The sequence below is a fragment of the Scleropages formosus genome, chromosome 2 (assembly GCF_900964775.1).
Source record: "Scleropages formosus chromosome 2, fSclFor1.1, whole genome shotgun sequence".
Classification (NCBI taxonomy): Eukaryota; Metazoa; Chordata; class Actinopteri; order Osteoglossiformes; family Osteoglossidae; genus Scleropages; species Scleropages formosus.
Window position 1 is genome coordinate 26,176,188 of NC_041807.1, and position 65,197 is coordinate 26,241,384.

The window sequence follows — 65,197 nt, forward strand, 5'->3', positions numbered from 1 at the left end:
CATCGTAAAGTTGAAAAATCGTGAGTCAAACCATCGTAAATCGGGGACCACCTGTACTTTTTGACAAATGCCAATGAAGATATTGGAACAACCTACATTACAGTTATAGGAGGGAAACATTTCTAATGTAAATAGTTGCATTGTGGGGAATAATGTTATATGTGGGTGTGCAACCACTGGGGGCACTTAGGGGGAAAATAATGGGGTGACTGCGTCTGCGAGTGTGTTAGGAGAAAGCCTGGGGGTACTAAGCAGGCTGGGAAGGCTGGCTGTAGGTGCAGGTTCTGGTGGAAAGGGAGGTCCTCTGACCAAGAGCATTATTTCCCTGGTGCTGCTGTTCTAATAAATCGTTCGTAATGAACGCGGTCTCTGTGTTCTTCCTCGCCCCGTCCAAACCCACGGCGCTGCGTGCCACAATATGAAATGGCAAGTAAGCACTGTGCAGAAAAAATTGATGGTGAAGCAGATGTTTTCTCTTTTGTCTGATTCAGCTGTGTTGTGCATGACACGGGTCTGCTGTTATTTAGCCGAGGGTGCTGTCCCTTGGGCGCCTCTGTTCTTCATATCTCCGCTCTACCTGCAAGTTGTCTCGTACAAACTGTTTCAGCACTCGCCCTTTTTACTCACTAAACACCCATCACCGGTGCCGTATTTTGGTCATTTTCCGCTTCTGATGGCAGAGAGGGCTTGGCTGGGTCCTGCTCTCTGGTGGGTCTGGGGTTCAGGTTAAGATAAATGGTTTCATACTGTGTGTGTGTGTGTGTGTGTGTTTGTGGGGTTTTCTAAAATTGTGTGTGTACTCTGAACTCTGACTGCTCTTCACAATGGCTGAATCAGAAAAGCTCCTGTACATAATTTTAGAGCAGGCGAATAATATTTTAGCCTATACCATATGTGTTTTGTACCTCTGATGAACTGATCTCTTTAATTCTGTCATGTGGGACATGACGATTATGTTTACGAAAGTGAGTCAAAAATTTTTAAACATGAACAGAAGAGTAGAGAACAGTACTGCAGCACCTCCTTTCGCATTCAGCAAGATTAATGAGACCTTAATATACAAAAAGTCAGCAGGAAATTTGCAGCTACGGTTCTCTGAAGAAGGTCTGACACATGAAAATGTGGCTAACTGTTCTTGATGAGTTTGCTTCATTGCATCCCAGTGGACTAGTGTTCAGCTACTCCACAGCAAACTGCAGGCCTGGTGCCATCTCTTAGTCGTTTACAAGGACTATGTGCATCCCTAAAAGAGGAACAAGGTCAAGGGAAATTAATATTTCAAGATGCTTGTGTTTCCCTTTTAATTCCCACAGGTTAGTGAACTCCAGTGCTCACTTGTACTTGTATTTGTCAGCATTTATTCGTACCCATTTTTTTCAGGCTCTCCAGCATCAAAAAAAGTGTTCACGGCAACCTCAGCCACCGGCATGAAAATAATCTCACGGTGCTGATGGACACGTTGTCACATCCACACATGCGCCACGTGGAGCGGCACCCGGCTCCGATTGAGCACCCGGCGGAATTCGGAGCACTCGGCTTTAAAAGACCCTCCTCAACCCCTCTCAGTTGCAGAATCTCATCGAGACAACCGTCCCCTCCGCGCCTATGTCCTGTTCTCCTTCGTCCCTGGCTCCCGTTCTTCGTTCCCTGGCTTCTGATCATTTGCCTCGCCCCGTGACTTCGACTACGGATCTTTGCTCCCACTCTGACTACCGATTGACCGACTCTTCGCCCATCCCCCACCACGATAGCTCGCCTGATCCCTCAGCTCCAAAGAAGCGATCGTGCACTTAGGTCCAGCCTTCCCCATGTCCTCTGTTCTGGGTGACAGACATGATTACACTGGAGCTCATGTCATCATACTATAAAGCTTAACTTTGACATATCCTTCCAAAAAGGGCATTTATACATTCTACTGTGGTTACTTTTGCAGTTCATATGTTCTTGTTTACAATTTGTTGTGTTGTTTTAAAGAGTTTTTGCACCATAGGAAAAACGTAATTCAATACAGTGGAGTAAATTCCAGGCCTTGACCACCAGTTGTGCACAAACGAGCACTTGTTTTGGATTTTTGATGGAGTTTTGAAAGGCTTTTTAATTTTGCCCAAAGCTGTTTGGCAGGTGATTACCAGGTATGTAGCTACCACAAATTGGCTTACCAAAAATGCCTCCTAAACTACAAAGCACTCTATTAAGATATCTTAAAGATGAGCAGTTCATATAGTAAGTAGGCTTGGAAATGCATTGGTAAACAAGCTTTTCCCACTAAGCCCTGCCTCTAACGATGAATCAGCATTTACATTGAGAGCAAGAAAAATCTTGTTGTAGACAGGCCAAAACTTTTGCAACCAATATATTGCATATGCTAAGTAAGTGGAACATTTTAGGGTCATGGCTTGTTTTTGGTTTAAATCAATATGCTGCCACAGACAAAAAAGTGTAGAAGAAATACAAAAAAGTACAATCAGCAGATGCAGCAAAATACTGAAAATAAATGCATTAAACATCAAAGTATTTCAACTCACATTAATTTTACATTTGATGTCTTGATGGTGTCTTTCTTGCAGTCTTTGGATTTATTTAGGGGGGGAGGGTTAGACAGACTTCTGCTGTTTAAATTCTTTACAGTCAGCAAACACCTCTCTTTCTCGACATACACACATACAGACGCACAGACACACCAGCACCAGTTCTCATCATCTCAGCTGTTCTCTCAATTCCCCTGACATGACTGGAATATAAAATTGCATCACAATGCCCACCCTGAGGCAGGAAGGAGTGATGGAGAGCGATTGTCTTTAACATGAGATCTCCACCCCGTCAATATCCCACCAAGGCAAAAAAAAAAAAAAGTGACAGCTGTGAATGCCAGGAGCCAATGTAATGATGAATTGAGGAAAGCGGTGGTCCATCTCAGCTTGGCACACTCCGAGACAGCCACATCACCCAATGGAAACCAGTTGCCCACAAGTCTGGTTACAGGTGACAGGCTTTAAGTGAGCTGTGTTGCAGGAATCCACAGTAGTTCTCTTTATTTACATACATGGCCCTCAAGGATCCTGGCCCAAGAAGGCTGCAGATGTATAAATGTTGTAAACTGTTGCAGCTGCTGATTTGTTTTCCCCAAGAAGTGAGATATATTTCTGTAAAAGTGAAGATGATAGAGGATCCCCAGTTGTGATTCATATACCCGTTGGCTGAAGCCGCTTCTCCCAAGCAGGGTTGCGGGGAGCCGGAGCCTAACGCGGCAACACAGGGCTTAAGGCTGGAGGGGACACACCCAGGACAGGACGCCAGTCCGTCGCAAGGCACCCCAAGCGGAACCTGAACCCCATACCCACTAGAGAGCAAGACCCAGCCAAGCCCACTGCACCCCCAGGTTGCAATTCACCAGGAATTTAAGTATTGACCACGGCAAATCTGGAATTGAGCCATTGCATTGCTTTTTGTGGGGATGCCGTACTCAGGAGAAGAAATGCGTTCGTATATTTTTAGATAAGGTTCTATAAAGAGTCTCTTAACTGTCATTGGATTATGGCTATGTTTAAATCAACTCGTTATTGCTTCAACATCTATTCTAGGGCCGTGCTGGAAATGCAAGCGAGCGCAATCGGCAGTCCTTCCGTTCAGCACTCATGAATTAAATCTGAAATGACTGAAAGTAGCTTCCTTGGATCCAGGCATTGTTTAAGTGCCTCCTGCGAGTGCCCTGACAGCTGCAGTTTTCCCGCCTGTCACAGACGGCAGCTCCTGGTAATCTCACTGCTTCAGTGCAGCACTGCAGAGCAGGCAGAAGGAATCAAAGCTGAAAATGTATTCAGGCTCGGAACATACTGGAACATACGGAGAGGAAAATCTAATGGAGTAACAGAAAACAATGAAAGCCGAATTTTTACGCACACGTTCTTTTATTACAGTTTAATTTCTTGAGCTGTAATTGCTGCAATGATGTGCGCACTGTCTATTCCTTAATATTCAAAATTGGCAAGATAGAGGTTACATTCGTTCTGCTTTATTATTTTTAACGAGGCCGCACTTAATGTTAGATTCATTGCAAAGAGACAACTATAACATTTAATACTATACAGTAAATTATGTCACGTCTTTCTGAAGTCAGGCCGATGTGTATTTGCTGTATGATGCCTGCTTCTTGTGAAAAGCTGAGGGATGGAATGGGGTGTTTATGTTAAAATGATTTCCTGTTTCAGGGAGGCACTAATGAAAACGAACCATTTAGGACATTGATTTTTCCATTTGCTGAACTTTCTACTTGTCCATATTCTTTATGTGCTGTCAGCCATTATGCAGTAACAACAGATGCAATAACACCCAAGCTTTGTGCAAAAAAGAAAACCAATCTATCTGTCTATCTATCTATCTATCTATCTATCTATCTATCTATCTATCTATCTATCTGTCGCTAAAGGTATTAGACTGGAAAAAGTGTCAGATATTGTTATCTTCTTTGAAATACGGAGCTGACTAAATCGTAGAGTACAGGGAATGAGAAACTAAGGTGTTGGTTTTATCTTTCCCAACATAAGATGCTGATGGCTAAGGGTTTGAGGAAACAGCGGCCTGTTTCCTGTGCTGTTATGCAAGGGCTGGCAGAGCAGGTGAACGTGGCAGTGATGCTCAGAGCAGTCCTCCGTTCTCCTCCGTCCTTCTGGCATGTCGACGGGACTCCTTCTCACAGGTAGCAGCCATGACAACAATGGCCCTCTGACAGGTGGACAGGTGGACAGGTGAACAGGTGTTGTCTCCCCAGGATCTCGCTCTCCGCTTTGGCCTCCACTCCAACTCGCAGCTCTACCGTGAACAGTGTGTCTCGTCTGTTAACACACAGAGCCGCTGCGGTTAGCTGCCACAGAACAGAATAGGCTATGGGGCACGTATAAATATTTAAAAACTTTTAAAGTGGTCATGCTTTATAACGTGTTCAGTTCTTAAATTCATTTCTTTGTCTCCCGAGTCCTGGACCAAATCACTTCAAAATTTCACTTGCAAACCATTTTTTTTTTTTTTTTTTTTCCATCTGATATAATGAAATTCGAGGGAAAGACTATAAAATATGTAAAACTTAATGGTTTTAAAATAGGGTGGCTGAGGAAAAACCAGTGTTCAGGCTAAAATATTTAGAGAGGAAATTCAAGAAACAGCAAAATAGATAAACTGCAGGACCGATGCAGCTAAAGTCCTTTTTAATGAAGTGTTCCACAGCAGTGTTTATACAGGTATGGTGGGAATACCTCCAAGTACTGAAGAAAGGTACATGTGGCACACACCTACACACAGACACACACGCAGATGCAAAGACACACTGCACCAAACGCACACACACAAACACACACACACACGCTGAAACGTGAAACCTGAATCCACGTCCGGTTGTCCTACAAACCAGTAGGGTTATCACAGCATGGTGAATTGAGCCCTACACATGGCTGGGTACAGCAACGGTTTGAAAGGTGGCGGTGAGCCTCGTCTTTGGTTCTCGGACACGGCGGGTCTGGCTCAGAAGACGCAAAACAGAATGTCAAAGAGCCAAGCAGAGGTAGGAGCACTCCCTGCACAGAACATACATGATGTCGCTTAATCCCGAAGTGGATTAAGAGAAGGATTCCAAAGGCGAGTTAAGTCAGCTATTTGCACAGCTATGGAAAGAAATGGACCTCCGATCACCTTGAAATAGGCACCAAAAACAGGCTTTGGGATTGTTCTTAAGACCCCTATATTGCTTTAAAGGCATTCACAACAATATTACTTTGGAATTATGCAGCTGAGCTGTACTTTCAAGCTGCTTTTGAGAGCGAAGGGGAAAACACATGCAAAGCGGATTGTATTTCAAGACCCATATTTTACCCAAAAGATCGGAAAAAACACGTTACCTTCCTAGGCTGTACTTGAGGATTCTTCACTTTTATGCTATAGCTTTGCAGTAATTGGGATTTGTTAAATTTTAATTAGATTCCATCCAGTTTCTAGGAGAAAATAACCCAAAATTGGGGATATCTTCAGGATATTTGTTGCTCTCCCAATATAGGTGAATGTGCTATTGTGAGATTTTCCCTGAGTCTCTGTGGGCTCGTGCTGCCTTTATGACCCCCATCTGTGCTTCAGGTGAATCATGTGCAATTTAAAGGAAACTTAATAAAAAAAAATTCTCCTCTTCTTGTGAAACAGTCAACGTCCAGTAGAGTGCAGAAGGAGAGCTTCAGGCGGCAGACTTGGGTTTCTTGAAACGTTGAATCCGTAGACAGAAAATGGGCCAGTAAAACATACAGCAGGTTTCCCTGCCAGGAATGTGCATCATAATCTCTGAATAATGCCCCACGTGGCTGTAGCAAGGAGGCTGCCCTGGCGTTGTTTTTTAGCTGAGTGGACTTGCTGTTGGACAATGGAACTGGACATTTTACATTGTGTTCCGGCAGAGTAATGCAAGTTGAAGGAGCGGAAAAATAAAAATTATTGCTTCGCATTAACTACTAAATTGTGACATTCATTTTATTCATCTCAATGCAATATCCTTTCTTTTATGAAATAGTGTTACAATATCACCATCCAGTTTTTTTTCATAATTTCTTGACATTTGTAAAACAAATGGAATGTGTCACATTTTAATAAAACTTGCATCAATGTTATTGTCTTTCGCTGCCTGCTTCCACAATGTGCACAGCTCACCATGAAAATGGAGCAATAAATAAATGAAAGATAATAAAAATAACCACAGTGTCAGTACATAGCACAGTATTCCACCACGAAGCTGTTTGAAATTCTCACTGCATTCCTCTTTTTCTAAATCTGAAAAGAAGTTCCATTTTGTCTATGACTGAAAGTCCCTCAGGAATCGCCCTGGAGAAAATTCATTTCACTATTTTAATCACCTGAAAGAACCTAATCTCATGTTTTTTTGATGATTCTGACTTTAATTAATGTAGAGGTTTGCGGTAAAAGAAACACTCTCTTTACCTAGCAAATTTTATTCCCATACCTTTGGTACAAAGTCATTTTAGACTCCCCACACAACTTAATATCTTACATCTAAGGAAATATAGATTATTAAATTTATTCGCACTGGTTATGAGAATATATACTTTAATTCCTACTTGTACAAAACATTCACGTTCCTTAATAAGGTTTTTTCATATCTATTACTCCTGACCCTGATACCAGTTCTGCCTATAATATTTAATTGTAAATGTGGGTCGTATTGTCAGGTACTTTTCTCTAGGGAGGAGGATGTAAGAATCTGTCGAAGAGGATGCAGTGAAGGTCAGGAATGTGACACCAGGGCGGAAGTCTCATCTCAGTCTGCCATTGTGGACATTGCAGTGCAGGGCACTAGTTCCACGCTGTGAGCAGGCAGTGCGCAAAGCCTTAATGGAGCTCATGGTACCTCTGTACTGGAAGGTCAGATAGTCACATCCAGGGCAGTGGGGACAGGGGCTGCCTCGGAAGTGCGGCAGAATTTATGTAAATGTCACCTTTCTGGAAAAACAAATGCGTGATGTGGCTGCAAAGGAATGGCATGCACACGCAAAATCACTATGTTCACGTAATCGCCATCAGCAATTCAACATCAGCAGTTTAAGTCTCACCCTATGCATCGTATCTTCACAGATTTTATAGTGACTTAGACGTTGCTTAGTGTTATGTTGCATTCTAAATGTGTTTATTTAGTTCCAAATCGATGCAAGACAAATTACTGGGCACTCGGTAGTGAAAATAATCAAAATGATTACTGGGTGCTGTGAGCTGGCAGCTTTGGTGCTTGATCCAAGACAGCTGGTGCTGAGATCAGGTATCAGGGTGAGTTGACCCTGCTGAGAGACCAAAAGGACAGAGTGGAAGGACAGGCTGTAGTGTGTCAAGGCCACAGCACACCCACAGAGCCACAAATGTGCGCTCCAACCAAGGAAACCTGGGGACCCCAGAAACCAGACTGGACTGCGGAGAGACGGCCTGTTTGACTATGGTAAGCAGGAACAGTGAGACGTGGTCAGCGCTGCTCTTCTGTGATATCATTTTAGAGCCTGATGAGTTGGACTTGCAGGGAGTGTGCCAAACATCCCGATGGAGAACACAGCACCCATGACCAGCTAGCAAATAGCAGCGAGCTCTGCTGCCATGCAGATCCATTAGTCTCAGAGCTCGTGGAACCAAATTACTACCTGCACAAGATATTAACACCTGCTTCACTGAACATACTGCCGTGAAGATTACTTTGACCACAGAAAGGAGAGTGTCCTCATTCTGTCAGTGGTGATAAACAGTAATCTTCGACACAGTTGGAAGAGGACACTTTAAGAAATTCAAATTTTTGAATGTGAGGGTTTTACATGGTGACCTTTGACAGATACGGGAAAATCCCGTTAGAAGAAAATGAAGAGAGGAGTATGTATAACAAGAGCGAGCGGCTCGTGCAGTACCTCAACCAAGAGCACGGTGTTCAAGTGCACACTTAACCTCTTTGCTTGGAACAGTTTGGACCTCTGACAAGTACGTATAGGCAGAGGTTGCCAAGGCAACACACTGGAAAGGACAGTGCGGGGCTACTGAGCAGAACTGGAAATAAAATTGTGGATCCATCATTCTCAGTTGACCAGGGAAAGAACACAGATGACTTCCACTGTATCCATCAAACAGGATGTTAAAAGTGTAAATAATAACCAGCATCCACAGTTGTACTATATCTACATTTTCAAAGACCTATAGAGTAAAACTGTACACAATACTGGAAGCAGATCCAAAAAATTCCAGATACACCAAGTTGAATACCTAGAAACTAGACAAATGTTGATTTGCACCTGAAAATTGTTGAACTTCTACTGAAGTCAGGTCATCAGTTCATTCACCCTTCATTCCATTACCAGGAAACACTTGTCTGCCTTGATAAAGTGTAATTCAAAACCTATCCTGGGAAGAAGAGTAAGCAAAAGACAGGATACACCCTGGGCACGATGCTAATCTGATTGAGGTCATGCACAGATGTACATGCTTAGGTGTTACCTGGAGCCACTATTCAACCTGAAGGACATACAGGACAAACTACAGCAGTGGTGGTAGAAAGGGCCAGATGTAAGTAAACCAGAGCCATATCTACTTATTTTCCAGCAGATGAACAAGACATGACATATTATTGATGAAGCAAAATATGTTTTCCTTTCTTGTCACTCAACATGTTGAAGGCACCAAAGCAGGGTACTGCCTGGTGAAAAGGAGACTCTTAAAATGTACTGTAATGTTACAGCTACATTAGTTAAATGTTGCTTTTGAAAAAGGCAAAATAATGTAGCACGCTTTGCTGTGGGTTCAGATGAGGCAAAGAAGGACACACAGAGAGCGTTCATTATGAACATTTATTGGAACATCAGCAGAAAGCGAGAGACTTTGGCATAAACACAAGAAAATAATACTCTTGGTTCATTGACCCCCTTTTCCTTAAGGGCCTGCACCTCAAGCCAGCCCTCAGGCTTTTCTCCTTCTTTCACCGGACAACAAACTCACCCCCTCATATCCCCCCGTGAGTCCCCATCGTGGTTGACCACAATTCCGTTTTACCCACAATTTAGCTATGTACAATAAACCCATTTTCCCGCTCAAACGCAACACTCTCCAGTAACGCAGGTCGTTACAATACTAAATTATAAAGGGCTATTCAGCCCTGATGGGGGGTGCGGTGGCGCAGTGGGTTGGACCACGGTCCTGCTGTCCGGTGGGTCTGGGGTTCGAGTCCCGCTTGGGGTGCCTTGCGACGGACTGGCGTCCCGTCCTGGGTGTGTCTCCTCCCCCTCCGGCCTTACGCCCTGTGTTACCGGGTAGGCTCCGGTTCCCCCGTGACCCCGTATGGGACAAGCGGTTCTGAAAATGTGTGTGTGTGTGTGTATTCAGCCCTGTCTTCAGTACCAAACTGCACCGACAAAGCTGTCATTAGAAAACTGTTTACACTTTCCTGAACGACTTTCCTCAGTGTTAGTAGATTTGTTCCGCTCTAACAAAAAACACAATGTACTTGTAAATGAGGAGGACGGCACAGAAAACTGCATGCATAAGTGAAACAAGAGGGCTCAGAAAACTCCTGTCATACACCTTTCACCTTTCCGCCAGGGACACTGATTCTTGCACACAGACATATGCTCATATTTTCATTTTCATTCCTAGTCGAATTTCTACCTAAATAAAAGTTGGGTGAACGTAAGGTGAAATCTAGTTAGGGATAACAAATTGGCCTCTTGATGAAACTCTTGTGTGTAGGGGATGAGCCACAGAGACTAGTGTCACAATACAATAAAAGTAATTATGCAGCCTTACATGTGTTTAGTTCTGGATACAGTACATTTGTGTGATTCAGTCATATATTATTTGCTATGGAATATGTCACAGCATATTCACTTTTCAAACATGTTAGATTTAATCTGATATGCGGACCTATTTGAAAACGAAGAAGGTTTTAAGGAGATCTTAGTTCAGCATTTTTTGTTGTCCTGCTAATTTTGGACTCATGCAGCGGAGAGATGTCCCTTTGTATTGTGCACCTAGCAGGGACATCGTTAAGTCTCCGTAACGCAAGCATTTAAAAGTCTGAAGTATGCGTCACTTCCTCATCCTTGATCGGGTCCTGCTCTGTGATGGGTCTGGGGTTCGAGCCCTGCTTGGGGTGCCTTGCGATGGACTGGTGTCCCGTCCAGGGTGTGTCCTCTCCCCCTCCAGCCTTTTGCCCTGTGTTGCCGGGTTAGGCTCCGGTTCGCCACAACCCCACTCGGGACAAGTGGTTTCAGACAGTGTGTGTGTGTGGCTACAGTACAATTTTAATTGTACATTACTATCTCATTTATTCAAGAATTATAACTTTGAGGGAGCTGCTCACTGGCTTCTGCATTTTAATTCTATGACAGAAAACCCAGATGGGACATTGCTGAGGTTGCCTTGAAGAAAAACACTTTTACCTCAATTGTTCCTTTAAAAATTACCATATTAATTGGTTGTAAAGAAGAGGCAATGCATGTAGAGCTGTGTACAAGACAAAGGGTTTGTAGGTTTGTGTCTTACCATTTAAAAGTGCTTTCTGCTCATCTGTAGCACATAGGTAAGGCTGGTGTTAGTCAATCTAAAGTCCAGTCCAGCAGGTTATTAACAGTGGTTATTAGCAGTGGGGAAAAAAATCTTATTTCTTCTTATTGTTGAAAAGCAATAAGAAGAATCCAACACTGCCTATATTCCTGTTCCTGTCAGGTTGCTTTTTTTGCAGCTTATCTTTCCTTTAGTGGCAATGTATTTTCTGGCAGGAAAGCAATTTTCCATTTGCAGATGGAACACAATTTGCCTTTTTAAGGAACATGCATTTGTAGTTTGCAATTCTTCTGTCTTTTCTGTTAGAGTTAGCTGTTAATAAACTATTTCTTCACTTTTTTATATCATATGGTTATGAGGATGGGCTGACAAGTGAAAGACCTCAGGATCCTTGAATAACAGTGCTATTCTTACAGCTATCAGCTATAACCCTAAATGTCCCATTCTGATTAAAACTGACCAAGTTACCCCGCTATTAATTTTATTATCTGATGGGAGGTAAATATTAGCAAACTTATCTGAAGTAATAGGAAATTCAAAACAAAAGCAAAACAAATACAGTAGATAATACTTCTGTAAAGTGTTTTATCTAAGACTTTTTTTACATAGACATTTTTTTACATTTTTTAAAAGTCTTTTCCTTTTGTGATATTTTAGGTTCAGTACTTTTTCTGCAGAATATAACAAGAAAGAATAGAAGTTATATGAGATATTAGATGACTCATGTATGCATATTGTTTGAAGATTTCTCTTTACCTTCAATCTTACCTGCTATTTACAATCTTCTAGCTGTGGGACACACAGCTTCCAAAAAAGTAAAAGCGTTTAAAGTTTTACTTGAAGGTACGCGTTTATTTTTATATTTGTGCTCTTATCCATAGCAAGTTGACATATGTCAGTGACATGTCTTACACCTTACAGTGATTAGACGAAAAAATGTTTCTTTGCACAAAATCACCTATAGACCTGAAGAAAAAGTACTAAAGCAACCCAGAAGATTTGAAACAACACTGCAGGGTAAAACCTCATTTGAACCCTGCACAGCTCTTACTATGCCCCGCACCTTCATCTCACCGGATGCTATGTCTGGTCCCCGAGATGTGTGTGTTCAAGTGAAGATTTCATATTTCAGGCTTGGGGTCAGTGTATGACATCGGTGTCTTTTCTGAGCTGTTAATCTGTTGAACCCTTTAAACAATTTGCTTTTAGTTCCAAATAAGAGCATTAGAAGAAGAATCACCTCATTCAGATCACTGCTCATCAATATTGCTTGTGAACTGTCCCAGCTTTTAGTTGTAAAGGTCTGCAAGATTTTCTCTGTATCAACTCAGTTTGGAGGAGAAATTCATAAGACTCTTTTATTGAACCCTACAGATGAGTTGTGAGAGGGATGTGGTGGTCCAGTGGGCCTGACTGGTACCTTGCTGTTGGGTGGGTAGGGGGTTCGAGCCTTGCTCAGCGGTGCATGGCAGTTTTGTGTTTCTCCCTGCATTTTCCTCCCCCAACATAACAGAAGACGGCACTGGCAACCCGCTTCTGTTCCTCTCTTGCCATGAAAACCATGGTCGCTATGGATCAGGTTTGACTCGATGGCATCCACAACAACGTATTATTTGTGGTCTTCAAGCAAGGCTGCACATTCTGTCATCTGCGTTACTGTTTTCACCTGGAAGACGTATATATCAGTGAGAAGTTGTAAAATAGTGAAGTCTTGCACTTTAAGCAATGCCATCTTAATTCTTAGCACAGGCTTTGTGAGAATATCCATCTCTGTCTCACCTTCGGAGCACAGCATGTCATGTTTTTGTTCCTTTGAAGTGGAGATCCTGCAAAAAATGTTAATGGAATTCACACCAATTCCAGAGAGATGATACGTCTATATGTATAGAGCTCGGGGGAGCATGGAGGAAAAGAGTCTGACTGCATTACAAAGTGCAGAGCTGTCACCGATCATCTTGCGCGCCATCCTCCCTGCAAACATCAGCTGCTCTGAGGCCACCATCCCAAGACATGGAGTCAGCTGGGACACTGATGCATTACGGGAAATTTTGGTGGTTAGCAAACTGTACAAAGCACCCCATCCCCCAACCTGATTATTAATGTCAGAGCAAAGTTAGGTTAGCGTTAGGGGTTAGGAGTTAGTCTAGTATTAACCTGTTCTGCACTACACTCTGGTCCCACTACACAACACCCCGGTGTACCTTGCGTTGCGTCCGTGTTGCTCCTGATTTCTGACCATGTTATGTTAATAAACACTGTATAATTGTAGTTACATTATAAGACCTGCAGAAGGATGCATTTTAGCTTGAAACTGAAAGGTTCCATAGAATACAATGACCTGTGGTTTTATATTTTTATTTTAAAAATGATGGTCATGAAGGCTGGCACAGTGGCGCAGCGATTAGCGCGGCGCCCTTAAAGTGCGTGGGTGATGTACGAAAAGCTGGATTCGATGCCCATGCAGTCTGTGTGGAATTTGCATGTTCTTCCAGTGTCTAGGTGCTCTGGTTTCCTCCCATATACCGAAGACTTTCAGTTCAAGTGGATTGGTGAGGCTAAATTGTCCATAGTGCGTGAGTGCGTGCGTGCGTGCGTGCGTGCGTGCGTGGCTACCCTCTGATGGACTGGTGTCATGGCCAGGGTGTACCCCACCACTGTGACCCTGCTCAGGAGGATGGATGGATTATGTCATGGATGGATGGATGATTATAAAAGGTGTTTTGAGGGAAATACTCTACCAGTAGACTTACATGAATATTGCCACCTACTTAGTGAGAGGGAAAAGTTCATGTGTCATGCTAAGAGTGACAGAACACATTCACTATACCATATAATGAAAAATGGCAGAATCCCTGAAAATGCACAACCCCAACTTCCCGAAATTAGGGGCAACTTTCTGTGGCCTGCAAATACGTATCATTTACAGTATTTCTACATGTGTTCCCTACAGCAATGATAAAATGTGCTTGTGTTGGTGATTTTTTCCTTCAATTCTTCCCATAAAAATGAAGGAAAAAAAAATCACAAACGTGAACTAAGACACTGAAAAAAATCCACTGAATAGCCTGAAAACCGATTTTGATTTTTTTTGTTAGTGTACCTTAGATTCTTCTTGGTCAACTGTTACAGATATGTAAGATGAATTAAGGAACAGCTTCTTTATTTTGGTATGTTTTTAGAATGGTTGAACGTTATTGCGACACAATGACTCAAGTGCAGTAGCAGTAGTGTCATCCATGCACAAGTGGATAATATGGCTGTTTAGAACTTTACAGTATTTCTACATCATCAGAAATGTACGTTACCTTGTTTCACACAGAGAGTATAGTATGCCAGCAATGCGTAGAGATGTGAGGGCTACTATTTATCAGGGCCACAAAGAAAGGAAATATAATGTGATTAGAGGGGCATCCTTCTTGGGGTGTCCCCTTCCTACCCTAGTGTCTTTGCTTCCAGGTTAGGCTCCAGACCACCATGACCCCTCTGATAAGTAGTTATGTTAGTGAGTGAGCGAGTGAGCGAGCGAGCATGTGTTTCAGAGTATGGGTGCAGACAACCTTCTCTCTCACTTGGTACAACTCCTCCCTACGGTCATGTGATTCATATTTCCTAGGCTCTTCTGAGTTTTAAAAAGAGGCCTCACCAAGTGCCGGTCCAAACCTGTCTCCAAATGTGCACAACTGCAGCCACAGCAGGTTCCTGAGAGAACAGTGGCTAAAAGCCCTTCTTCCCCCCACACATTTGTCTTCCACACGGAGAACCTGTCTCTGTGTCATGCTCCGAGCTGATTCATTGGCCTCTTTGCGCACTCTTTTTTTTTTTTTGTCACTGCTCTGAGGTAAGTGAATTTGCATTATCTGATAGCATATATCTGTAACTGAAGAAAGTGTCCGCGTTTCAGATGAAAAACAGCCGAGCGATGCGATACATCCCCAATTACCCTAACTCTGCACCAGTGATCGATGGGGCCGTTCATTTGTGTTGTATAAACGTAGCCCGCACTATTTATGGGGATACGGAGAACAATGCAAAATGGGTCCTCGACATTCAACATTTCTGGCGCACTTTACAGCATAGCTTGACTTTGTAGCCACAATATGTTTTTGAGAACAGAAATAAAGGCAGCAAAACAGTCCTTCAGGTTGTTTGGGACTGAAAGCATTTAAGACAAAGATACAATGAGAAAAAAACAGCCAGTTCTCTATTCCATTGTAATTTTTAGGAGCAAAAAAGCTAGATATTTCGGAATACAATACAGTACTAGACGAAAAAAAAAAAAAATGTATAGATGTAAATAAGACTTTTCATTTGGTTGGAACAACTAAACATTCTGGTAAAATGTGACCTCAGATTGCAATGACAACAGGACAATGACAATAAGCACGGCAGTGAATGTATGACTAAATGGCGGAAGAGAGAAGAAGCAGAGTTTTGGAATGACAAAGTACCAGTTCAGACCTCGACACCAGTGGGGGTGATAAGTTGAGACAGGACCCAAACGGAGCTGCGCGTTAAATGAATTTGATATAAGAAGCTGAAAACTCACTCAGAAAATTACTGCATTATACTTGCACCTAAAGGGGGTTCTAAAAACTACTAAATGATGGTTCTATAAACTAGTAAAGGATGCGATGTACGTTTCCACACGACTTCTGCATGTTCACTTATTTTGCATTGATAAATAACAGCAAAGTAAAACCCGTTATGTGTTACCTGACTGCTGTTCAGGAGTAGGTTTGATTCCGGCTCGGTGTGTTTAGAGTTTACATGTTCTCCCTGTGTCAGCGTGGGTTTTCTGTGGGTGCTCTAGTTTCTTTCCACAGTGAAAAAATCTGTAGTTCAGGTGAATTGGAAATGCTACAATTGCCCTTTTTGCGTGACTGGGTGAGTGTGTGTGTGGCTACCCTGCGATGGACTGGCATCCTGTCCAGGGTGTAACCCTCCTAGCTTTAGACCCAGTGATTCCAGGACAGGCTCTGAACCACAAGAACCCCAACCAGGACAAACAGTTAATGAAAATGGATTGATGGATGTTACTTTACAGTGATTTAACTCCCGTTATGACTTATTTTCCCTTGCTAATGATGTAATGACTAAAAAAATCTTGGCAATTAGTATTTAAGAATTCAGCATTCGGTATACATTTGTCAGTTTTATTGTCTGATTCACTGGACTGTAGCTTACTTGCATGCAGAATGGTTCAGAAATAAAACTCCTCTGTTCTCAAAAGCTGTTGCTAAGCCTGTCGCTAGGTAAGTGATGAAAACACTTTATCAAAGCACCGAAAAGACTCGGCACACAGAATAGAGCGACAGCTGACCTGGTGAACCCAATTACTGGCTCACACACTGCCATCCAAGCTTTTGTGCACTGGAATGATGGCTAATTGCTTTGTGAAGGCTGCAGGAATTTGGAACAGCGAGTGGCCGGATGATCAGAGCTGGCGAGCTGAAACCAGGAGAACACAGCCACTGGCCTTTGTCTATTAACCCCATTGTGTGAAACCACTCCCTTCTGTGATCTGCTCCTGGGCTCTGTCACTGTACAGAGTGCAGCCCCACTACCTCCTGAACCCCAGTGACCCCAAACCGTTGACACACATCCCTTGTGTTGAGGCCTTTAACCAAATATCACATTAGAGAACCAGCTTCATAAAGGCCACTTGCATCTTCCGCAGACACAGCATGCAGCCTGAAATACAACTGAAGGCATGCAGATTTTTTAATCACGTGTACCCAATAAAAATACAAAAATAAAAATATTCGTGTCATAACTTCATAAATAACTAACAGTTATGCAAATACCCATGTTAGTTTTTTGTATGACCCGACTCATGATCTGAACAGAGCTTTTAGAAATTTGTTCACACTACACATGGAGTAATGGGATGATGGTAAAGGTTCTATTTATAAAACCAACTTTTCTAACTGTTGGTGGACATTTTCTGTAATTGATAATGCTGACTTAGAAGTGTCACAAAGCCAGAATCTTTGCGACATTTACGCTACAGGAAGTAAAATTCTTTCAGCATTCTACCAGCAATGGCACCTTTCTTATGCAGAAAGCTCAAAGGCCCTTCTCAACCATCCACTGTACAGGCTTGCTCTTGTCATTAGCATTTTCTTAAAACTTTTGTCAAAAAACAGCATGAAAAACATTATATAAAAAACAAAAGTAATTTATTTTCATTTGTTCTTCAATATACAACTGTTGCGTGTTAAATCACATAACGTGATGACTGACAAATCCTAGCAAATTAAAAAGAAAAACTAAGGAAGAATAATTAAGTGAAAAGCTTAGCTGACCATTTACCTAGTAACTATGTTATCAAACATTCACATTTCTATTGCTCCTAAACAATATTCATATATGCAAAGTAATTTTGGAAATTTTTTTTGTTAAAATCCCAAAGTTGAAATTATAGTTGATACAACATTACAGGACAGTTGCTAACATAGACAGTATATCAAGTCTAATCTCCTTTGTCAGCTTTGAAATAAGTCCATAAACAAAACTTGTTAATGTTTCAGTGGACAACAGTTAAACTGTTTTATAAGAAAGAAAGAAACTTTGCAATCTCAATGACCTGCTGGACAAGGAAGGACTTCAGTGCTCATTGCTGTGTTAGCTGACTCTAAACAAGAGTGCTTCACAAAAGCTGTGCAATTAAAGAAGCACCTCACAAAATTAAAGCACAGCAACTAAGATAAACAATGTTTCCGTATTGTGTGTCCAAAAAAGGCGATACGCTATACTAAAAAAAAATAATCTTGTTTTTTACCACTCTGCCTCAAATTAGCAAAGCTAAAAATACAAAAAATTGCCTTTTTTTTTTTTCTTACTTTTTAACTTTTGCACAAAAATGCAAAAGTGTGTCTTTGTGCTACTGGAAGCAAAGTCTTGGGGATTTACCACATGTAGTAACTCCGTGTTGTGTCTACCTGGGTGGGTTTGTTCTCCAAGGATCCCTCTTTGTCCTTCTCGCTGTCTGCCTCCCACAGATTAATGAGGGGAGGATAAAGCTCGTTCAGGGGAATAGATGAGGTTTTTTGCATGTACTTCTTCAAAGAATGATGGTAGTTCTTTCTTTTCCACCTCTTAGTGATGTATAATCCAAAGGATGCTAGACTGATGATGGCAAACAATGTCCCCATAACAGCTGCCAGGGCAGTGTTGGTTCCTTGATCTGAAATATCTATTGCAAAGGCAGCATTCTTTGTGGTGACGTTGACACAAGACCTTTGAGTCTGCTGATGGATATTGGAGACTGTAAGACACACCTCATACTCTGTGGAGGGCTGCAGGTGGGTCAAGTTGTACTCATGGACATCCACTGGGACTCTTGCTGTGTATGTGATGTGCGGGTTGTCAATCTTCATGGTTGCCGAAGACCATTTCAGGTTGGAGGTCATAACGTTAGAGTTGACCTTCCAGGACACCAGGATTGAGTGAGACTCTGTCTGCTTTACATAGATCTTCATGACCTGTATGCTGTCCAGCAGGGTCCCATTGACTCGTATCGTAGAAACCCGTGTGTCAGCACCTTCGGTATTTTGGGCAACACAAGTATACCGGCCCGAGTCCTCTACCTGCACATGAGAGATGCGCAAAGTACCCTCGTTACTCAGCTGGTACCTATCAGAGAAGGTATCTACTGTGACTTTGTTCCCAAGTGGTGTCACCCAGTAGATCTCTGGCTCAGGTTCAGCCATAGCACGGCAGTCCAAGTCAACAGTCATACCAATGTCCAGGTTAAGGTGGTTGGGGAAGGTGTCTTGAGAGATCATTGGCAGACAGTGGTCGGAAGGGTCCTGCAATAGCACCTCACGTACATGTCGGCCTCTGTACTCTGGTGGCATAGCGCAGAACATAGAGAGGGGCTCCATGAAACGAATGCTTGTTTTGTTAGAGTTCATCCACTGAATGACACAGTCACACCTCAGAGGATTGCTGTGAATACTGATCTCGCGCAGATTGGGGAGTGACTCTATAGCCTTCTGGTAAAGTGCATTCAAGGCATTGTTGTTCAGCATGAGGCTTTCAAGAGATGGGACATCCCGAAACGCCAGACGATTGATATAAGAAAGCTTGGGGTTGTTGGTGGCTTCCAATTTAGTCAGCTCTGGGAGGTTATCAAGCGCATAGCGGTCAATGGAGACCAGCTCTACCATATTATTCACACCAAGCTCTTTTAAACGAAGCATATTTCTAAAGTCTCCTTCCTGAATTTTGTGGACAGGATTTTTATTCAAATCTAAAAATTTCAAATTAGGAACTTTCTGTAGAGCAAGGTGTGGAACTCTGACAAGTTTGTTGTCATAAAATGAGAGACTCTCTAAACTGTTTAAACCCACAAGTGCATTTGCTGGAATATCAGTCAGCTCCATGCCAGCAAGCACCAGGCTTCTTAGGTTAACCAACGGCTTGAAATTCATGTCTAGAATGCCAATGACAGGGTTTTCTCCAATCATGAGGATCTCCAGATTAGGAGTGGACTCAAACCATCGGCTATCAATAAGCTTCAGCTTGTTTGAGTTGAGGTGAAGGCGCAACAGATTCTGCAGGCCAGAGAAGGCATTGGCTGAAATGGAGCTGATCTGGTTGTGGTTTATGTACAGCTCCTGCAAATTAGTGAGGTCCTGCAGACAGTAGTCAGGCATCTCTGAGATCTGGTTCTCCTCTAGGTGCAATGTAGTCAGCTGCGACATATTGATCAAGCCCACATCTTGGATGCTGCTAAAGTTGTTTTGGGAAAGGTCCAGCTCGGTGAGGTTGAAAAGCAGCTCCAGCTCCTCATTGGTCCTAGCAATATAGTTGCTTTGCAGGAGCAGCACCTGTGTGTCGGTGGACAGGTTGCTGGGGATGCGGGTAAGACGCAGGTCATTACAGTCCACTGTGGTGGCTTCCCTGTAGGTGGACTGAGGTGTAAACCAGGGCCGGATCTCACACACGCACAGGTGTGGACACTGGCTGCTTTGCACGGAAGATAGTTCCGCTAGTGCCAGCAGCAGCCCCAAACATAGCTGGTACTGCAAAGAATGAGCAACAGCTGCACTCATACTGTCCTGTCTATCAGTTCCCTGTGAGAAAAAAAAGGAAATAATCCTGGACAGAGTGCCCTTGAGAAAAGATGTGCCACTCTCTTCAGCCAGAAGTGCTCATTCGTATTTTAATTCCAAAAAGAGAGAGCAGCTCAAAATATAAGTAGCCAGCAATGATTCAATGTCTTGCTTCCACTTCTGGGAATCCCTTTTTTCTCAAGTTTCCACCAGACTAGAGGACAGGCCTGAAACACAAAGATCAGATACAAAAAGTGTTACAATTTTAAAATAATCCCAGGAACTGGTGAGCAATATCTTCAAATTCAAGTAAGTGTTAAATTTGTAATGAACTGTACACAAAATGTTTCTAAAACATTTAGTTTATAAACAGAGCATGTTTCCACACATCAAAACTAACAAAGGCAGGACACAGGGAGCATGGCAAGCTAAGATTTTCTGAGTTTTTCAGAGATAATGCACAACATATATGATGAACCTAATCCGAATTTACTGATAAATATTTTATTCTGTTCCTGCTTACTGTCACTTTATGGATAATTATCACTGGGATAACTGAGTGTTGTGAATCAACAAACTGAGCCTAAAAATAAGAAATTCTTTTACAGAATAGATTTTATGTAAGCACTGCTATGAAAATTAAAAATAAGAAAATCAAGGGCAGATGTTTCACTGTTGTATATGTACATTATCTACTACTTAACCACTGTGTATTAAAAGTACTTAAGATCGCGGTATGAGTGAAATAGTCTGAGATTCAATCTGATTTTTCATTAAACAATGTGTTCTGTCTGGAATATTCTTCTATACCCCCAAGAACATTTTCATTTCAATTATTCATGAGAACCATCTTACAGGTTTTTTGCATGCAACCTCATGCCTCAGAACTGTTTATGCTGACCAGGGTTTTTCTCACCTTGATCTCTTGTCATAACTTAATGCATTTTAAGATGATTTTTCAATCAGCTTGAAAATGGATGCCACTAACTGGTTGATGCTTAAAATCCTTTAATACGGTATGTTTGACATTATATTGCGGCTCTGACACAAAAGCCTCTCATAAGACCTTTTTGTAATGGTATGGTAATTAATTTGAATACATGCAAAACATAAAATCTAATAAAAAGTTTAATACAGTCAACACATTCCAGATAATGACATCACTACTTTTACTGTAACTACATAATTCATGTTTCTCTTGGATAATTCCAAAGAAATTCAACACATTTCACAGCATTTCATGTAATGTTGGAAAAGTGATGCCATTAGATCAGCTGCTTTGTTCTCCCTTAAGGCAAAATTGTAAAGCGTGAAAGGTAGCTCGGAGATGGACTCTTGAAGTCTAATGGACAAATTCACTTGCCAATTTATTTTCATTTACATTTATTGCCAGTTAATAAGTTATTTTAGCTGCCTGAAGCAACTTAAAAGCGGTAAAAGAGCCAGATTTAGCATCCTCTGTTGTTGCTCTAGAAGGTAACATTTCATGGAATTAGACTGGTAAAGGTAGGCATGGTGCCACAGCAGGAAGCACCAGTGCTTTATAGGGCTTGGGCTACGTGACCGGAAATATGTTCACTCTCAGTTCAATCTGTGTGGAGTGTCCATGTTCTCCTTACATTTGCATGAACTTTCTCCCTGTGCTCTGGTTTCCTCCCACAGTCCAATGATGTGTTTCAGGTGAACTGGTGAATTTAAATTACCTAGCTTGCAGGATATGCTCCTGATGTCTGCAACACTGCTTAACCCAAACCCTGCACAATGACAAGCAATTGCTGATAGTGAGTAAAAGACTGCACACTGGTAAAGACTGAAACTCCTTCAATAATTCAAACAAACTCTTCACTCATAAAAATGGCAAAATCAGCTTTACCTGGACCCAGGAAGCCAAGGAGAGGGAGTATGCACTGTATTTGTGAAAGAGACATGTGCTTCTCTTACGAATGAACACATTTCAAGTGTACTTTGGGTGCAGAACGACAGAGAACTATATAGTGAATGCACTGGCTCAGGATCTCACAACAGTTGCACTGACAATAAGGTTCAGTCCCACACAGCAGTAAGAAAGATTTGTTAAAGCTTTCGTTCTAGAACACTTGGCCTGACAATGACATGAAAGAATTCTTGAAAGTTCTGAAAGAAAAGAAGAAAGGGACTCTAACTCTACAATAAGACTGTTTAAAGAAGATCTGTTTAAATAAGCACACTTAGTCAAAAGTACTAAAAAAAAATGGTTAGTCCAGATGGCTTTGACTACTGCATTTCATACTGTAATCAGAACCCTGAAGACAAGGTTTTTTTTTTTCCTTCCTTTCTGGGCTTTTGCTAAGTTGCAGACTTGACTCAGGCACACCATTTTCAGGTCCAGTGCACTAACCACTGAACCTCAGGCTGTTTACATCTCTTGACATTGACTCACTTAGCAATATGTATCCCAGGATGAGAAAATATAGGGCATGTACAGCTCCAATCTGTATCTATGACCAAACCGATGATCACTGTGAGCACTGATTATCCCACATAAAATAAAAGATTTCATCTAAAAAGCACTTGTAGATGGATGGATGGACAGACAGACAGAAAGAGGAGGAGGAGAAAGCTCTCAAAAACCTCCTTCAGGATAAATCTGAAACAGTTTAGCATCTGAACATGTAGACATCGACTGAGTTTAAACAAAAGAGGAATTACCTGATTTCCCTTTGTGACAGAACATAGATGTGAAATGAGAGATGATTAATCAATGCAATGTTGGAAACAAAACTGGCATTTAGCAACAGTTTATTAAAATTTCAGTTGCAGCTGCTTTTCCCTTTTCAGTAAGTTATTAATTTTCAGTTACTATTGAACTTTCTACATTTACCAGCAGGAAAGTTGGGTTCAGATGTTAATTTCACTGGCACAAATCTCCATTAATAACATAAAATCATTTCATACGAAATAACATAGTAATTTCAAATAATTTTTTTACTAAAGTAACACATTGGATGTTTGCTTTCTCCACATTTGTGCAGGAAAACATTGTGTTTCAACCAAGTCAAACTCTTGGTGTTTGTTTCACCCATATTAAGGTTAATCTCAGATTTAAATGACCCTACATGTATTAGGAAGGATAAAATTCCATTGACTAGGATTTCAACACAGACAATGTCATATAAGTACATTATAGCTTAATGAAAAATTTATTTTCAGAAAAGTGCTCATGGAAAACAGAAGGGCTGGCTGAATGCCACTTTTGTTTTTAAAATTCTCTCAGTTTCTAAGAGTTAGCTTTTAAGCTTTTTCCCTGTGAATGAATGACTTCACTCACAGTCACATTCACTCATAAGTGGAACATAGTTTACATTTACGTTTATTAATTTAACAGACGCTTTTCTCCAAAGCGACTTACAATGAATACTATGTAGTGTTACTAGCCCACACACCTTATTCACCAAGATGTCTTGCACTGCTAGATACACTACTTACAATGGGTCACTAGTTTGATATAATCAAAGTGTCAGACTACGTTCTGCAGGTGGTAAGAGAATTGTAACAAAACCTGAAATTTCTTTCAAATCGCTTTCACCAGAATGTCAATTTTAACCTTACCAAAAGTTTTTTCTTAAATATTTCTTTCCAGAAAAATATGGCAAATATTGACCATGTTAAAATCCAGAACACATTCTGAAACTTTAAACTTTTTATAATATTCAGCTTTAATATAAATATGGTAATCAAAAGCACATAAAAATCTTTAACAAGGTTAAAGATTACATCTAGCAATTCTTTCAAAATGTAAACTTGATCAGCCTCTCATTATTGTGTTACACCCTTCTGTTTGTCTTACAACAGCTGTTGTGTCGGTTCCACAAGCCAGCCTGCCTGCTCTCTCCCATGGTCCTCTTGGCACCACTGGGCCTTTCTTCTAATCCTCAGCCTCCACCCATCACAGGTGCTGGGGCCTCCCCAATGGCCCTGAACTCAAAGGTGACTGGCAAGCAAATTGTTTCATTCATGCCAAGCCACACAAATCATCTGTCGGGCAGACAAGTTTTGAAAAACTGGTGGTTTCGAATGGAGAGTGGGACCTCCGACTCTGCCACAACGTCCTGTGGGACCATTATCTCAGCAGGACACCCCGGACTAGACTCAACAAAACCCTACTCGGCTCCCCATGGGGTTAGAAAAAAACACAAGCTAATGAGTAAAACAGGTGCCCTGTGAATGTTGGGAAAAACAGAGACTAATTTCTTCCTGTAAGTAGTTCTGGCACCATCAACATCTACAGAAATACAAACAGAAAGAAAGTGGATGGGCATTGTTCTCACATGATGAGTGACATAAGGAGCTCAACACCTTAAGGAAAATGCTCCTGTGCAGCCTTTCACTCCAGCTACACGCTGGTAATTTCTTCCTCGCTCTTCCCCAGACACATTTGATTTGCAGCTAACAGACTAATTAATCATCCACACATTTTAGGTTCACAATAAATGTTAATACATGAAAGCTGTAGGTAGAGACGGCAGACTTTCCGCAATATGAGCCGACTGCGTGTTATGATGTCATTTACGCAACTCTGAACTTTGTGTTTCTTTAGCGTAACTGATTTACTGACAGAACAAAATCAAATTCAATTGGGTACATTTGTTTCTGTGATTTTTTTTCTGGTTGACCTATTGAAACTTACTGTATAAACATGGCATGTTGCTCATTTTTAATACTGCTACATTTTAATATTGGCAGGGCTGTTATTAAGACTGTCAATGGCCCATGCACACCAAAATGTTTAGAACCAATAACCTAAAAATCAAAATGAAATAATTTTTATAGTATACAGGTGAAATCAGTTGTTCTAACATTGTCTGAGTACCCAGTTCTCTAATATAACTGCTCTTAAATTCAGAAGCCTATCAGTATCCACACTATATCACACATTACAGATCTGTTCTAGAAATCACTTATCATAACTTCAATCCATCTTGCAGAGTATTTATTCTTTGAGTCTCTGATGCATTGAGACGACCCAATTTCTAATCACCAGAGACAGTCCTATAATGAAATCAAAGATCAAAACGAAGCTGGGCAAGTCAAGGCTTCTAACGGAAAAACAGCAAATAACAGATGTTTGAAAATGAAGATTTACTAATGAATTTAATAATAATGCATTTAAAAATTATAAAACTGCACAAAAATAATTGAGGTAATATTAAACCACAGGTCGAAAGTGAAAATACAGACATGTTTTTGGAATTTTAATATCAGTTTTAGAAGGATTTTATTTTATTTAAATTAAAATCATGTCAGAGTGCAGCATGCAGCAGCCCATGCATCAAATGTGAGACACGCTGGAACGATGTCTCCTGAACGCACACCTTGGTTGAGAAATCTCTGCAAAAATCTCAAGAGGTGAACCCTTATGTGGTGCTATACGTGGGGAAAAAAAATCTGGTCAGCACCAAATTCCACTATGCTCTCAACTGACGTAACAGTTTCTGCACTTCCATATTTTGCACCCCCACAGTCAGGATACAAGTTTCATTTTTCAGGAAAAACTCAAACTGCAAAATTTATAAGACACATTTTAAGAAAACCATTTTTCTCCTAAAGGCGCTTTGAAAAACTGAAGGTTTACTAACTTTAATGAGAAATCAGAGCACCTGGATTATTGCACATGCTCCAACACTCCAAATCAAAGTTAGACCCTTGTCTTGATGCCATAAAGGAATGCTTTTACTTTCTCTGAGAGGCTATTATTTGTTGTCCTTAAACACAGTAGAGATATTTTAGCAATTCTGAAGTGACCTGAATGCTAATGTCTGTCTTTTCCAGAAGACAAACAGAGGCAGTATTTATATTCCAATCAAGTTGACATGGAATAACCCAGATGTACTGGAGGTTTGAAGAAGATCAAATCTCCATTAGAATCCTGCACCATGTTGAGTACAACAACAATGAAAATCACTCTTCCCAGTCAACGGAAACATTACAGGCAATTCACTAGTATCAAGGATCAGGAAGCCAAATTGCAAACAGAACAAACCAGGAAACAATCTGCATGGACTGAGCAACCAAGCAACAAATTTATCAACCAAGAACCAATTCGACAGTATGAAGATGAAAAGACTTCACACAAGGCAAATGAAAAAGCCTTTGCAGTCAAACCATCTCTCTACTCTTACCAGTAATATTTTCTGGAAAACCATTTAATGCCATTTTATTCATATGGTAGACATGTAAAATGGCCATCAAAGTGATTAAAACACCATTACAGCAAACCCTAAATCTCTGAAGGACCAGAGGTTTGTTATTAATAATTCACTACTGAGCTGACATGTTTCCCTATGTAGGAGACAAACAAATGTATGTGTGTATACAACAGCAACTTTCTTATACGTATATAACGACAGCACTTTACCACTCGGGAAGAATACATTTTTAAGAGATGAATACAAGAGACACAAAAAGGCACAAAGTCTTTGTCTGGCTGAAGAATTCAAAGCTGCTATAAAGGCATTACTTATTACATGGCTGCAAGACGTTTCAACGTCACTTTCCAAAGTGGCAACAAGAATAGAGAAACAACTAAAGGAGCCAATCTAAGTAAAAATGCACCAGACTGCAATAAAATTGATTTCTCCAAAAGCTCCACTTCAAAGCCCACACGGGGAAGTTCATCCACTGCCTTCTAGGTTTTGATATTTTCCCCACTGCACTGTGGTTTGCCAAACAGCATTAAATTGGGAAAACAATGCAAGCTGTCACAAAGGGTAAACATTGTACAGAAAAAAAAATTTCAGACTTGAAAATAGTAATCCGGAAGGACATAAATGCTGTCATTTTGCATGACAGCAAATTTCAGAAGAACTCAACTATATGTAATGAAGGCTGAAGATGCGTGCAGTATCTATAATAAGTTCTTCATTATGGTAGCCATTAGTTGACTGTCTTCTTTGTTTGTATCAATTTTTCTTGCTTTATACCTGTGTTAAAGCGCTCTGTGTCACTGCGTGAGAAGAGCGCTCTATAAAAATAAAAATAAATAAATTAAATAAAACTGCTACAATGTTAGGGAAAGAAATACAATGAAAGCACCGTATTGTCACATCTTTGAAAGATTCAATATATTTTTTTTCAGGACATGGACTGACCACATGATACTGTGTTCAGTGCAAAAGGTGACATACACAGAATTCAAAAACAACTATGGATTCGCTTGTCTTTTTAGGTCAGTTCGTGGTAGCACTCACTTTGGCCACCAGTTAATTCATTCTCCCAGTTGAAATAACCTCTAGTTTTATATACGTGGACAGAATCCATGTTTGAATACAAAACAGCTAATAATTACATTCTGATGGAGTCGGCTAATTGTCAGACAACCAAACATTTAAAACAACCGGCATTGCTTATGACATGCAAAGGCACACAAGCACACATAGTGACACCACACACACACATATAATATACTCGTATCCTGCGACTGCATTATTTTGTTTCTAAATTCTGAAATTGTCATTGTGGTGTTTTATTACACTTTTCGCACAAGCTATTCAGATTCATAATTAGGCTGAAATTTCAGTATTTCAGAAAAATATCCAATTCCATAAAATACCACTGAGGGTACCATATGTTTAAATTTGCCTTAATTTACCTTCAATAAGAAGAAAAAAGATACCATTTCACAGTTTACACAATTTTACTTAACTAAAGTGCTGGGGGTGACTAATGGCATGAGCAAATTTAATTTAACTGTAACAAAACACTGCTTTTGAGAAGTATAATATATTTTACCACATTCATTTAGCCCTTTCTTTTGGTGCAAAATGTGTTCAGTGTTCCTTAGTCTGGAAGCACACAACAGGCTTGTATTCATCCGGTCACCATGGAAACGGGCTATGCCACTGGCATGCCCGTTTCATACCCAAATGAGGGGACAGCTGTGTGGCCCATTTGTCTGTTGGGGATAATGGATATAAACAAAAACTGATGGCCAAGCCCTGCTATAGTAGCTCCCATCTTTATGCTATGCATACAGCCACCTTTTGCTAACCACTTTTATATGGACACCAGACTTCTCTTCCATAATGTCTAACCTGCCAGATGTCAAATAAACCTTCTAGATCTGAAAAGACATCTTTGATGTACTGTACTATACATCTAATTACACAAAACAAAGTCCCTGTAAATTAGTTCTAAAATGACGGAAGCTGTAGGTTACTTGCAAATCCGATACATTTATCCATATTTACAACTATTGGTAAATTATTTAAACTCAAATATTCTAATGAGATCATTTTTGACAGTTACCTTTAATAAGAAGAAAAAAGATACTATTTCACAATTTACACAATATTACTTAACTAAAGTGCTGGGGGTGACTAATGGCATGAGCAAATGTCAAATAGACCTTCAAATTTTGTTCACTGGGAAGCATGTGTAATTTTTATTCACAGTTATACTGTTTATGGTGCTTGTGCAATTTTCAAAAAGTTTAAAGTACAGATGTTTTATTAATTTTTCAGTTATAAGAAACACATTACCTGGAGCATAAACAAATGCAACTGATATAAATATGTGGCATGCAAGTGTTGATACAGTTTTTGAAACAGATATTGAGGCACAGATATATAGAACCTATGTGCATGTACTTCATGAGTAACAGCCCACTTCTCACATATTAGTATTCAAGGCTTGCACTGGGTATGAGGGAAATCATTCATTCATACAGTTGGCAGACAGAATAAAAGGTGCATAATAGTAAATTGGACCTGAATGTCCTTATTCATCTAGGAGGAGCTGACTCATAAACAGAGATTGGCTAAGAACCACGGCCAGTGTTTTTAGAGGGACTATGGCTACTTGATGAAATCAAGTGGACTCCAATTTTTTTTCTTTTTTTTTTTTTTTTAACTGAAACACTGTTATATTTTCAAATAATATAAATCTGTTTGGAAAAGCAAGTTTACCTGAAACGTAAATTTTAAATAACACACTGTTTTGAAAAAAAGCTCTAAACTGCATACTCATGGAATTTTTGACTTTGTTGACACATGAACCAGTGGACATTTCTAAGGGTCATTCTTCTTTAATGCGTATGGTGCCAAACACTAAAGCACCTGGATACTAGTGTATCATGACAGCTTTGAAGCTAAAGATCACAGAATGTGAGACCCACTGACAACAGAACAGCTAATCCACGTGTAACTCGAGACCTGTGACCTGCGACACCCATATCTAAGAAATTCTAACAACAGTTGTGACCGATGCATCATTTAAGATCCTGCCTGTCAGGCAGTCAGAGGCAACATTAAGGGCTGCACAGGGAGTAAGAAACAAAAGTTAAATCTCAACATTGCATCCTTGCCTTACCTAGTCATGCCCTGTCAACACTGCCAGACTTTGGATGCCTCTAGGTGATTTATGACCAAATAGCTGCCTGTATGAGCACAGACCACAATGATTTTTTTAACAAGATTATTAACACAGAATTAGCTGAACAGCTGCCGCTCTCTTCCGAGGCCCTAATCTTTTCAGAGCTCACAAAAGAGTAATGTGTTCATGCTACCATGGCTCCACTGAATAATGAGGGACGCCAGGGTGGAGCCAGAGATCCCACCACACTAAAGCCTTACCAGTACAACTCCCCGCCCACTTGGTCACCCCCATCCCCCAACGCTGCCCTGGGGTCATTCTTGTGTGCAACAGAAAGTCCCCCATGTTAATAAGTCCCTCTCATTGTCCCCCGACCACTAGTCTAGTGTGTGAATTTGCACAAACAGAAACGCAGACACACACCCTTAAACACATGCAGTTAAGAAGCAGAGCACCAGCTGTACACCTCGTGGGTAAGCCACCACCTTACAGCGCCCCTCCCACTCCCCGTTCAGCTGTTCCAATATGATTCATTTGTCCTTGTCAGCATTTGTAGTGTTTCCCAAGACCGGCACTCCCTACAATGTAACGGGCAGATGTTACAGCCAAGTCGACATCACACCAGTGAATAAACAACATCACATTCATCAACTGTATACACACAAAGGAAGTTATGTGACCTTGACAACACCGTATTTTAAGCACGTGAGTAAAACAGATAATGTTCGCGCTAGTTAAAAGAAAATATTGCAAACATGAGCATTATCTTTTTCAACAGAATGAAATTTGCTGAATAATTCACATTGTGCATCTCTCTCAACAGCACAAGTTTGCTGATGACTACAGCATAACACCCAAAGTTCTTAAGTCCACTTTTTTCCATAGTCCTACACTGATAAGTGTAGTATAATCACACTATGATGTGGAAAAGAATCCGCAGCATATTTATTACAATAAATTTTGAGGATACTTTTTGAATTATACTTGTAATTGTCGTGCACCTAAAAGTTGACCACTCTGGCAAGTTAATTACAAAAATGTGCCAAGTTGCTGGTACAATGCCAGTCAAAACCAGTGGAATAGATTTTAAAGATATTGCCACTTTCTGCAACGATTTCAGCAAGGAGGACTGTGAACTAAATTAAGTTAATGGTGAACAACAATACATCCCCACCAACCCCAACCCTGCCTGACAACTCCTATTATTACCATTAGCTTATTCTGAAGGTCTTTTGTCAGGTTTTTTCCATCCCCTTTTCTGAAGACTTCTTGTCATGTTGAATGGTGGTGTCCAGTGTCCAGACATCTGCCAGGACACATGAATATATTTTAATGCAAATCAATGTTATGTCGGGGTCAAGGAAAACACCCGAAGATGTCACAGTAAGTAGTGTTTGGGCTCCCTGTGTCTGTGGCTCAGTGCACCTTTAAGGCAGCCCAGCGGACAACCAGTTGGCCCCTGTATCTCTTAACTCAAAAGAGTTGAATGAGAGAGGTGAGCTCCATTTATTTTTACAAACGATACACTAAATGACACGTGAACACACAAACTAAAACTGCTTGTCCCGAGCGGGACTGCGGCAAGTCGGAGCCTAACCCCGCAAGGCTGGAGGGGACACACCCAGGATAGGATGCCAGTCCATCAGAGGGCACCCCAAGCAGGACTTGAACCCCAGAAACCATCAGAGAGCAGGCACAGGCCAAACCCGCTGCACCACCATGCCCACCTCTGTGAACAAACAGCCAATTCAGTTTCCACCAAAAGTTATGAGCTCATTTTAGTAGGTTGACTTGAACAAAATTTTTTTAAAAATGAACTAATGTGCCGACTCCTCTTTATTGTGATTTGATTAGCTATAGCAACAGGGTGGTCCGTTTTCAAAACGACCCTTAGGATCCATCCATCCATCCATCCATCCATTCAACTATAACTACTCGTGGGGAAAGCAATAGAATACACAGCAACGTTCAGTATGCGGGCTTCTAGGTGGAAAAATGGCCTGCGCTGCAAAGTGAAGCTGCGCATGTTGAGGATCGCTTGGCGCTGTTACGCACGTGCTCGGTGGGATGCGCGAGGTACAATAGCGCAAGGAGTGTCATTGTATCTCTTGGGACGCTCTTAACATGATCCTGGGCTTTTTCCCTCTAGATTTTTTTTTCTACTGCAGCCCTAGCACAACGTGCCTCTGACAGAATAAGCGCGAATTTTATCACAATTCATCATCAATAAACAAAGTGCGAACCCACGCGGTGTGTATCACGCTGGCCTCTGAATGAAGCTCGTGGCTCATTTATGCGGGATCCAGTCGCTCGCGCTCCAAGCCAGCTGCATCCCTACGTGCATTTCTGGATTCAGTAGCGACCACAGCGATGCGCAACGTGCAACAACTGTTTTAATACAAAATGATCAAAATAAACCCAAAGCAAATGACCGCAGCTCAAAACATCAGCTCGTTCTATCCGGCGCCGCGACTCTATTTCCCGCATCTGCAGCCCTCTGCCATCCATCCTTCTGGCTTGTTCTTGCTGAGGACGATACACACACACACACACACACACACACACACGGTGAGCAGCGCATTGTCTGGCCGCTCACACACGTTCAACAGCATAGAATTCACGCTTACACAAGAGAAGTAATGATGGTGCAAGACATGATCCGCATTAAGTATATTCAGAATTAATATGACATATGTGCAATTCATATTCATAACCAAACGCTGTGCTCGCCGTTTATTCCCTTTTCGGCAAGGTAGGAATAGACGGTTGCGGCTGCACTACGGAATACAGATATAATCATCATGATCATGGCATACCATAAGTGAAATAAACGGCTCACCTCAGCAGCATGGCAGCGACCTCTTTGCAGGGACTCCCACGAGTAAGAGCTCGTCACACTACGCAGGTGTGAGGAGAAAAAAAACGATGCGCAGAAGAAAAGATCTCTTAAGACTGGACCAGCGCGACGTTGCAGACGTAAAGCGTAAGAAATGAAACGTTCCGCTTAGTTTAAACCACGCATGCATTCAGTAAGAATCGGCAAAATGGAATAAAAGCCGTGGTGCTGCAAACAGACGAAATCCTCCCGTCGCCGCTCGCAGTTCCTTCGCTCATCACTAACCGCCCGCGCGACGCCGCTCAGTTTACTGAACGCGCGAGGAGCACCTGGCGCTGTCCGCGCGAGTCAGCTGATTCCCGACGCGCGATTGGCTGCGAGCTCGTGCCCGTCAGCCTTTCGCGAGCCCGGTGCCATCTGTTCGGAGTTTGCGGAGCCGGGAACAAAGGCGAGCGCCGCGAGAGCGCAGTGGGGTGACGGGAGGGCGGTGCTGGGGCGCGTATGGGAACGGCTTACACTCGTCTTTCCCTTCTACCCCTGTGTGTCTTCAGCGTCTTGAGGCGAAGCAGGAATCTCCGTGTTGTCCCACTTCACATAAAACAGTGCTCGTCCCTGTTGTTAGTCATTTTTACTAAGTTCACGTCACTTACTGATACCGGCAGCTCGTTAATGGCGATGCGGAAACACTTTTTTTGACGCTTTCATACAGACACGGAAGGCTTGGAAGGAAAATAAATAAATAATCTTCCACCAAATATGCTCTTTTTATGTACAGGGCTGGCTTCAAAAACATGAAATTCATCATTTTTTAATAGCGGCCTTCACGTATTAGTCATTTAATGTTTAACTAATCAGTTTTACTGTAAGTGCTCCAGTGGCATCATAATGTGACAAACCTGAATGCAGGGAACTGTTTTCTCTGTCTGTTTTGCATTTAAATTCATTTACATTTGTTTCTTTTGCATTACATCCAGTTTTGCTTTTATTTCTAACAGCGTATCGCTGTACTGACTTACAAAGACTGCGTATAGATTTAGATCAGGGTGAAGTAGCCTACTTTCTAGGGTAAAACAGCAATTGCTGTGTTGCGATTTGAATCCGCAATTTTACCTAAGCCGTTACCTCCAGATATAGTGATGTTTGCAATGAAAGTGTTAAATCAAGAAGACCCAACATGGCTTGTTGAAGTAAAGGCCAGAAAGGTGATTTGATTTGTGTTTAATTTCAGTACCTGCCAAACTCCAATACCCAGTATTGCAGTCGGTAATGTAAGGTCAGGTACCGCTCTGAAGAATTTTACCCAAAGACTTCTGAAGTTTTAAAAATTCTAATACACTTCTGACATTTTTTTTAACTGAAATTTCTTCTTACAAATTACTTATATGAAGGGTGGAGAAAATGTTCCATTTAGAAATTTTGTTTGAATATGTAGCTGTTCTGTGAAAGTTCAAAAATATTGTAAGACATTTTTTACTCCACAGTGTCTTTTTTCATTGTGTATCATATGTCCACTCACCAAAGAGGTTCATTTTAGTCTAAAGTTCTGTAACAGGGAAGAAATGCTCAGACTAAATAAAATATTTATGTAGGATGAATTTAAACACACACACACACACACACACACACACACACACACACATAACTTGGAAGTCTCAGAGCATTGTATAATTGTACAATTGTACATTGCATATTTCAGAATGAGATGAAGTCGTTTGGAACATGGCAATGGTTTGAATCATATCCCTTTAAAATAAAATATAGCTCAATTGCAAAAAAATTCAGATTTCTGAGAAAAAAGTATTTTGAAGCTAGACTGTAATGTTTAAGTGCTGTACTGTTTCAAAGGAATGTAAATGGATGTGATTTGTTGCTTTCCATTTTCCTCCTGTTACTTAGTAAATGCATAAGTCTGAAATACATTTCAGAACTTCAAATCATGAAGGAAGAAAAACAGCCACTGGAGAATAGCTTACTTCAGGCTGCAAATTCAGCAAAAATAAAATGAAGTAACAAGTAAACAACTCTAGTATTTCAAATAAAGAGAGACCACAATTATATCTAAATATTTTGCACTGTGATCTTGCTGAACCCAGATAGCTCCGCCCACAAGCACAAGGGCACAACCTTGAATACAGCAGCACATCTGACTCAGCTTTAAACATGCATGACATGGACAGAAGGGCAACACACATCTAAATGGTTACAGTATACTGTGCAGGAGATGATAAAGTTTTGATGTGGGAGATAGTAGCCCTGGCGACACCTCCGTCTCCCTGACTGACTGCCACAGCTGGAGGGGACTGCCAAGGAAAACAAGCACCAGATGTGGCCCGTACAGCTCAGTTAAAGACTTGTAAAAAGTAAAGCCGGGAGTTCCGGTGGGAATCTTTCAAAGTGAAAGACAGAGCTAAGAGTTTGGAGTTTTATAATTGTTAAAATTAATGGAGTTTGATTTGCGAAAAAGGTTTCCAGTTAGTTGTCTGAAGGTTTCTGTTCTTGTTTTACTTTCCACTTTCGTTAGTTGTGGCTAATTTTGCTTCTTTCCTCTCAAGGCCAAGATGTCATATTCTTTGAATTTATTATTTTTTTGAACTCGACAGTTTAGTTTTGTATTTATGTGAGCCAGAACAAAAAACCTTTGTACTTTTGATTTTGGACAACTTGCATATGGGACCACCAAGTGAGCAGAGGTAGAGTATTCAGGTTGGAGTGTAGTGACTGACATCAACCCCGTTCATATCACACTGTCAGAGATGTAATCATACCTTTTCTCAGAACTGATATTCAGGAATGAGCCATTCAGAATAGAAATACAGAAAAAGTCTCTCGGAATGATGGAAAAGTGTTGGCCAAGTTCACTGAACTGTAAAACCTTGAAGTTACAGATTGTTCCCAAACATACTGTAGCTGTAGATGTTAAGCATTGAAGAGCCCTGTAAGCCTATATTACATGACAGTATGCTGTATTAACAGAAAAAACATAAATCATTTAAATTGTTCAGAAGTTTTACAGTAATGGAAGCATGTACAACCATTGAGAGTGCCAAATCCAGATGGATATGGCTGACCTTTGTCTTTTTTTCTCTTCTACTTCCTATAGTACGAAATCCACGATGCAGAATGCAGAAATATGTTGAAAAACAATTTAAAAGCATGGTAAAAATTGTAGATATGTGATGACAGGGTTTGTATGAGTTTAACCTGTACAAACCTGTTCTCACCACTCTCTCCATAAGCATCGGTGTGATCATCACAGTTGTTTCAATTTAAAGTTCATTTAAAAGAAATTTCCATAGTTTAGCAATTCCACTAAATGCAAGTCAGGCTCAGATTTCATACATTCTCTCCTCTTAATGCTGTGACCTGCACTCTGCTACTCTCCCAACCACCTTACCCCTCCACTGTCATTCAGGACATGGACTGACCATTTTGACTGATGGTGCCGAGACAAGGCTCTGCTAAGTACAGAGATGAAAGCTGCTCTAAAGGCACTGGCCCCAGGCTTCAGTTGTACCCCACTGGAAATGCTCTCAAAATTCGATCTGATTCATAATCTACATTATGAATATCCTGGCTTAATGTTTAATGTAAGCTGTGTCATAGGAGTTTAAAGCCGAAGCGGATATGGGAATATATGACACCCTGGATGCATTAAACCCTCAAAGCCCTTCTACCGCTGCTCAGGCCTGTCGGTAGGATGAGCCTGACGGAGGTTCAGGGATGAGCTTTGTGAATGTTAAGTTGATCCACATCCCATTGCTCTCTGTTTGTAATCCTGTAGGTGAGCCACGACAGGGATGTTGATGGGAATATGGAGAGAAATAAGTAATTATGAAGCAAAACAAATCAAGAAGCCAAAAAGAGAGGGACAATGACTTGTTTAATTATTGTGATATTAGTGCTTACTTTTGTACTGGAGAAATACGGAAAGTTATGTAAACATAGCATCACTCATGATGTTGGCAAGCTCTTCCTTTGAACTTTGAGTACTGATGCTTGGTTGTTGGTTTTAAACACTGCTCTGATTTTCCAGCAGATACAACTATTTAAATAGCAAATAAATTTATAGGAGGGCCTGTTTAGGGTGTTTTTTCCATTTAACTGGCTGTATTATATAGCATGCTATTTGTACCATTTATACCTTTGCTTGTTCCTTTGGAATGTACACCAGTGAAGTTTATGCACTCATCCTCTCTGCATCTTAAAAATATTTAGCAGTTGGACCCAAAGATTTCACATTTTGGCAGTCATAAGTATACTCCTCAAACATCCAATTTCTCAGTTTTTTGGCCTGATCAAGTCTGAGTTCAAACAGATCTGGTAAAAATTTTGACAGGTACTCTAAACAAATAATTTGACAGAATGTGAAATCAGCAAGCCTACTCTTAAGTTTCCATGGAAGCAGGGGGCTGTGTGTCACTTGGAAACCCTTCAGAGGACCTCAACCACAAAGCAGCATATTTTGCTATGGTTATACACCAGTGAAAAGTTGTATCTAAACATGGTTATGTATCAATGAAATTAGAAGAATAGCTGTTTTTGCTTGTGGAACCACACTATTTTCCTTAAACCAAATTCATATTTCTGATTGTTGTACTATAGATTACCATGGAAACTAACTGCAATTCAACAACTGCTAACTAAAATAGAATTTCACTATAATAAAGGTTAAGGACTACATTCAATACAGCATGACATTCCTTGGAGGATACCTGAAAAATATGGCAAATTCATTGCACAATTTAAAATGCTCGTTAGTACGCACCTGCTTGATTGACAACTAGCCTTTTTATTTGAAAAAAATACAAAAATTTAAACAGTTATTTTTGTCCACTTGTCCATATACTAAGACATCCTCAGTGTTTTGATGCAATGTCATCATAATAATCCTTGGAAGTTAAACCAGCAGGCAGAATACACTTCTTCTCATCCTTAGTTTCCTCTGAAATAATACCTGGGGTAAATTCTGAGTGTACAAGTAAATAAGTAAGTCAGTCAATCAGTCTGTCCGTCAATTCGTCAGTCCGTCCATCCGTCCATTTTCCAGACCGCTTGTCCTTCTAGGGTCGCGGTGGCAACAGGGAGTCAGAGTACGTCTTCAAAATTATGTAAGATAGCAGTAGTGTAGTGAGTGTACTGTAGTGTAGTGTAGTAGAATGTATCAACTGGAAAAGGTGTGATATTACTCGTTCTTTTGCTTATTGTACATGGTGTCTTCACTGTCCTAAAGTGTATGGAATCTTCCAATGGATGGCAGTGTCAAAAGATGACATGGTAATAAGTAAACAGTAATAAGTAGTAATCTACTGTACTACTGATGTTCATAATGAGGCCATTTCAGTAAATTGTAAAGAACTGAAATAGTAAATAGAATATTATTCTGATGCTTGTCAGAGAAGCAAACGGAAATGATGATGTTTCTCCAAGCTCACCTTGACGTTTTGGAACACAATTTTATTTAATCACATGACAAGTTTGTGTTTTTAACAGCCCTATTTGCTTCATAATGTAAATGGAGCTGTGGGAAATGATCATGTTTCATATGGAATTGAGATGAGTGTGTGACATTGGAGGACAATCCAGTCAGGGAAGTGAAGTGGCAGCAACAACAAAGAGTGTACTAACATTTGACAGCTTGAATCCCAGCTGTATTGTTGGTCTTGTACCCTAAAGTCAGTGGAACTCAGCTGGTTGCCTAAAACACAACTAGGCTAAGAATGAGGATAAATACTCTAGGCTTGGGAAGTGGCCCTGAATATACGCATAAATAATGCACAGTAGGCATGGGGTTTGGCCTAAATTTAGTTGTACTCATTCTCAACAGTTATTGACACTGACAAACAATTTCAGCATTTCATTTGTGTCTGGTTGCAGGGCACAGGCTGCCACAGGGCAGGAATAAGGCACAGGACAGCAGCGACTGCTGTAAATAAATAACTCAAATATATAATAAAATACTTTCCTTTTATATTTATTCATTTAGCAGACACTTTTCTCCAAAGTGACTTCCAATTAACTCTATGTAGTGTTACCAGCACAAACACACCTTATTCACCAAGGTGACTTTTAATACATTATACATTAATAAATGAACTAAGCTACATTAGAATGATTTCAAAATGACTGAACATTAAAATGTTATCTCCTCAAACCCTTATTTAATGCCAGCTGTTGATCTTTTTGTAATTTGTCAACATTTGGCATTGAATGTCAGTAACTGTTTGGGTGCATTTTACTCCAAAACACACAGATTTTTACAAAATCATCAGTACCAGCATCACAGCTGAAATCTGAAAACCACTCTCAGTTTTTTGATGATATGTCTGCGGCACACAGGTATGCAGGAAAATAGTACACCCACACATGTACATTTACTGTATTCAGTACACATGCAAGAACACAATGTGCACGCATACAGAATGGAGCAGATGGAACATCACAACACATACCAAGGCCTACACCTGCTTAAAAGGCTGGTAACCACACCACCCTAACACATACACCCAGTTACCATCAACAAACACTCAGTTGCCATGACTTCCCTATTAAAGGCCTTGTTTGACAGTGAGAAAGGGCTGGTCCTGCACCAAGAGATAAAGAAGGGCAGAGATTGTCCTTTTCCCCTTCTCCCCAACATCTCACCCACCTAAAGAGTTCCTGAACAAAGAGTCCTAAATAAAGTCCAATGATCCAAAGACCCTGAATCAGTGTCCTCTTGTCCCATGAACCACTACAATTGCCAGTGATACTGCAAGCCTTGTTATTAAACCTAAGCTCTTTCAAACCGCCGTTGTCGTGACAGAATTGCTGGAGCATGGTGTTTTTTTGCGCAGCTCTGTTTTTCTCATAATGTAATGTTTGGTGCTTATGATAGCAGCCACAAAGGGTTCAACAATGAACACTTATCTAGAACAGAAAGGAGAAGCCATTCATCTTTGTTTTTCCATTCCCCGGAGCTGTGTGCCTACACAATCATGAAGGAAGGATGACTTTCAGGTCTCTGTTCCCTAATTGTTCTATCTTAGATGTATAGAAATGGGACACCTGGGGTAGACGAGAGGTGTGCCTTCGAGGCCATAGATAATTTGGACAGTTTCAAGATAAAAGGCTGCAGTGCTCTATGAGTAACAGAATGGCTTGCCTCTGAATTCCCCACAGTTTGGAGCACTGAGCCACTGAGTCAACCTTCTGTTCAAAAGAATAACATTTCAGTGTTTGCAGCGAAACATAATGCATGGAAGTGCATCGGATTTATGGTTTCCTCAGCACTACACAATATAAACTTGGGAATGAAACTAAAGACTGCTCATAAAGTTTTATTTCTGTGACAGAGCTGCAACCTGAAAATTGATCTCGTTCTTTCAGGAACATCTGTTAGAATTATAGCAAAACATATTATTTCTATTGGCAGCAGCCCTGAGTTTACACCCATATTCTGGAAAAATCTCAGCTGTGCAGCTATACAATCCATAAGCTCAAAAGGATTCATCAAAGATAAGTCACTGATAAATGGCAGTGATTTCCCGTTAGAAGCACAGTTTAATTGCCTTCCTCAGTACATAAAATTGTATTTTGGAAAGTGACCGCTATATGAATTAGCCACATTTGGAAGGCTGCCAAGCCTATAACAAACTGAAATTTACCAGTTCATTCCCTCTCATCTGTTCGTTGTCCAAATCCTAACCCAGTAGGACTAGTGTGTGAGGGGAGATACTGACCCACAGGTCAGTTTAGAATCATCAATTCACCCAAACCCATTCACTCATTTGGTGTCATGGGATTAATATGCAACTGTGGAGTTTTCAGGTAATTATGGGCTAAAGACAAAAATATATGATGTTAAGTCTGCAACACTGATAAATTGAACAGAAAGAGAAAATAGTAAATGAGACTTTTATAGATGATTTTGCAGTGTTTGATAATGTATCATTACATTTCATAGAAATAATGTTTCCAGAGTAATGACAGGATAATTGGGAGTTGGGCAGCTCGTAGCGCAGTTGTTAAAACTTCTGCCTTTGGAGCTGGATGGGGTAGGTTCAATCCCTCTCTCCCTGTAGTGCCCTTAAGCAATTGTAACCTTAATGCCATAAGTTGCTTTGGAAAAAAGCGTCAGCTAAATGAACTAATGCAAGAGCTACTTTCATAAATATCTCATTTACAACATTGTCAGGGATCTCAGTAATGTATCTTTTTTTCAACATAAATTTTATATTCCATTTTAGGCCACTTGGCATTTGTCAAAATTGCTACAATAAGTGGACATGCAAAATGACTTGATGACTTAATAGATATTGATAACAGGATTTTCTGTTCATGGAGAGATTGCAGCCAAATTTTAGATGACATTTCTTGAGTGGAACTTATACATCTTGTCTATTATTTGTTCAACTTGTTTTGCTTATTAAAAACTATTTACAATGTTTGCAAAACAATTTAAAATGTTTGAAGCTTTTTGACCTGTGCAGTTTTCTTTTAATATGTGCATTGGTAAGCCAAAACTTTATATATTTATGTACTATATACCTTACATAAACTTTATATATTGTAATTTGTATTTTATTTTAGTTTTCTTGAAATAGCAAGTAATGCTCTAACATTTTGTAATACATTAAAATATTCTAAAGTGCATTACAAAAATAAGTGGTGCCTCATTTGTTTTTTTAGTGTTGTTTCTTAAGAAAGTAATCCTGATGTGTTTTTGTTATTTGAGGTATTTTCGGAAAACTGTCTTACTTGTACCTTCCATATAACGGGAAGACAACACCAATGCATTGCATTGCTGGGTTGGAATTTCTTCATTTTGGCAACAAAGGAATTACAATGGATGCCATGTCACACCTCTGTTCTTTTGACCCCATGAGGATGACATCTAAGAGCCCAGAGATTTGAATTTATTTCAGAACCATGTTTAATTTGCTTTGAAACTGGCCATTTCAGCACTTTTGAAAGATTGCAAAGAGAAATGGACTGAAAGTCAACCATGTATATCAGAGGACAGAGGCAGAGTTCTGGTCATTCATATCAGTTGTTTGATATAGAAAGTCTTCGTCACGCGCACACACGTAACAGCAAAAATGGAAGAAAAATAATTCAGAAAGCTTACAAACTTTACTCATACATAACTTTACTCTTACACCTCAAAAAAGATGAAAATAAAAATCAACTGTCTAGATCTGCATGGCTTCATAAATATTTGCAACTGTTCCTGCCTCTGCTTTTCTGAGAGTATACATAGTCTTAAATTTAACAGCACATTCTGTGAAAGGAGCTTTGAAAACATAATATCACACTTTTATTTTTGCCTCTCATAGAGCAATTAAAAATACAGTCCATAACAGGCATTTCCAGTGTTTATATGGCATATGTTTTGTTCTGTTTTATTCTATTGAGAACTTTTTGTGCATTATTCTGCCAGCTGGGAATTCTGGTATAACTGAAATATAATATGAATAATTCTGGAGTAACTGGAAAATCAGATATTTAGCACCAACATTAGACTATTACTCCAGGCTTTGAAGTTTGTTTTGTTTTTATTGACATCTTCCTTAGACTTTCATTCCAATTTAGTTTCAACCTGTTTTAAAACAATTTAGTTTTCACATGTTTCAGAAAACAGAAACTATTATAGTAAAGACAACAAATCAAATCAAAATATGCCATTCAGAATAGGGTGCCTATCAGTAACTGAAATCCATCAGCTGTTTTTTTTGGTTGGATGTCTTCGTTGAGCTCTGCAGCTTATTGGTGTTGCAATGGTAGCTATGTCATCTTAGAGTTATATTGATCAGACCTGCACACAAAGAGGTCTCCTGGACAGACTTATTGGTGTAACACACAGTAAATGAAGGAAGACTGTAGGGGGACTTTCATCTTGTTCACACATGTCTGGGATCATGATGGGCTACAGCAAGAGAAAAGAAATGCAACACTCTGGATTCTTTTCCGAAATCAATCACACAACACCAGTAACTGAAAAACACAATTTCCAACACTGCATGTGTATGCAAAGATTAAAAAAAAGTTCAACTTCTCACCTTTTTGTCTATACAGACCACACTAGACTGCGCAGTGTTATTGGAGAGTAACATCGACAGTTGGTCAAACACACTACCTTTGCTGTGGAACTCCGTGCAATTCATAGCTCCACAGTCGACAGATGGCCTGCTGACTCCTCTGGCTGCCATCCATTTTCAAAAGCCTGAGCTTTTACCTTTGACCTCACCAGGAACCTCTGACACTGATCCTTTATGCAAGCCAATGGACAGTAAAGGGGCCACTGTGCCCCCCCTCCCAGTGCTCAAACCCCCACAGTGAAAGCATTTCTGCCGGGCTGGGAAAGTGAGGAGTCTGCATGCCTTCCGTGGTGTTCCCAGGCTCTGGTGGGACAGCCCCCCCGCTCCATGGTAAACATCTGCCCAGAGCTGAAGATTCAAGATTGCTGGGTGGCAAGGTGGAGGGCATGGACAAAGCCAAGGGAGCAACCAATAATGTAAAACCATGACCACACAAAGTCCGTGCAAAGAAATGCGTTCAGACCCAATTATTACCACTAATCTGTGACACAGGATCATTCGAGGAGCTCAAACTAAGAACTGTCATATGGCAAACATGGCAATCTGTACTTTCTACAGAGATTAATTACTGAAGCTGTGAAGTACTTCACCTGCAGGTGTAGGAGATTAAATTTCTAGTTTATAAATAACCTGAGGAAAGGCGGCACTACAATTCCATGCACCGTTGCTCAATGGGTATCCCACACTTGGAACAAACCATTGGAACAGAGACAGACCATTTGTTTATGCCTGCTTTGGAGAACAGATGAGACGCACACACTTTTTATTCAAACAACAGAATCTGCATATTTGTTTTTGTTTGTATTTCAGATTCAGCCATGAACCAGTACACCCTTTGGGGACAGTACCACTTATAATAAATTTTGCACATTACAACATCGTATCTTACAGTTGAATCAGATTTTGAAAAAAAAGAGCAATGAAAAATTAAGCTGACATCATCAATAAGCAATTTCATGGCATAAATAACTACCGATGTGAAGTATTCCTGGAAATACATTTCATTAGGATTTCTATAAGCATTGCAAAATCATTGATTTGATCTTCAGATGAATGAATTATTGTACTTGCACTTGAATCAAGATCTTTTGCTTTGCTGTCAATAAGTACAAGAATGCACAAGAGCCAATCTTACTGTTCATCTGATACAAAATCTTTTCCTGGAATCCTTTCCACATGAGTATTGTCAAAAGAATAACACAAGGAGGATTAATGCCAAACAATGGAAAGTTAAATCTGATTGGCTGTTCAGATGTCATGGCTCTGAAAGGTGCCGAAAAAAAAGAAACCAGATAAAATATTGCTGTGATTATAATTCCATTAAATGCAAAATTAATTTTAAACAGCACCTTCAGAAAAAAAGGGAGGGATATGTTAGGTAGTAGACCAAGATGTATTAAGCTAATTAAACCTGGGCTGAAGGCTGCCAATTTGCATGGTAGAAAAATGGATGCCAGATCACAGAAGGAACTGTTTTCAACTGAACATAGAAACATCCTGTATGTTAAAAACAGATATGTGTGCTGTGTGGCAGAGGCCAAATTATTTTAATTCATTGTTTTCATTATTATGATAAAAGCTAAAAAAATCATTTTCTTACAAATAAAGCTGATATGTAAAGAAATTTTTGAGAAGATTTACCATATGTACCTGGATTTCAATTTAGTCAATAGAAAACTGGAGAGACAAAGTAATATACATTAAACAAAAACTGGAAAATACACACATCGTCTAAACCACCTGTCCCATACGGGGTTGCGGGGGAGCCGGAGCCTAACCCGGCAACACTGGGCGTAAGGCTGGAGGGGACACACCCAGGACGGGAAGCCAGTCTGTCGCAAGGCACCCCAAGCGGAACTCGAACCCCAGACCCACCGGAGAGCAGGACCCGGTCCAACCCACTGCACCACCGCACCCCCAACTGGAAAATAATTTGTGATAATTTGTGAATTTTAGATGTTGCCTTTGTGCTGTGAATCGTTTGATATGTTGATCATATAGTTAGTGTTCTGCTGTTTACTTTTTACTTTGGTGGTTATTTACATATTCCATAAATATGCTGTCTAATCTGTAGCTGTAATATGGCATCATGTAGAGGACTTATCGGAAATGTATACCTCAGTTTTTAACAGACTTTCTGGTCACTGCTTCCTTTAATTTCTTGGAAAGTAAAGTGAGAATATTATTTTTACTCTGAAGAACAGTGAAGAGTGTCAAATCATTAAGAAATTTTCACATATTCTACACTTATTCTGTTCAGTTTACTCCTTTTTAATTAAACAATACAAAATACTGAAAACTGAACATTTCCAAGATGTTTTCCTCGCCGCAATGAAGATTATAGACCAATGAAAGTAATACAGAGGCAGCTCTCTGCATGTCTGACAGCCTGTAGAACAAAGTCACTGGAGAATTTTGGTCATCATCTCGACTCCGCCGTCTATAGGATGCATGGAAGGTGAACGTCTCAATGTTCAGCAATGTTGAGCTTTTTGCAAAAGACAGTTCGCTCTGGAGGAGAAATAGAGCTGTGGTGCAACTCTGAGTCACAACTGGCTGACAAGAGCTCAGAAAATAACTGCTGTGGAACTGCATTTGGGTTGACTACTTCTACAGAGAAAATTACTGAGGAACTCTTCCTGTCATTTTTTTCAGTGAGATGCATAGCACCAGACAAGTTTCCATTATGTATCAGACTGCCAAGGTGGGGTTTTTGAATGTGTTGACATAGTTTAATTTCAAATCTTACTCCAATGTTACAGTTTTTTTTTAATTTTGTCATCATTTCCCCACATTTTTGCATTTAAACTAAAACCCCAAATAACTGGTTCAGTTTAAGCAGCTGGATAAGCAACTTGCAAAGCTTAAAGGACAATAGATTGAGCTGAAAGTGGTTGTCATGTTGAATAAAGTTGTCATTGATGTTTACCTTAGGGTGACAGCGGGTATGAAATGCCACATTAGATCATTTTCCCTGGTGGCAAAGGCCATCGAGCGATGAATCACTGGCATTAACCATGCAGATATGTGAATGGTCATTACTGTCATAGCTGACACAAGTTCCCAGGGGTAGGTTCTCTGTAATTTATATCATATACCCAAAGGGTAATGGGGCTCTTCAGAAGGGTGATAAAAACCTTCATTTATTTTTACCCTGGGGAGGAATATGAGACTAATCGTATTATTGTTGTTAGTTTTTTTAGCTTTGACCTCAAATGTGTGCATAAATTTTGTTTATGTGGGGCTGAAGCTTGGAATGATTCACAAGTAAAGCTTTCAAGAAGCCATAATAAGAGCACTGCAGAAAATGTTACTGATACTGTAATACAACAAATAATCGTTGCTGAGAACTGCCAGGAAAAATGCTCCCGCTCTTTCAAAAGAACATCAGAATGCTGTTTCAGGAAACACTCTGCAGGAAGAAATTATTGATTGATATGCGAGATCCATCAACGGCAGGAAGTTCGAACAAAGGGCCGGAGGTTCAGATAACAGAACAGTGTTCAACAAGCCTCCATGATCTTCCCAGGCAAGCTTTCTTCACACTTCACACTGTGGAAATACAGTATATAGGCCTTGCCTCCATTTATCTAAACGTCACCTTCAAACTGGCACAAAAGGTTTGCAGCGAACATCTTGTAGTGCTTTTGCAGGACACATTGATGCTCTCAGACCTGTTCTACCACTGCACAGTAATGAAGCTTTAAGAAGTAAGAGGCTGGCTTTCTGGCTCATGGGAAAAATTTTCCCAGTGAGACTCCTTCTTTACAGTGGTGGGCATAGCTTAATTATCCCTGTGATGCTCTGCTGCGGAAGACATGGGTGGGAGTTGTTTCTCTCAGTGAGGTGCCAGCCTAAGCTTTCCTTCTGGCAGCGAACCCGTACAGGCTACATCGTGGCAGGTTTTTCTCTCTCTACACTTTTAAATAAAGAGCAAGCAGTAGTCAGCAGAATCTATTTATATGAACAACATGTAATAAATGTATAACCTGCAAGACCACAGCAAGACTTCATTGTTTTGAGCAGAGCAGTGTGCAAAGTTAAGCAAGTACATTTAAAATTTTTAATGAGGTAATTATCATAATAAATGTATTGAGCTGTAATGATTTAAAACTTTTCTTGTGCTGTGATCCTGGAATATTCTAATGTGTAAAGAGCAAATGTCTATACATAACGTATACACACAGAATGCTTCATTTTATTCTTTTACATATGGCTTTTCACACACCACTTCACGTAAACTTGAATATATAATTCATCAAAGAGCACATGAGCCTCTAGCAAGTTGTTTCTCTCTACACCAGAGAAACAACAATTTGCTTATGGATATGCCCTGATGGAGAGGTTATTGTGTGCTGGTGGCTCTTTACGCACATGTGAACGCCTTTTAGTGCAACCGGGTTGTAAACATAGTACCAATCATCTTACCCTGATACAAACCAAGTTTTATATGTAAAAGCAATGTTTTACATGGCACAGAATGCAACCTATTTTGCTTCTAGAACTGCTCTCTGGTTGATATTTATTAAAACGGTTCAGGATAAGTTCCCCAGACAAGGGCTTCAATATGCAGCCTTCAGGTGACAAGTCTAAGTTCTTTACTTCTCTTTTGCCCAGTAAGTGTATACTAATGTAAACATACTTTCTATTGTGTTGTTCCAAGTATGGATAGTGCAAGGTGCTGAAAAGTGATCTGTGTTATGTAGCATGCTACCTCCACATACATTATTATCTATTGTCTAATGGTCTTCCTAGAGACTGGGAAAAGTCATGTTAAATCAATGCATAAAAATGGCACAATAAAGGCTTATTTGACATGGGAATCACGATGATTTGTTTTCACACACTTAAATTCTCATATTTTTGATTTACACCTTTTTAGCTAATTCAGATATCAAAGCACAAACATAAAGCATAAGTTTGCAACACTGGTCCATAATGTTTTAGATATGTTGCAATTTAAAGTAGGAAAGGCATGGCAGCAGTGGCAGCTAAGATATGATGTAGGTATACCTTAATTTGAAAGTTTCTTACATTACAACCTGCTTTTGGAAAGGAGGTTAATTTCAATATGTGTTATGTGCATTGATAAACAGATATAGCTGACTTTCATTTTTTTGCTCTTTCCAGCAGCCTAGGACAACATCTTTGATCTGCTGTATTTTGTCCATATTTTGCTCATGACTAAAGATTTTCGTTCTGTTGTCACTGGTGTGTTTGACTTTTTTCTAATGACGTTCCAATAAGATGGTTTATCTTTCACACACTGTAATGCTTAAAAAATTAAAGTTGACCTTATCAGACCTTTGTCTAGATAAGCTACTCTTCTAACCCTATCAACCTGCCTTCCACAATATCATTATTGATGCACTGAGTGGTGTTGTCAGTGAAGCCAGAGTGTGTATTACAGCTGAACCTGCAGGCAGTATCCGTTATGCAATTTGGAAAAAAAATGTCCTCTGTGCCTAATGAAGGTTGGAGTGGATTGTTTCCACTCTGTGAGAAAGCTATTTTGCATTGTTGGATTTATTTAATGAACTTCATGTCACTGACCACGGTTATAGCAGTATTAGAACTGTCCAGACCTATTCGACTTTAGAGAATAAGTTTTTTTCAGTGCAGGGGTCTCTCTTGACAACACTGATATTCTAAACAGTGTTGATTGTAAACAGCATGTAATGTGGCTTAATTTGCAGTGATTCATTCCTGTAAAACATTCTGCTCTAACATAATGGTAACTCTTGTCCGATGGATCTGATCCACTACTTGGATTGCATCTTTTGTTGACACTTTGGAAAGACTACTAAAAACTGGCCTGTTGACTTCTCAGGCAATAACTGATTATGGACCATTATGTATTTCACTCCTAACAAAAGATAATATTGGGGCACGTGGCACTCTGGGTTCTACCAGACAGAAGGTATCCAGTACCAATGTTCCATGTCCTTCACTAGCACTTAATACATCATTCCCGAACAAGCTGCCTATAAGACCCAAAAAGGGTGCTTGGCTACTACAAACCCTGTTCCTCCTCCAAGTGGAGATGAGGACCTGAGATTTCATCTTTCCACAAAACTCCTACAAATCTGAATAATTAATGAGTGCTTAGAACCCTAGAACAGTGTGGAAAGTTTTTTCATAACTACCAAGTACTTTTAAAAGTTTTTGTTTTGCCCTCCCATTTCTCATCTGAGAAAAGACCACATGTAATTCCTAAAACATGTATGTATAGGACACACACTTTATAAATATTTACAAAAATAACATTCTGTAATATTCCACATGAGAGCTACATGTAAAAGTACACACACACACACACACACACACACACACACACACACACACACACACACACACACTTTCAGAACCGCTCGTCCCATACAGGGTCACGGGGAACCAGAGCCAACCCGGTAACGCAGGGCGTAAGGCTGGAGGGGGAGGGGACACACCCAGGACGGGACGCCAGTCCGTCGCAAGGCACCCCAAGCAGGACTCGAACCCCAGACCCACTGGAGAGCAGGACTGCAGTCCAACCCACTGCGCCACCGCACCCCTCTATCATGTAAAAGTATCCAGTTATATCTATCATCAGCATTGTTAAATTATATCAATATTGCTATCATACACATATATTAATTTACACTTTCGTTAATATCCTTTCTATTCTCATCCTTTGTTGTGCAAAGTCTGTTGGGGTAAGATTAAGTTAATGCAATCACTGGCCTGCTTTCTAATCCGTAGAGCCTAACATGCATCTATCCTGTTATGTAATTCCTATTTTATTTAAGTACATAAATAGACACACACACACACACACACACACACACACACACACACACACACACACACACTGTCTGAAACCGCTTGCCCCAACCAGGGTCATGGCAAACCAGAGCCTAAGCCGGCAGCACAAGGCACAAGGCTGGGTGGGGAGGACGACACCCAGGACGGGACACCAATCTGCCACAAGGCACCCCAGGCAGGACTTAAACCCCAGGCCTGCCAAAGAGCAGGACCTGGCCAAACCCGCTGTGCCACCGCACCCCCATAAATAGACAAAACTCTCGTAAAATCACCACTACCTTTACTATTCTGTCTGTATCATCAGTACTGTCTGTGACACCCATTTGTGTCTTTAACTGGTATAACAATTCAGAGAAAGTTATCAATAACTACATTGTTACATAACCTAGACCATAACTGCTTGCTTTAATGAGTGTGTACAAATGCTTCTTTCACGGGCGTCACTTCCAGCTGCTGGTTCACAATCTTAAATTGCAATCCTGTATAGATCCAGTTGTGTCCAGTTATTCAGAAAAAAAAAACATTACTGACCTGTATTGAGCTATTTGTGCATTTATCAATATTTTTTCTGTTTACACATTACATAATTATACATGGTACAGTCAATAGCGTCTAAGTCACCCTGTGGCGTTGCTGTAGTTTCAAGGTATCAGGGCATGCGGCACAGCACACTATGCACCAGATATATAAAGAATACTGTGTGTGTAATGGATGTACTGTATTTCATCTCAGACTGTAAAGGTAGTGTGATCAAATCTAGCTCAGTCTGGGGAGAGTTTGCATCTTCTCCCTATTCTTATGGATGTCTCTGTAACTGGATATGTGTGAGAGAGTGCTCTGCAATACCAACTGTGTACAAGCATCTATATTATCATGACTGTTATTATTACTGTTATTAAATCCCTGGGTGCTGCTGTTATTGGAGAGCAATCTAAAAATTCAAAAAATATCCCTGTACACAAGAACAGTAACACACAGATGCTGCTGCAGCTCTACATGTTTTCTGGTGTCAAGTGTATTTAATGTGCACAGCAACTGTCTTTTCCAATCTCATCATTAGAGAACGTCTCAAACACTGAGGCACAGACTTCTCTCACAAGGGAAGAAAAGTGATCCTAAACATGATGAGTCGTTGCACTGCTGTGTGGCAGCTAATGTGTTTTTTATTACACCTTTCCCACACCAAAGCTTCATGCAATAAAGCAGCGGTAGTGCTGAGGTCAAAAGAAACCCCTGGGGGGGCACTAGCATAAATCATAGATTATTCACTGGAGCACATTTATTGTAATTGCTAATTACTGTGTGGTAACACATGTTGGAAGGCTGCATTTAACAGTCATATCTTTGTCACAGGCTTGTCATTTTAAATTGTTACTCTTATTCAGTTGCTCTTTTTTGTTCTTCTTGAATCAGATATAGTGTGGCATGTAACATCTTTCTACAATGCACTACACAACACAATACATTTATTGCCTTTACCCTAAATACGCAAGGATGTGTAACATAAAAGGATTTTCATACATACAGCCTCTATATTACTAGAAGCAGTAATAACAATGAATGTGTGACAAGTACATTAACGCTCGGTGTTCAGACTGATATCCGTTCAAGCTGAAAGCTGGACTGGACATGCGTTATTGTTAAAAGCAGAAACACAGATTAGTTTTGGGTGGCGAGCCACAAATAAATTAGTAATGAATGCTGAACCATATTCATTGATTTCTGAATGCTGACCGTAGACACGGTACTTTAGAGTTAAATGAAGGTGTAGCAAAATGCTGTTCACATTGTTGGGGTTGTTGCATATGAGGTAGGTTTATGAGCAGACACACACACTCTCTGAAAGCGCTTGTCCCAAGCACGGTCATGATGAACCGAAGCTTAACCCGGCAACACAGGGAGCAAGCCTGAAGGGAGAGGGGACACACCCAGGACGGGACGCCAGTCCATCACAAGGCACCCTAAGCATTACTCGAACCCTGGACCCACCAGAGAGCAGGACCCAGCCAAACCCGCTGTGCCAGCACATCCTCTTGTGAGTAGACAGTTTTTTTAAATATAAATTGTTTGGCCACTTGAATGTTACCTATTCTTCCTTTGAGAAAGGCAATAGTGCCATTTTTACATACATTTCCTTCATATACAACACTCCTCTTTAAACACACTAAAAGCTGAAGAGTACTACTGATTAGAAGGGTGGACTATGCCAAAACTGTTCTTCTCACAGAGAATCATCATCGGACTGTATCAGACAACTGTGATGGCATGACAACATCCTTATTAAATATTTTTTCGAACCACTTTTCACGGTTAGTTATGGAATTTGTTGAGACATTGCAATTTGTATTGTTCTATGTTAAGTGCTCTTTCTTCTGAAAAAAATGTGTTCGAATGTTTCCTTTGGCAACGGCCACCCTTTCTCCAGCGCTTTTATTATCCTCTGTTTATGAGAACTGTTGAGTCTTGCAACTTCATTGTTTTTGCATTGTAGCAGTTCAGACAGAAATAATGAATACTGAAGACTCCATTACACTATAGCATGGTGGTGCACTGAATAGTGCTGTCACCTCAGACTGGCTAGACTACTGGATATGGTTTCATGAGAGCTTGCATGTTCTCAACTTGTCTGCATGGGTTTTGTCCAGGTGTGTTGGTTACCATCCATAGTCCAAAGACACATGTTTCAGGTTAATTGCCTGTAGAGTGAGGATGTGTGTGTGTGTGGCTACCCTGTGATGAGCTGACATCCTCTCCAGGGTGTTTTCTGCTTCAACATGGGCTTTGGACTGTCAGGACCCTCACTTGGACAAGCTATAAAGAAGTGTAAGTGAGTAATGACAATAGTCTAGTGACTGTCTCCGTCATTGGGTTTCTTCAATATCTGCACTACTAGCCAAGTTTCTTGGTTGGAGGAGGTGTTTAAGAGAGCGGATACACCTATCAGTTTCACATATTCTTGAGACAGTTGAAATGTATCGTTGACAGGGCACTGTAAAATATCAGCTTCCATGATACGCCACTCAACACATCAAGACAGCTCCAATTTCCCTCCACCATACCGCATAATTAATCACATCAAAATAATTAACATCATTCTGCTTCTACATACTCACTCACTCATTACTCATCTCACGGAGGTACTTCCCATTTTCCACAACACTCCATCCCTGACCATATATTCCCTTGTACTAATGCAGGGTTGCAAATATCCAGAGCCTGTATATATTTAAGCTTTGACAGTGTACAAGCTTCGAGTTAAAGCAGAAATCTAATGGCACAAACAGAAATTATAGTGGAATGTTAAACAAAAGCCATCACCTTGTGCATGACTGCAGTAATATTGGGAGGACCACATGCTTCCAGAATAGCAACATACTGTAAGAATGTTTATCATTAGAATTTTCATAGAAAACAGATGTCATGGTTTCTATAGACTTTAAGAGCACACAGCCGTTGGTTCAAATTCTAAGACTTCATGTAAAATGTGAACGTATTTCAATCAATTAACTATGAAAGTATTGCCATATTTCCACCTGAAGAGTTTAAATTGAGAGTTTCAGCTTGGAGACTATGATGCAGTATAATGATAATGCAATGTGAAAGCGTAACCTTCAGGTTTCTCTCCTGTTTTACCTCGGAGCCTGGCATGAACAAACACCATCTGTTGGTGACTGCAGGCCCTAGGGTGATGGACAGCAGATCAGACCCAAGGTGGCGGGACATGTGGCATCAAGCACCCAAGGGTCCAGAATCAGGTAGGTAAGGCAGCAAAGTAGATGTAACCAGAAATGGGTGTTATAAATGTCAGGTGACAGCAGAATTAACCCCCTCCTGTAACAGCCGTTAAGATCCCTCTTGGTTGTGCTACTGAGACACACATCCACCCTCTTTAAATGACTCCATCATGAAAATATGAAATGTACATTATTTTAATAATCACAGTTAGTGGTGTAATGAGTGCAACTTTCGCTGCCAACTCTGCCCTCTCATAGCATCCATCTGATACATTTCAAACAAGCTCCTAATGCACCAATTACTCTGTGTTGGAACATTTACAATTATACGGAGGCACAACTGCCTCTATAATGACTGTCTCCTCCATTTATACACCTCTCCTATCCACCCCAGCACCACACGTTCAAGAAAGTATTATGGAACAACATTCTGGGAAAACAAGTAAATACTGCTGATCCCACACAGCCCAGTTGTGACGCGCATCTCGCCCACACCTGCCTCTCATCAAGGCAGCACAGGATAAAGAGACCAGGATTCCACGCCTGCTTGCGGAACCTCACTCGAGCAACCGCGACTCCCGTGTGCATAACGATTCCCGTCTCTTCGTTGCTCCTGATCTCCTGGCTACCGACCTTGGCTTAGTCTTACCGTCTATGTCCCTTGTCTGTCCCAAGAAACCCTGAACGCTCATTGCCTGATCCACGCCTGTCCCCGCTCTTCATCTTGCTCCTTGGCTTTTGTGGTTAATAAATGAAACCCGCGACTGGGTCAGTTCACCATTTCCCCAGCTTCCATTATCCCGGCATGTCACCAGTAAGTTTTGATAGGCCAAGCAATGGAAAAAAATACTTTGTAATACTTTTCAATTTGAAAATTGTTATTAAATTCAAACTACATTAAAATCAAAACTAATTTAACAGCACTATCCAGGCTACTGGTAAAAAAACAGGTAAAGTTGAGGATGACCATGACAAAGCTGCCACGCCCACACCTTCAGACCAACACGGAACACCTGTGACTCAACGCAGATCGCAGCATAAAAGGCTGCGTCGGACAGCCAGCTGATGCGGAACCTTGATCTGCCTCCTAGTTAGCGACCATCTCCAGCCCTTTACCTGTTCCTGAACGCCTTCCCCGAACCCGTACCTCGTTCCCCCAATCTACTGCCTCCTTTGGATTATCGACCTCTTGCCTGAACACTGACCTCGCCTTTTGGATCCTCCCTGTGACGACGTTCGCACCTCGAAGACCTTTTGCCCGTCCTCTGACCTCCGTTCTTGGATTTCCCCGAAGACACCACGATCAGCGCTCTGCACTTGGGTCCGCCGCCTCCCTCTGACGCGACCATGACAAAAGCCGTCAAATTCATATACAGTGCCAATTATGGAATTTTAGGGTTTTCTATGATTGGCAGGATGGTGTCATACTGAAAGCTGGTAAGAGGTGGACCCTGGGCCTGGGGAAAGGATGATCTTCATTGTCTTTTCCCTATTACCCACTCGATGCCCATTGTAGGCAATGATGACCAGCTGGGAATGAGGGAAGAACCATAACAGAGCACCTTTAAGCAGCTGATCTGACAGAACTGAGAAACTTGGGACAAGAGGAAAGACTAAAGAGTAAAAATGGAGCTGAAGAGTATTGGAAGTGAAGTTAAATGAAGTCCTAGATATTTCAGTAAATTCTGGTTTTTGCCTGCATTCTAAAAAGACAAACGACCTATCAGTGTTAGTATAGGTTATGTAGAAAGAACAAAAAGACACTGAGGGATTTATCATTCTATGGCAGAAGAATACGACACCAAAATCTCACCTCACCTTCATTAGAAGAAGGTTCGCCCGAAAAAACAAAAGAGCATCATTTCTGTTATTGTCTCTATCTCCTGCTTTCGTTGAACACAAATGCTCTAGACGTATCATTTAGTAGTCATGTTGAGATTTGACCAATAAAAGGAATCAAGCTGTGATATGAAAGTAGAAATCTAGTTGGGAATGTAGTGCCAGAAATTAAAAAAGAGAATCAAGCACAAATAATTACACACATACAGTATGCTGGGCGTTGCACTCATGGATTCCTTTTCCATGAAGAAATCTTGTAATTTATGATGAGTATTTGACCACATGGGTAGAATTATGCCATTCTCTAGTAGCAAATGCAATTGTGCTCTGAAACGTGCCTCTGACTATAACATCCGGACGTGACACGTAGTGAAAATTCAAACTCAGATTGTAATTAAAAGTGCTCAGTGCAGATTAACAAGTGACGTGCACGTGTGATACGATGAACAAGGCACAAAGAGATGCACACTGTGTTCTTCTGTGGACAATAAGTGGAACAGGCGTATGAGACCAGAGCAGGAACACAGAGGCATCACAGAGAGAGGGCTGGTTTAGACCTGGAGAAGGGTGTGAAGGACTGGTACGACAGGACAGGAACCGAAATGAACAGAGAATAAGACTTTGAGGAAACAGGTGATAAACAAGGATCTTTTGCTGAACGCAGGCAAAGAAATGTAATGCTGATTAATAATCCACAACCTGATATTAGTCTTACTCTTTAATAGGGCTGGTCAGTAACTTGGCATCAGATGCATTGATGGGGCTGGAGAGGTATTTCATAATCATTCAAATTGTTCTTCTAGATCATAACAGTGACATACATTACATTTATCTGATGCTTTTCTCAAAAGCAACTTGCAATTATTTTACCCATTTATACAGCTGGATAATTATACTGGAGCAATTTAGGAAAGTAACTTTCTCAAGGGTGCAGGCAGAGCTGGGGATCAAACCTGTGACCTTTAGATCCAAAGAGAGCAATTTATGTCAATTTATGTGATCTGTATTACAGGAAGTCTGGAAACAGGGGTCTATGGCGTTTGAGATGATGATGCCCTATCATTGCTGGAAAAGTGCTATGAAACAGGAAAACTGCATGATTTTTATTTGGCAAAAGAACACAGGAAATGATAGAACTATTTGGTGGAAATTGTGCTGCAGCTGCTGTCAGTTAGGACTGATTCAGAAGAACAAAGTTTCATTGCATTTCCCAAAATCATTTCAGTCAAGAAGACTGGAACCAGAAAAAAACACCTGGTTTGGACAGTTTTTATTTTAATGTAATTGAAAATGCTCATTTATCTAGTTAACACTTATCGTTTAACGTGTCACTTCTGTTCACCCATTCCACTTACTTATGCTGTTTTATTTTGTTTCTGTTTATTGGTCTGTTGCTTCTCATCTTGTTTATGGGTAAAACAGCAAAGTTTTTTATTTTTTTTTCCTGTGTGTTACATTTGTGTTTTGCCCCAGGCTTTTTGAAGTTGTTTATGTGCTCTTAGTGAGACAGCCATGAAAATAATTGATGTGAGCAAATAAATATGTAATCAGTTCAGCTGAACTAGACTGGCATTTACCAGAATTACTGAAAAAGTTGCCTGAATGAATTTTTCTTTGTTTTCTATGTGTTTCACAGCAACTGCCAACTGACTGCTTGTAAAAATTTTTTTACAATTTATAGGAAATTGCTGAAAAATTATTGACTGGAATTTTGACAGCATGTGAGGTACACTTAAGACAGCTCTCTAGCTTGGTTTTCCGTAATTTTTTGCTTGTAACAGTTGCATGCAGGTGTCAGTTTGGCAATGAGATTTCATATTTCTGTTTATTTATAAATATTATTTATTATCTTTATAAATAACATTTATAAATAATTCTTATAATTTTATAAGCTATTTATAATTCATTTTCTAGCCATCCATAGTCAAAAACACCTTGCACCAAGCAGGGTCGCAGCGAGCTAAAGCCTTACCCAGCAACACAGGGCGTAAGGCTGAAGGAGGAGGGGACGCACCCTGGGCGGGTCGCCAGTCCATCACAAGGAACCCCAAGGAGGGCTTTAATCCCAGACCTGCCGCACAGCGGGCACTGGCTGAACTCTCCGCGCCGCCGCACCACCACACCCCCTTCTAATTATAACTCATTTTATATTTCTTTATAATTCATAAATGTTAAATTTATGTCATGCCATTGACAGTCCTCCTCAGAAGAGGCATGGTCACTGCTACAAAGAACTTGTTTTTCACTTGTTTAGAAACAGTAAAACTAAGTTAATCTTCTTTTCTTGCGATGTAGAGCGCAGGTGCCTAATTGCACTGACAGATGAACAAGAAGGCTGCGCAAATAGGCCTTTTTAAGGAAACACCTCACCAGTTGTTCGCGATAAATCATGCAGTGGAGCCAAACAAGTTGTAGAGACAGTCAGTTTCCTGAAATCCTCCCCTTCCGTGCATGCAGTTTTACACTCACAGACACCATCTGTGTGAGTACCCTCACTGACACACATGCACCATTTGTTCTTTAGGACGCCACTGGTTTGTGCCTTGAAGTGTTCATGATAGGTTTTCAAAAGAGCAACTCCAGAGCCTGGAACTTGAGTACTATGATTATGCTGCATTCATCTGCACTGAAGAATCAGAGTTTTTGAAATGCTTGAAGATGTAGCTAAAAAAAGCCAAGAGGGTAGGCTCAGGCTTTATTGCAATAAATTCACTGTGTGTGGACCAATACGTCCCACTGAGTATTAAGACGAGATGTCCTGAACCTTCACAATGTGCATCAACGGCTGACACAACACAAGATGACCTCTCATGAACTATATAAACACAAGTTTGGAAACTGTCACAACATCTCAGATATACAGCACAAGAATCTCTGTGAACATTCAGGCCGTGTGTCTTCCTTTGTTCACAAAAATCCTTTGAAAAACACTTTATATCTTGCTGAAGGATATGTTGCTACAGTGTACATGACATAGATTTATAAGGCACGAGTGATTCTGATCATTCTAATCAACATACCTTTCTTTTCCAGTGTCAAGCATCAAAAATGCCCTTTTACTGATAGCATATGCTTCAGCCATAACATGCCCAGTATATATTCTCATGAATTGCATCATTACATCTTCACGAGGCTATCTGTGTGTTCCCTGGGGTATCTTTATAAACAGTGGATTCTGAAAACTTTGATTGTAATGCTTTGATTGTAAAACATTTTCTTTTTTTTGCTCACCCCTTTTTTTTGTATTTTATTTCTCTGTCGTATTAGTGTGCTTTTAAAAGATTTGTGAAAGAACCTTTCTATATTGATTGATAGAAATCTACATATCAGACCCTTTGAGTAAAATTACAGCTTTGACAAAATGAAAGACAATAATAAATACTTTCCTCGAATACTAAAAACGCTATATGGCCAGAGTGCTAGGAAGGTCAGTGATCAGATTTTTGAGAGACAATTCATTCATTGTTCTGTTCATAGATATTTTGAATATTAAAGAAAAATGTATGATCAACGGACTAACCTTGACATTTTTTGCATTTGACTTTCTCGGTAATTACATTCAGTTCATAATTAGCGTTTGACAGGCACAGCAGATTTGTTTAAGAAAGTCAATTATGTGCTCAGATATAACCTTAGGTAAAGAAATTTTAGATTGTTTGAGTCAGTGAAGGTACTAATTAGTTAAGGCTTCTAGAAATCCCTCCAGCCATGAATAGACAAATAAGAGAGGAAATGAAAACTCCGCAGTTGCAATTCATTTATACAAAGTCACATAGTATGTTACTGAATGAGTGATCCTGCAAAAAAAAATATGCAATGTCTAGAAACGCTTGTCCCAAGTGGGGTCATGACGAGCTGGAGCAAGGGTGGATGGGACACACCCTGGATGGGATGCCAGTTTGCTGCAAGGCACTCCAAGCAGGGCTCGAACCCCAAACCCCCTGCGCCACCGTGCACCCCTCAAAACTAAAAATAAAAGTTCACAAAAGTTTTTCATGCAGTCAAGCTGAGCATGTATTTTGCAGCCTGCCAAAGCTATCGCAGGTGGAATGACACTCTTTCCTGATGCAGGGACTGAGAGGGAAGGAAGAGAGACCACAGTGTTTTCATCTGAATGGATTGCATTAAGTGAAAACACTGTGGTCTCTCTTCCTTCCCTCTCAGTCCTTACATCCGACAGCTGATGATCCTATAGCTGCTGCTGCATGTGCTCCATGTAATCAGGTAACAACATACTTTCCTAGACTCTCATACTCGAGTAAGTATGACACTACTGAAGGAGCTGTGAATTGTGTGCAGCTCACAATTCTTAAGATATAACATTGAAAACCACTATCTGCATTGCTAGAATATTGTGTTTTATCTCTTCCGGACTTTCTAGGGGACTGTTAGATTAAAGTAGGTGGTGGAGTAAAGGGGGAAAAAAGAAGCTGTGAATTTTCATACAAGCCTGATAATCCAAATTACTGACTCAGGTTTCAACACACGTAAATTTTATGATAGCACTTTTCATGCACAGAGAGGTTAACTGTGACACACAGACCAAAGACACTAATTATTCTAAATTATTTGAAAAATATTAACAGCACAAAGCATCTGGGAACATTCTACCAGTTTAAAGAATGTGTTCCATACATATACAGGTTTACTTAGAAGCAGAGGTTCAAAAATGGAAAAAGCACCACAGAATACTGTGAAATAAAAAGCCTTACCTCTGCTTTTAAATATGTTTCTAGCTCTAAAAGCTTTGTTCATTCCTCATTATCTTCTACCTGCGGTGAAGCTTTTTAATTGAGTTATAAAACCTTTAAAAAATCTAAGTACAAGGCACAACAGGGATTTCCTATTTCTGTAAGGAACTAGTCTTGAATACACATTCATTAGGTTCTTCTAGTTTCAGACAGTGATTTAAGCATGTAAACCATTCATAGGCTTCAGGTCCCTCCTCAGTGAAGGATGATAATGGAAAGAGAATTATGCCTTTACAGATGTTTGTGGCAAATGTTAAGATCAATCAGCCCGAGTTTTCCTAAAATCCAATCTTAAACACAGATTTTAAAGTTCTTGTATGACAGAGTCAAAGCCCTTATACAGCATGTGTAGTTAATAATTCAATATATACTGTAATAAAGACCAGAAAATTATCAGAGGTAATAAAATTAACAATTACATAAATAATAAATATACTAAAAGAATTACATTTATCTGCAGAAATGTAGTTGGGGGTGTGGTGGCGCAGTGGGTTGGACCAGGTCCTGCTCTCCAGTGGGTCTGGGGTTCAAGTCCCACTTGGGGTGCCTTGCGATGGACTGGTGTCCCATTCTGGGTGTTTCCTCTCCCTCCTGTGTTGCCAGATTTGGCTCTGGCTCCCCGCGACCCCATATGGGACAAGCTGTTCAGACAATGTGTGAGTGATTACCCAAGAATTTTCATATTTTGTAGATGTTATGTACCTCTGAAGACAATCGTGTTTGCTGAATACCATTTAGCCTTCCAATAAGGAAAACATGTTCTTACTCATTTCTTTTTGCTAGAGTTCACTAGCGATGCTCCACAGATGGGTGGCACAATTAAAGGGGCTGAAAAATAGCGCTGAATCCTCAGAATGCGTCAAAAAATTACATCTATTTCCAAGATCAGACTAGAAGCCTTAATATCGCTTTAATGCTCGCTGGGTAAAATAGAATTTAGTGGCCTAAATGAGTAAGTGTCTTCCATGGTGCAGGGCTTCAAATAATGAATTATTCATGATCTATTCCATCTAATTTGGCTATTGTTTTAGAAGATTGCAGGGGCTGCTCTTTAACAAGGTCACATGTACTATATGATGACAAGGTGTTCTACAGACCTAGACCTCTTATAAATGTCATAATCAACATTTACATTTTGCTTTTCATTAGACACAGAGTCTTTAGTTCAACTCTTATTTAATCATAAACAAAAATAAAACAGAGGTAATATTTGGATATGTTAACAATTAATATACAATGAGGAGAAAAAAAATCAATAAACTGCTCCAATGGCATATTGCACCATTGAGAGAGCAGCCTGCCAAGTGTAGCACCTTTTCCTTCTGGGAGCTCTGGAGCACCATGACCCTGACAAGGACAAGTGGGTAACTAGAGAGGAAGCAAGTGAGAGAATGTATTATAAAGGAACTGGAACATTCTTCCGTTCCATATGAACATGACATGAATAGACACACATTTCAGCATTTCATACATGTGCAGTTTAGTTCAGTGCATCTGTTTCAACCTGCTGTTTTACAGATAACATCTAAAGTACTCCAACTCCCATAATTCCCCCTTTCCCGCTCTTGGCCATGAGTTCCATTTTATCCAGGGTAAATGTCCGTCCTTTCCCGCTGTAAAAACACATTTCCAGCCTTTTTCACTGTTACGGTGTTACATATTGTGTAATATAATTGCATAACATATTTTCCATAAAATTCTCTTCACTTTTACTTATTGTTATAAACAGCATAACCCTTTAAACAAGTGTGGCACAACTGGTCTGTCACAGTCTTACAAGTCGTTTTCTGTTTATCACAGCTTCCTCTGGTGTTTTTATAGAACCTAACCCTCACATGAATCATGGGACATTGGAATGATTAAGCTTTTCTTCATCTGGTAAATGTAGACTGACAAACAGATTTCCTGTTCCAGGTGTGTTTGTAAAGTGGGGAGACATTGTATTCTCACTTTGTTGCACCACTTTAGCTATAAGGTTAGGCATTTTCAGTACACCACATACACTCAAACGTACACTCACACTAATTCGGCTGGTAAGAGATTCACCCAGAAGCAAATCGTGCATCGGATTCATCTCATCAATGTAGGACGCTAAGGAATAAATACACAGGGAATACTCTTGTCAGCAATTAAAGTTCAGTTAGCACTTTTAAAATAGTTATTTCATTTAAAGGATTCAAGTCTTGGTTTCCTCGAAGATGGTGTGTTTTGTATAGCTATAAGCCACCATTAACATGCAAACATGTTTTTTGCGTACTTCAGATGGTAAAAGTTGGGGAGTGTTTATACAGACTTATAGAAATTTTATGACTGGCAATGTTACACTTCCCTTTATAACTAACAATGTTCTTAATGTTTGGTATGCATGCTTCAAAAAATTAATTATAAACCATAATTACATGACAGCGCACTAAATTAATCATGGCATTAACAGAGCATCTATTAGACATCATCCTTAAGTTACAACAGAACAATTTTGCTGACGTTCTAATTGCCTCTGAACTGGGTTTGACACCTCAGTAAACTGACTGAGGCAGTCGGTAGTATTTAAAAAGACACATAATAGAATGTCTTGAGACAGGTGTTGGAGCGGTGGGGACACACTTCTGTCACAGATGCCTGTCGCTGAGGTCATTTTACATCATGCGAATCTTTTCATGCAGAATGATGGGTCATGAGAAGAATGTTTTTGCCATCAGCGACAAGATCACTGTGCGGAAAAAAAGAGAAGGCGCCACACTGCAGGGCAGGACAGACCTAACCTTCTTCTGGAAGATAAGGGTGATTCAGGAAGATAAGTGTATCACCAGGAATCATGGTCTTCCATCTCCTGAATCTTTATGACACCATTTACTACATTAAATCCAAATCTTGTTAATTTCTCATATTTTCCCCAAAATGAAAAAAAGAGCTTTATCATATCATATCTTGCGTCCGTTTCCTGATTCACGTGCATTCTTTGCAGCAGAAACTCTAATAACTGTCAGTTTCTCAGCAAAAGAAACTTACTGATAGCTGTACTGAGTGTTGTAATTTAACACTGAAAGCTTCCTACTTCACATGAGCTGTAGCTTGGCCTCCGGTGTGTTTGTTTCTGAAGATTTTTCATTTGCTTCAATGGTCTGCATAATTGAACCTCTGTGATCAGGCAAAAAACAAGTGACATCATCATGGATTAACAGGTCTTATGGGAGATTGTGTACTGTGCACATTAGGTATTCAGTACTGTATCCCTACTGTCCCAGAGAAACTTATGTTGGTTTGGCCCCCACGTCCGGTATGAGAATCACTGGCATGTGTCCTTTCCAAGATGACCTACTGTAACTGATTTGCCAGAGCAGAAATCACTCAGGAACACATGCATACCTGCACTTTGCTTTAATAAGAATGGAAGCATAGCCCTCCTGAAAATGTAGCTGCACCACAACTCTGTAGCTGGACATGATTAGACACAAGTTGTTAAATAATCCATACCGGCAACTGCAAATTCAGAAAACGTTTTAAATTGACTTGCTGTGGGTTTGCTGCAATTTTTTTCCTGTATAGTTCTCGTTTCTCTTGATTTTAGTTTCTCTTTAATGCTCACGAGCTCTATCGCCCAGCATTGCATGCTTCCCTTAAATAAATTACAGAAAAGTTAATTGAATCTTGATGTACTCTGACCTCCTTTTGACATCACAACTCTTTGTGCTGGAGCCAGTGTATCCATTCATCAAGATCCCAGGTCATTAAGATTTTATCTTGCATCTGTAATATGTTCTAAAATCAGTATCAACCTCTAAAAAACTGAGCAGCTACTTTATTCATTAATAATTTAAAATGAAGGCATCACCTTGTGAACAAGCCAAAAATTTTGGGTTATTAAAACTCACCTTGAAAAATTTATATTTTGTGCCGCAAATTATAGGAAAAACACATCCAAATTAGCAGTTCACATGTTGGTGTTGGTGCTTATCTTCAAGGGAACCTAACTGGAAACGGAATGTTTTGCAGGACAGCAAACTGAAGAAGCCCCAATCACAACGTAGTAAGGTTGTTTGGGATCAACTGTACCCGGCCTGTGCTCACGTTAAAATGATGTAGATAAAATCTCCAGATTACTGCATCATATTGATTCAAAGAAATTGCTATGGATGATGCAGCAAGCAAGCAATTCATCATCCTCAGTGAGTGACAGACGATGTCGGTACTCTCTGCACCGACCCGAGTTGTAGGCCTCAACCTCTTCATCCCCCTATGCTATGATGCCACACATGGTGTAACCTTTTAACATGGATAGCAGCATCTAATGAATCACAGTCTGCAGCTTTGTGATCAGACTTAATGAGGACAAAACGACCTTCCTTGGTTTGGCTTTCAGTGCCTAAGAAGCCTTTTGCTCGATCATGCTATATTTCTTGAGCAAACAGTCTACAGAAGAGTCTACTCATCCTGAAGGTACCAATGACCAACTGTGTTTGTAGAGCCCAGTTACAATTGTTTGTCGTGGCAGTTCAGGTAAGGTGCCTTGATTAACATGACAGCTGAGGTCCCAAATGGAGCATGAGTCTGAAACACATTTCTGTGAAAGCAATGAATTGGTCATTACCACACTGTTGTCTAGCTTAAGACAAAATGGTCCTGAAAGAATGACATTGTGATTTAGAGGGCAATGATGTATTTTCAAGACCAATTTCCTTTCCCTTCCTAAACAATAAATAGGTCTTTTGCTGGCCAAAGGTGACCAGTCCTCTTCATGAAACATTGTTATACGGACAGCTCTTTATTCAAGGAGATCACTTAAACACTTGGTTGTAATTATTACTGAATTTGCTTAATTGAAGCAGTTTTCCTAATTTTTCTTTCTCACTCAGTTTTCACTTTATTGGCTGTTTAAAGTGAGTGGGACAGCCTGTAAACACTGTAGGCCTCAGGACCAGGACTGGACATCCTTGTATCAAGTCATAGCAGATATACTTGTCCCTCACATCATAGGGTCATGTTCAATGAAAAAAGTGCTGTAATGGCTTATAGAAATATATACCCCCCTTTCCTTGCAAGGGGCTTATAAATTCATTATGGCAGTCCAAGTTACAACTATTCTACATCCAAAATGTGCTTTACAATTTTAACCAATCACAATCTTCACTTAATTTAAATCTAATGTCACCACTAAAACGCACACACACACACACACACACACACACACACACACACACACACACACACACACACTGTCTGAAACCACTTGTCCCAAGCAGGGTCGCGGCAAACCAGAGTCTAACCCGGCAACACAGGGCACAAGGCCGGAGGGGGAGGGGACACACCCACGACAGGACACCGATTCGCTGCAAGGCACCCCAAGCAGGACTCCCAGAGCCCCAGACCTACCAGAGAGAAGGACCCGGCCAAGCCCGCTGTGCCACCGCACTCCTACGCCCCCAACACCACTAAAACAGCAGATAATAATAATCATCATCATCATCATCATCTGGTAAGAACTCTGTCCAAACTAATAGGGCTCCTTAGCTTGGGAACTCCTCAACAACGACAAACATGGAGGAAAATAATAACCTTGGGACATAAGGAGTACGATATAAAAAATGTCAATTAAATGAATAAATATAAATGTACCTGGGTGGAGGAGTATAACTGACTTAATTTATCTTCGGTGCTCTGACTGATAATAATTTGAAAAGTG

The 65,197-nt window shown here is 40.4% G+C and overlaps 1 protein-coding gene across 1 annotated transcript; it reads right to left on the minus strand.

Moving 5' to 3' along the window:
• Positions 1-17,288: 17,288 nt before the first annotated feature.
• On the minus strand, positions 17,289-32,722 carry lrrn1 (leucine rich repeat neuronal 1). Its single transcript, XM_018756559.2, has 2 exons — positions 32,317-32,722; positions 17,289-20,356 (listed from the first exon to the last, which is right to left on the minus strand). The coding sequence occupies exon 2, from the start codon at positions 20,127-20,129 to the stop codon at positions 17,979-17,981; it is 2,151 nt and encodes a 716-aa protein (XP_018612075.1). The 5' UTR covers positions 20,130-20,356; positions 32,317-32,722; the 3' UTR covers positions 17,289-17,978.
• Positions 32,723-65,197: the final 32,475 nt, after the last annotated feature.

What these genes read in the sequence shown, in the direction of transcription:
- lrrn1 (XM_018756559.2), bottom strand. Translation starts at nt 20,129, where the DNA reads ATGAGTGCAGCTGTTGCTCATTCTTTGCAGTACCAGCTATGTTTGGGG.